Source organism: Crinia signifera, chromosome 6 (assembly GCF_055691185.1).
Source record: "Crinia signifera chromosome 6, ASM5569118v1, whole genome shotgun sequence".
NCBI classification, from domain to species: domain Eukaryota; kingdom Metazoa; phylum Chordata; class Amphibia; order Anura; family Myobatrachidae; genus Crinia; species Crinia signifera.
Genome location: NC_139222.1, coordinates 28,407,004 through 28,479,092, shown reverse-complemented (window position 1 = coordinate 28,479,092; position 72,089 = coordinate 28,407,004). Strand labels below are relative to the sequence as shown.

General features: G+C 47.4%; 1 protein-coding gene across 2 annotated transcripts; it reads left to right on the top strand.

Moving 5' to 3' along the window:
- Window positions 1–36,382: 36,382 nt before the first annotated feature.
- Window positions 36,383–67,728, top strand: LOC146010187 (uncharacterized). Of its 2 annotated transcripts, XM_083151183.1 has the most exons (4): window positions 36,383–36,550; window positions 38,662–39,060; window positions 39,204–39,519; window positions 65,378–67,728. In XM_083151183.1, exons 3-4 carry the CDS (start codon window positions 39,399–39,401, stop codon window positions 66,775–66,777), a joined length of 1,521 nt encoding a protein of 506 aa, XP_083007309.1. In that variant the 5' UTR covers window positions 36,383–36,550; window positions 38,662–39,060; window positions 39,204–39,398; the 3' UTR covers window positions 66,778–67,728. The 2 variants fall into 2 exon arrangements, with proteins under 2 accessions (XP_083007309.1, XP_083007307.1); XM_083151181.1 differs by lacking the exon at window positions 36,383–36,550 and having other exon boundaries at window positions 38,318–39,060.
- Window positions 67,729–72,089: the final 4,361 nt, after the last annotated feature.

Sequence of the window (72,089 nt, the reverse complement as noted above, 5' to 3'; positions counted from 1 at the left end):
ATAAAGCACAGGATATCTGAAAATCAATACCCTAAAAGGGGAATAACGTATTATAAGGAACTTTGAATATACCTATGAGCTCTTGAGTATTTGAGATTTATTAAAATCTATAAGGCTGCCATAATAAGCATGGGGAAGACGGGACAAGCGTCTGCAGCCGCCCAGAAACTGGAAAAATATGCCAGGAAATCCCAACCTCCAGCACCGATATCGCAGGATGAGCCACCATCCATTACTCATGATAATCCAGTGGACGTTAGCAGTGAGAGTGCTACACAGTCGACACAACAAATCCTCCAAGCTATAGCTAAATCCGAATTGAAAGTCACAGATATGATTGGCCAGGTCCAGACAGATGTATCATTAATTAGACACGATATGCAGAAGCTCCGTGATAAGAGTGGGAGAGGTAGAACAACAAATCAGTAATATTGAAGATGTCAATACTCCTTTAAAAGCAACGGTAGCCGAATTATCCTCTCAAATGGCAGTAGTGAAATCTAAGCTGTCTGACTTTGAAGGACTGCTCAGAAGAAATAATATTAGATTTGTTGGAATTCCGGAAAGAGCGGAAGGAGTAAACCCGGAAAAATTTCTTGAAGAACTGTTACTAAAAACCTATCGGAAAGAAGATTTTACTCCGCAATTCGCAGTCGAACGGGCTCACCGAGTACCCTCTAGACCACTCCCTCCTGGAGCCCCGACTCGCACACTTATTGCTCGGATGCTTCACTATAAGGATAGGGACACTGTGCTTCGCCTAGCACGAATTCAGGGTCCTATAAAGCTGGATACACACTCAGTGACAGTATTTCCAGATTTTGCTACGGATGTACAAAAATCAAGATCACAATTCACACAAATTAAAAAGAAATTGCGGGACAGACAGATCCAGTATTCTATGTTATATCCAGCACGCCTCCGTGTAGTAAATGATAACACCACTCATTTTTTCAATACTCCGGGGGAAGCAGAAAAATGGATGGAGAGTCTGACACAGAGGATCAGCTAATGATAAAGTTTATGTTTTTTTTTTTTTTTTACATGTACATGTGGATGCAGCAATCCTTAGATCCTGAAAATTGTTAAATGTTAAGAGCTTATGTAGCTATATCACTACTTGGAGGGGGTTTTGGGAAAGATCCCGAAACTAGATTTTTGTGTTTTGGGTTTTTTTGGGGGGTTTTTTTTCTCTCTCTCTCCATTCTCCTGCCTGGTTATGGGGATCTGTATTAGGGAGCCAATGCTAAGAATCAGCTATCAGGATTCAAAGGTTGAACCCTAATATCCCCATCTATATGTTGGTTTGTTCTTTTTTTTTCTTTTTTTTCTTTTTGTTTCTCTTTGGTAATTTTTTTCTTTTCTTTATTATATATGGTTCTTTTTTGGGGAAGGGTAGGGCGGATAGAGGTATGTCTCACCTTTTTGTAGATATACAGGGAGGGAAGGGAAGGATTAAGGTGCTAGGGATGTTTTTCTTTATTACAATTTTTATCATTTCTTCCTTGCGTTTTGAATTTATGAAACAAATATGTCTATTTGGATATTATAAAGTACAGAATATCTATACAAAACTTACGAAAATATTAGAAATGGCTATATATACTAATATAAAGACTGTGATAGTTATTCTGGAGATAGCTATGAATAAGCTATATCCCATGTTTAATGATAGTTAACGAATCAATATCCTGTTTGATCCTACCTGATAATACCCTAATATTTAGAGATGATAGGAAAAAAGGAAGGTTTAAAATTTATTGGATGGAAGGAATGTGAGAGGATTAAATAATAAAATAAAAAGAGCACTGGTACTCTCGCAGGTTAAATTATATAAAGCTGACATTATATGTCTCTCTGAGACTCATCTCACTGGAACCAAAACCTTGGCTCTTAAGAAACCTTGGATGGGATGGTTATATCATTCTACATTCTCTCAAAATGCGAGAGGTGTATCAATTATTATTAAAAAAAACGGTTAATTTCCATTTGGAATATAGTCAGATTGACCAATATGGAAGATACGTGTTCATCAGGGCCTTTTTTTTTTTTCCCATCAATAAATTTTTATTAACATAAAGTTTTATATGGGGTACAGAAGAGAAAAGGGGGTACTTAGGGGGGGAAGGGGAGGGAGGGAGTGGACTACATTCAGTAGCGGGAACAATACAGTAAATACAGTGAATGCAGTGAGTAAGGGGGGAGTTACAAATATAACACAACGGATATCTCGCGCTGCGCAGAGCGGAGTAAACAGCAGGTATATTATATACAGTATAACATGGAGCGTTGAGAGAGAACTTTCTATACAACCTTCAGTGTCTGGAGACTCGTGTCTAGGGGTAGCACTTATGTTGACCTCTGCCTACTTCTGCCTACTTCTAACTAATTTTGACTATCACTCCTAAGTATAGGGGGTGAGCTTTGGTCGGGATCTTGGGGCGTGGGAGAGTCTGGATCTGGGAGTTCATTCAGACTGAACAGTGGCGCCTGCCCGGGGGGACCGGGGGCAGAAGTTTCGGCCTCTGTCCCGTCCATCATGTAACTCCTCCAAGGGGCCCACTTGGAGTGGAGTGAGGGGGATTTGGGCGGGTGGGGGGCAAAGCCGGTCTCCATATAATAATGGTGGTTCGTTTTTAAGATAACCTGAAGTAGGGAGGGGGGGGAGGGCTGCTTCCATTGTTGGGCTAGGTTTGCTCGGGCTGCAATCAGGATGTGCCCAAGGACATATGTTTTCCCTGTTGGGAGCTCCTGGGGGTACATATGGAGTAAGGCTATGAGTGGGTCGGGGAGCAGAGGCACCTGGAGGACCGTGGAGATTAACTTGAAGACCTCTACCCAATATTCCCTGAGCTTGGGGCAGGACCAAAAGATATGATAGATATTGCCCACACTTCCACACTGCCGCCAACACATATTAGAGCATGTAGGCCAGAATGTGTGAAGTCGGTCTGGCGTTAGGTAAAGTCGGTTGATTAGTTTGATATGCATCTCCGAGTGGTTAAGGCAGCGAGACATTGTGTAGGAGGTTAAAAAGATCCTACGCCATTGGGGGGCAGCTAGCTGAGTGCCTAGGTCTGCTTCCCATTTCCTATGGGCTGAGGTCTTAGTGAACTCAAAGGGAGTTGTCAGGGTGCCATACCAAAAGGAGATGTCCCCCCTGGATGACGTCAGGGTGGGTCGAGAGAGGGCTGCTTGGTAATACGTATCTGGAGCAGGGCGGTTGGAGAAGTGGGCGTTCCACCAATGGGCCAGTTGTAGGTAGTGGTGGTGTTCCTGGGAGGGGAGGGAGTATGCTTCTCTGAGGGAGGCGAAGGGTAGGATTGTGTGGGCGTCTAACACGTCTCCTAAGGTGTGTATCCCGACACTTTTCCAGCGGTTCAGGTTGAGATTGGGTATCAGCTTTGCCACTGTAATAATGGGAAGTGTGGTGATAAGGGCTGTTGTGGCTCGTAAAGTGGCAAGTAGTTGGTCCCATATGTGGAGAGTGGCAATAGTTGCAGGGAGAAGGTCAGGTAGGGGAGGCCTTAAGTGTTTTGGGATCTTGAGCAAGTCAGGGAGAGGGATTTGAGAGGAGAAAATTTGCTCAACGCACACCCACGCCACGGGGGTTTCTCTTTCGGAATAGTATTTGGTCGAGGCCAGGAGGCAGGCTGCTTGATATCGATGTAGGTCAGGTAAATCAAGTCCGCCAAATGCTCTAGGCAGTGACATTTTGGAGCGGGCCATAGCTGGGGGTTTTGTCGACCAGACATACTTTGTCAGGATGGAGGAAGCCTGTTGCAGGGACTTTTTAGGGAAGGCATATGGGATGGTGCGGAACAGGTACATTAACTTAGGTAGCAACGACATCTTAAATGCTGCCATTCGTCCCATCCAGGAAACCTCAAATGTTAGCCAAGACCTGGAGAGAGAAGCAAGGGAAGTTAGGAGGGGGGATAGGTTAACCTCAAAAACGGATACCATGTTAGGGGGAATGTGAATACCCAGGTATTTTATAGAGTTTGCCTGCCAGTTGTAATGATATGTGGCTTTCAATGATGGAAGGGAGGTTGAGAGATTGATCGGGAGGGCATCGGTCTTGGATGTATTGAGCTTATAATAAGAGGCAGCGCTGTAGGAGGCTAGTGTTGTGTGGATTAGCGGGAGGGTATTGGTGGGATCCGTCACGAAGAGCAGGACATCATCTGCGAAGAGGCTAAGTTTATGGTTAGTGGGGCCTACTCGGAGGCCTGGTATGTTAGGGTTATTTCGAATAGACATGGCTAATGGTTCTATAGAAAGGACAAATATTAAGGGTGAGAGGGGGCATCCCTGCCTTGTGCCATTGGAAATTAAAAAGGGGGAGGAGAGAAATCCATTGCTGAACACCCGGGCCGACGGGGTGCTGTAAAGGGACATGATTGACATCAAAATCCGGTCTTTGAAGCCGAAGCGTAATAAGACCTCTCTCATATATTGCCAGTTCAGTCGGTCAAATGCTTTTTCAGCATCGAGAGATAGAAGAAGAAGGCCTTGCTCCTTTGATAGAGAGTCAATTAAGTTGAAGACTCTCCTGGTATTGTCCGGGGCCTGTCGCCCCGGGACGAACCCCGTCTGGTCCGGGTGCACCAGCAACGGCAGGAACTGGTTGATTCGGGATGCCATTAATTTGGCGAAAATTTTGATATCACTATTTAATAAGGCTATCGGGCGGTAGTTTTGGCACGCGGCAGGATTTTTACCAGGTTTCGGGATAGTCACTATTCTGGCTTCTAGTAGTTCCGGGGGGGCGTGGCCAGAGGAGGAGAGTTCATTGAACAGGTCTTTCAAGTAGGGAGAGAGGAGTTCGCTAAAAGAGATATAAAAGTCTGTTATGAACCCGTCAGGCCCCGGGGCTTTGTTGCGGGGGAGTGATCTGATGACCGCCATAATTTCTGACTTTGACCAGGGGGCGTTTAGGGAGTCTAGCTGCTCTTGGGTAAGGGAGGGAAAGTGTAAACTGTCTAGGAAATCTCGAATGGTAGCATTAGTGGGCTGGACTATGGAGGAGTCTTGAGAGAGGTTATAAAGTTTAGAATAGTAGTCAGCGAATTGATTTGCGATATCTTTAGGGTTGCTAATTTTTTCTTTGTTGGGAGATATTATATGTTTGATTCTATTTCTAGCTTGTTGGGCCCGCAATTTTCGGGCCAACATTCTGCCTGATCTATTACTAGCGAGGTAGAATCTTTGTCTCAGCCTATTTAGAGCTGATTGGGTGCGAGCCGAGAGCAATTTTTGCAGTTGGCTACGAACTGAGGCCAGCTCTGTCTTTAAGTTGTTGGAAGGGGACTTTTTGTTCTTGTTTTCGAGTTCTATCAGTTTGGACTCCAGGGATTTTTGGGTTGCGATGGCCATGCGCTTCAGGGTGGCGCCCGCTTTTATGGCCGCCCCCCTGGTGACTGCCTTGAATGCACACCAGTGGTTGGTTACAGAAGTATCCGTCACCTGGTTGGTAGACATATATTCGTTCATTGCTTTGGAGATGATATCTTTAGCTATTGGGTCTGATAGGAGGTGGGGGAACAAACGCCATGGTCTAGGAGGGATTTTAGATGGGAGAAAATTCCAGTGCCACACAACAGGGGCGTGGTCTGACCATGTGATGGGAAGGATATCGACTCCTGCAGAGTGTTGCAGGGACCATTTGTCACATAGAATGAGATCGATTCTAGAGTAGGTATTATGGACTGAGGAGTGAAAAGTGTATTCTCGGCCAGTCGGGTAGGTTGTTCTCCAGGTATCGTACAGGTCGAATTCTAAAAGGAGGTTGCGGAGAGCTGTCGATTGGTTGTTTAAGTGGGATTGGTGGCTATGGGGGAGTCGGGATTTATCAAGCAGAGGGTCTAGCGTTAAATTGAAGTCGCCCATTAGTATAAGGGAACCCTTTGAGATTTTTTGTACGAGAGAGAAAAGTTTGCGTAGGAATGCTACTTGGTTTGTGTTAGGGGCGTATATAGAGACAATAGTCGTCATTCTGTCCTCTAGTAGACCAGTGAGAATTAGGTATCTGCCATTTTTATCGGCAGTTTGGGAGTGGCAGATAAAGGGGGTGTGGCGGTTGAACAGGATAGCAACTCCATTACGTTTAAAGGGACCGTTAGCGTAATAAGCTGTTGGGTAATTCGAGTCTTTAAATACGGGGGGGTTAGGAGAGGCAAAGTGCGTCTCTTGGAGGGCCACTATGTCCGCCTTCAGTTTATGAAAGTATGTCAAGGCCATCCTACGTTTGTTTGGGGAGTTCATCCCCTTAACATTTAGTGAAATTAGCTTGGGCATGGTACAAGCTTAGGGTGTGCTGAGAATAGTCTGTGTATATCCAAAGGGAGGATACTGGGGGGAGTGGATTGTTGATTGGTAATGTGGTCCAGGGGGGGAGGGGGAGGAGGGGGGGACAGGGACAGGTCTAGAGAAGGAGAAAAAAGGGGGTAAAGGGAAAGACAAAACAAAAAGGGTCCATCACCTTGGACCCGCATGACTACTGCAGGGGAAAGAAAGGGGGTTTTCATGCAGTAGTTTGAGGGAGTGTGGGGGTGGCGGCCTGGCATCTCTAGAAAGGGGAGAGAAGGGGAGGCCGCCCCTCCGGTAACGACATTTTTAAACAAAACATAATAATTTGAGCTAACATTCCACCTGTGGAGCACAGGAGGGAAAGAACATCAAACGAGAAGATAAAACCATCCTACTATGTGTAACTTGCTAGAGTAATTATGTAAGTTCCCGGATGATAGGAAAACTATAGCCAGTGCAAATATAAATCTCTGGCAGACTAACTATGAACATCTCTTAATAACGGTCAACATAATAATACTTTTGCCCAGAGCCCCGCAGCAGCTATTAAATAATAAAACAAATACTTATCGCTGGAACCACTACCCGTTTGGAGGGGTGAGCAAGGCAGGGGGGCCTGGGCAGTCAGTTAAGGAGTGAGGATGACTATGGCGACACATAAATGTTCAGGTATCGGTCCATTCCTGATGAAGGGGTTGTGGGCGCTTCTGCCCCTGTGGTCCTGAGATCGAGATGTCCCAGTCCAGAAGCAGTTTCATTCCTGCCTCTAGGGAGGAGACGCTGTAGGTGGTGTCGTCATGGTGGATAAGCAGCTTTACTGGGAACCCCCAGCGGTACCTTATATCGTGAGAGCGGAGTGCCAGGGTAATGGGGGCGAACACCCTTCTGCTAGCCAGGGTAGCAGGAGAGAAGTCCTGAAATAGTTGGAGGCCACCTAATGTGCCGGAATTCTTTGCTTCGCGGGCCGCCTTCAGGAGTTGTTCTTTAACTGTGAAGAAGTGGACCCTGAGAAGGGTGTCCTTGGGGAGGTCAGCGGGGATAGATTTGGGTCTTGGTAGGCGGTGGATGCGATCGATGAGGAGATCTTTGGGGTCAGCAGTGGGAAGAAGTCTGCGAAACAGGGTGGTGGCGAATTCCTCGAGTTCAGAGTTGGACACCGAGTCCGGGATGCCTCTGATCTTAATATTGTTCCTTCTAGACCTGTCCTCCAGGTCAGCAAGTTTGGCTTTAAATTGTGTAATCTCGAGTTGCTGCCGGTCATATGAAGATATAAGGTCATTATGTGACGTGACCAGTTCTTCCATCTTTCTCTCTAGGTGGTCCGTCCTATCGCCAATCGCTACCAGTTCAGTTTTAACCTCCCGAATGGCCTGCTTTAGGTCCCTGGCTATCTCTGTTTGGAATGCGGAGAAAACCTGGCAGAGGGACTTCACTGTCACTGGCTCATTTGAGTCTGCGTCTATCCCCGCTATCTCGGGAAGGGAGCTAAGCTCTGCATGTGCTCCCAGGGAGGTGGACCCCTGCTTCGCGGGGCTTATTTGAGCTGTGGGGTTCTGAGAGGGTTTCTTAACTGACATGGTAATTTTGGTTGGGACCGTGTCTTTGGGCTTCTTTGGGGGCATATTGGGATCAGGCACTTTCCGAGAAGTAGGTAAGTAATAGCAAAAAGGCACCGTGGGGGTATATGCAGTGGGACACTATCACATGTGTGAGGTGATCAGGCTGAGGTCGTCACCGAGTGGCCGCCTTGGACATTGTATAGTCACATTAGGACCAGTAAGGGAGAAGCTGCAGGTGAAGACTCTTGTGGCTGCGCTCTGTTAGTGCTGCACGTGGCTGGGGTTGGGCTGTGCCCGGGCAACTGCAGGAACCAGGGGGGGGGGGATTGCCCCACTTCCCTGGCGGATGGTCTGATGGATAATTCAGGGCCCAATCTCAAGGGGACTTGTAAGCTGGGGTACTGAAGGGAAAAGGAAGAGAGGGAGGCTATAGGTGTAGCAGCAGAGCTTGGAGGCCGGCAAAAAAGCTGGGCTCTGTGCTGTCCCGTGTGCTGTCCTAGGACTCAGCCTCTGATATATGGGGGCAGTTGTAGCAGAGGGTCTGTGGGGGGCACCAGTGCTATCCCCAACGTTTGCCTTAGGGTCGGGTTGGGGGCTGAAAAGATGGCGGCGGCCACGTGCGGAGGGTGTTAATGCGGAGGGTGTTAATGGCCGGGTCCAGCCACAGCCGGAGGAGAAAGATATGCGGGCGGGTGTTTGCAGCACCCGCACCCGCTTTACTCACCGCCGCCTGCCCTGCTTCAGCCGGGTATATCTCGGTGACGTCGGGCGCCGGGAGGGACAGCCTCCGACGCGGGGAGTGCTTCTCTCCGGGACGAGCGCCTCCGCCTGTCCACGGCACAGGGGAGCAGCGGTGACAGGAGGTCCGAGGTCGGCGGGGAGAGCAGGGGAGAGCCCCACCTCGCGGATGTTGTCGCGGTGTAGCCCGTCGAGCCTCCGTCCGGTCTCCGGCTCCAAACTCTAGGTCCCGGGTCTCCGTTCCCGGACCAGGCCGCAACCTGCGGCAGCACTTAAAAGTGCTGCCCGGCTCCGCAGCTGTGGACCGGGGTAGTCGGGCGACGCAGTAGAGCTGTAGTGGAGGTAGGGTAGGTTTGCAGAGGGTATTGGGGCGGTAATAAAGCAAAATCTCCGGGCCTTTGCAGGAGCTCCACAGAGATGCGACTTCACTGCTTGCGTGCCAGGCCACGCCCCCATCAGGGCCTTTTTTAACTCCACGTTGTTAAATCTCCTAGCTATTTATATCCCTCCACCCTATAATAATGATATCCTGAAACAAGTAATGGCCTTTTTGGCATTATCTCCTAGTACTCCTAATATTTGCCTAGGGGATTATAACAACGTTATGGATAATATTCTAGACAGATGGAGAATTGTGTCACATGAAGCCTCTAGGACATCCTCTATAACACCTTTCTCAAGATTGAGAACAGAGTTAGGATTGATAGATATATGGAGAAACCGATATCCGCAAGATAAGCAATACTCCTGTTACTCAGCTTCATTTGGCACATTTTCACGCATTGATATGGCCCTTATATCTCCAGATTTAACTCCTAAAGTCATATCAATTGATTATCTATCAAGAGGGATCTCTGACCATTCGCCCATACTGTTAGTAATGGATTATTTAGGCCCTCAGGGAGCCAGATTCTGGAAATTAAATCCGTTCTGGCTGTCTTTAATGGGAGATGGAGGCGAATTAATAAGGGAATGGGAAGATTTTCAAATATTTAATGGTGCCTTTTCTAATCTATCAATAAAACATGATGCCTTTAAGGCTTTAATACGAGGCACCTTGTTTAAAAAAGTTGTGAATATAAAAAAAAAAGTGGCAGAGAGGAGGAAAAGAAATTGGAGGATAAATGCAGACAGCTGGAACTTATATATTTAACATCCAGATCACCTTTTGATCAAACTAGCTGGGTTACAGCCAGAAGGAGATGGACTGATTTCCTTCTGGATAAATCTAAAAGAAGGATTCTATTCTCAAGACATAACCTATACTCACAGGCAGACATAGGGGGTAGTTATTTGGCCTTTTTATCCCGAGGAGATAGGAATAATACTACGGTAAAACAGATATATAATTCAGAGGGAAGTTTGCAGTATTCCCTCCCCGATATTGCTGAAGTTTTTTCTGCATATTATAAAAAAATTTATACCACTCGAGCAACCTATACAAATGATCAATTAGACGATTACCTCTCGCAGATCTATTTGCCGACATTGGGGGTTATTCTGATTCACTCGGAAAGGCACAATCACTCTCTAATGGACAAAACCATATGCACTGCAGGTGGGGCTGATGTAACATGTGCAGAGAGAGTTAGATTTGGGTGAGTTATTTTGTTTCTGTGCAGGGTAAATACTGGCTGCTTTATTTTTAAACTGCAATATTTATCAGTTTGAAGTACAAACCCCACCCAAATCTAATTATCTCTGCACAAGTAACATCTGCCCCACCTGCAGTGCACATGGTTTTGTCCATTAGAGAGTGATTGTGCCTTTCCGAGTGAATCAGAATAACCCCCATTGTCTCCTGATTCTATAGATTTGTTGGAATCCCCAATTACAATAAAAGAGGTAGAATCTGCTATAGTGTCAACCCCTAATAATAAGTCCCCAGGCTGCGATGGCCTACCTATAGAAATCTATAAAAAATGGAAAGAATTCTTTGCACCCTATCTATTAGAGCTATTTAATAATTTAGTTGAATATGGTGAATTGCCACCATCTATGGCTGAGGCTAATATTATTGGAATCTTAAAACCAGGAAAAGACCCCACGTCACCTGATTCATATCGACCTATCTCTTTATTATCCACAGATGTAACAATTTTAGCTAGAATCCTGGCTACCAGGCTGAACTCTGTGATCGGTTCAATTGTTCACGGAGATCAGACTGGATTTATGCCAGGGAGAAGCACCATACAAAATATTAGGAGACTGTTCTGTCATTTACAGATGAAAGAGGATTATGGGTCGGGCGCGGCGGTGGTGTCCTTGGACGCCGCCAAAGCGTTCGACTCAGTGGAGTGGGGATACTTATGGAAAGTATTGGGTAAATTCTCCTTCGGTCCTGGTTTTATAAGGTGGATAAAATTGTTGTATTCTGCCCCAGTCGCTCGTATAACTGTTAACGGATATACTACTGAGCGGTTCTCTTTGGAGAGAGGTACTCGCCAGGGGTGTCCTCTATCCCCAGCTCTATTCGCCTTGGCGATAGAGCCTCTAGCCAGCTGTATTCGTATGTCCCCTGAAATTGAAGGTCTGTCAATAGGGGGGATTTCTGACACTATAGCATATACGCGGATGATGTGCTTTTATTTTTGCGAGAGGCAATGATGTCATTGCCCTATATATTACAGATAATAAATTCATTCGGGGAGTATTCAGGTCTGTGTATAAATTGGTCTAAATCATATATCCTTCCTATCTCAGGTAATATACCATATGAAATAGATCCCTCCTGTCCATTACAATGGACATTAGGGTTTAGATATCTGGGAGTTTGGATAACCCCTAATTCTAAGGATTTTGTCTCTCAAAATATCGACCCTGTAACGCAGGAGTTTAAATCTAAAATACATGTCTGGAAGAAGCTGCCCTTAACAGTTGTGGGCCGCATCAACTTAGTTAAGATGGTGATCCAGCCCAAATACTTATACCTATTACAGCATTCACCTATATATATACCTAAAAAAGTGTTTTTAGTAATAGATAGTGTTATATTGTCCTTTATTTGGGGGGGTGTAACCCCAAGAGTGGCTATACGAACCTTAGTTAAATCTAAAGATGATGGGGGTTAGGTCTGTCGAATTTAAGAGCTTATTATCTAGCAGCACAGCTTGTACATATCTCAAATTGGCTGGAGGGAAGGGATATATTAACTTTTAGGGGTTTTGCTGGTAAATTTGGGAAGTATGATCATACGCCAATACAGACCCTGCTTTCGGGAATATCAGTTTCATCTTTTCCTCCTCTTCTTAAACAAGCCATGATGATATGGCGATTGATCCATAAAGTTTATGAATGGGAGGAAATAGAGGAGAACGCACCATTATGGTATAATCCACTATTTAAAGAATTTATGTTCTTATCTCAAGATGGTTTCTGGATGAAAACTGGAATATGGGAGGTACAACAGATATATAGGCAAGGAATTTTTAAGACATTTGATCAAATGAAAGAAGATTTTGGTATTGGTAATAAAGTATTTTTCAGATACTTGCAGCTACGAAGTGCTGCACATGCCCAGTTTGGAAAAGAGCCTATTGATATAGCGATCTCCCCAGTGAAAAGGTTCCTTCATACTTTGAGAGATAGGGGACAAATTTCTAGAATATATGGAGAAATAAATAATCAAATTAATCCGTATATATTTGATCAGCTTAAAAATAAATGGGAATCAAATTTAGGGGAGCTTTCTAATGAACAGTGGACACAAATACTCAGCTCTACTAAAGATACTACACCATGTCAGCAGACACATTTTTACGTTACACACAGAATCTACCGCACCCCTATATCCCTATATAAGGCAAAATTGAGATCAAACTCCCTTTGCCCAAAATGTGGATTAGAAGGAGCTGATTTTTGGCATATGTTGTGGACTTGTCCACTAATATATGATTTTTGGATGAGAGTATGGGAGGATATAGTATCTACTGAGCTAACCCTTCCGATAAGGTCAGCTCTTTTATGTTTATTTGGGGTAGACCTACAAGAGACACACTCCTTAATAATATATCAATATGTTCTTTGTTTAACAACTCTGGCTAAGGTGCTGATAGCCAGAAAATGGATGGCCCCCGAATCTCCCAATATTTTTCACTGGAGAGCATTGGTTAACGAGGTATCTGGACATGAAAGGATCATGTATAAGAGCAGAGGCTCATATCAAAATTATAGGAAAAAGTGGGATAGATGGAATATGTCAATGATAGGAACAGATATTCCCCCTTCTGAATTATAATAATAGAGGGGAAAATTTGAATTTATAATTTATAGATATAAGAATTTAGTCAATAAATAGACAAAAAAAAAAAAGTAATTCAGAGGTATATAATGAGTAAATAGCTTACTTAAAGCAATAGGTATTAGTAAAAGATACAAGGAAGATGTATCATAACCCTAGCGGGGGTCTTCTATTTTTTCTTTAACCCCTTCCTGACAGAGCCAGTTTTTGCGTTCCTGACAGAGCCCTTTTTTTCAAATCTGACATGTCTCACTTAAGTGGGGATAACTTTTTTTTGCTTTTACTTATCCCAGTGATTTTGAGATTGTTTTTTCGTGACACATTGTACTTCAAATTAGTGGTAAATTTGGGTCGATACAGTCTGTGTTTTTTTGTGAAAAATACCAAAATGTCGTGAAAAAATGGAAAATTTAGCAATTTGCAAAATGTTAAATTTTCTGCTTGTGAGACAAATAATCATACCACTCAAAATAGTTAATAACTAACATAGACCATATGTCTACTTTATGTTGACATCATTATTTCAACTTCCTTTTCATTTTTTTGGACACTAGGAGGCTTACAATATGAATAGCAAATTCTCAAATTTTCAAGAAAATTTCAAACACTGATTTTTTTAGGGACCAGTTCAGTTCTGATGTGACTTTGAGGGACTTGTATGTGAGACACCCCCATAAATGATACCATTTCAAAAACTGCACCCCTCACAGTATTCAAAACAGCATTTTGGAAGTTTGTTAACCCTTTAGGTGTTTCACAGGAATTAAAACAAAGTGTAGGTGAAATTTCAAAATTTCATTTTTTTTGCAGATTTGCAATTTTAATACATTTTTCTAAGGAACACAGTACATTTTACTAGAGAAATGTGACTAAAAATTGATTCCCCCAATTCTTTTGTTTTCATAAATATCCTATATGTGGCCCTAGTGTGCACGTTGACCAAACCACAGGCTTCATAATAGAAGGAGCACCTACTTGATTTTGGAGCCTCCTTTTTATGAGATTATTTTTTAGGCACCATGTAGGTTTCTAGGCACCATAAGATGCTAAAAGTTAGGAACCCCCCCACAAGTGACCCCATTTTGCAAACTACACCCCTCAGGGAATTCATCTAGGGGTATAGTGTACATTTCAAACCCCCAGGGGTTTCACCAATTGTGGTACAACTGGGCAGTGAAAATGAAAAATTAAATTTTTTACACAAAAATGCAGTTCTGGCTCAAAATTTTTCATTTTCAGAAGGTATGAAGGAGAAAAAGCACCCCAAAATCTGTGCCCCAATTTCTCCCGAGTACGGCAATGCCTCACATGTGACCAAAAAATACCATTTGGGTGCATGGCAGGACTCAGAAAGGAAGGAGTGATTTTTGGATTTTGCAGCTCAGATTCTGGTGGAATGTTGGTGGGTGCTATGTCGCATTAGCAAGACCCCCCAAGCACCAATACAGTGGAACCCCCCCACAAGTGACCCCATTTTGCAAACTACACCCCTCAGGGAATTCATCTAGGGGTATAGTGTACATTTCAAACCCCCAGGGGTTTCACCAATTTTGATACAACTGGGCAGTGAAAATGAAAAATTACATTTTTTTACACAAAAATGCAGTTCTGGCTCAAAATTTTTCATTTTCACAAGGAATGAAGGAGACAAAGCACCCCAAAATCTGTGCCCCAATTTCTCCCGAGTATGGCAATGCCTCATATGTGACCAAAAAATACCAGTTGGGTGCATGGCAGGACTCAGAAGGGAAGGAGTGATTTTTGGTGGTGGAATGTTGGTGGGTGCTATGTGGCATTAGCAAGACCCCCCAAGCACCAATACAGTGGAACCCCCCCACAAGTGACCCCATTTTGCAAACTACACCCCTCAGGGAATTCATCTAGGGGTATAGTGTACATTTCAAACCCCCAGGGGTTTCACCAATTTTGATACAACTGGGCAGTGAAAATGAAAAATTACATTTTTTTACACAAAAATGCAGTTCTGGCTCAAAATTTTTCATTTTCAGAAGGTATGAAGGAGAAAAAGCACCCCAAAATCTGTGCCCCAATTTCTCCCGAGTACGGCAATGCCTCACATGTGACCAAAAAATACCATTTGGGCGCATGGCAGGACTCAGAAGGGAAGGAGTGATTTTTGGATTTTGCAGCTCAGATTCTGGTGGAATTTTGGTGGGTGCTATGTCGCTTTAGCAAGACCCCCCAAGCACCAATACAGTGGAACCCCCCCACAAGTGACCCCATTTTGCAAACTACACCCCTCAGGGAATTTATTTAGGGGTATAGTGTACATTTCAAACCCCCAGGGGTTTCACCAATTTTGATACAACTGGTGAGTGAAAATGAAAAATTACATTTTTTACACAAAAATGCAGTTCTGGCTCAAAATTTTTCATTTTCACAAGGAATGAAGGAGACAAAGCACCCCAAAATCTGTGCCCCAATTTCTCCCGAGTACGGCAATGCCTCACATGTGACCAAAAAATACCATTTGGGTGCATGGCAGGACTCGGAAAGGAAGGAGTGATTTTGGGATTTTGCAGCTCAGATTCTGGTGGAATGTTGGTGGGTGCTATGTTGCATTAGCAAGACCCCCCAAGCACCAATACAGTGTAACCCCCCCACAAGTGACCCCATTTTGCAAACTACACCCCTCAGGGAATTCATCTAGGGGTATAGTGTACATTTCAAACCCCCAGGGGTTTCACCAATTTTGATACAACTGGGCAGTGAAAATGAAAAATTACATTTTTTTACACAAAAATGCAGTTCTGGCTCAAAATTTTTCATTTTCAAAAGGAATGAAGGAGACAAAGCACCCCAAAATCTGTGCCCCAATTTCTCCCGAGTATGGCAATGCCTCATATGTGACCAAAAAATACCAGTTGGGTGCATGGCAGGACTCAGAAGGGAAGGAGTGATTTTTGGTGGTGGAATGTTGGTGGGTGCTATGTCGCATTAGCAAGACCCCCAAAGCACCAATACAGTGGAACCCCCCCACAAGTGACCCCATTTTGCAAACTACACCCCTCAGGGAATTCATCTATGGGTATAGTGTACATTTCAAACCCCCAGGGGTTTCACCAATTTTGATACAACTGGGCAGTGAAAATGAAAAATTACATTTTTTTACACAAAAATGCAGTTCTGGCTCAAAATTTTTCATTTTCAGAAGGTATGAAGGAGAAAAAGCACCCCAAAATCTGTGCCCCAATTTCTCCCGAGTACGGCAATGCCTCACATGTGACCAAAAAATACCAGTTGGGTGCATGGCAGGACTCAGAAGGGAAGGAGTGATTTTTGGATTTTGCAGCTCAGATTCTGGTGGAATTTTGGTGGGTGCTATGTCGCATTAGCAAGACCCCCCAAGCACCAATACAGTGGAACCCCCCCACAAGTGACCCCATTTTGCAAACTACACCCCTCAGGGAATTTATTTAGGGGTATAGTGTACATTTCAAACCCCCAGGGGTTTCACCAATTTTGATACAACTGGGCAGTGAAAATGAAAAATTACATTTTTTACACAAAAATGCAGTTCTGGCTCAAAATTTTTCATTTTCACAAGGAATGAAGGAGACAAAGCACCCCAAAATCTGTGCCCCAATTTCTCCCGAGTACGGCAATGCCTCACATGTGACCAAAAAATACCATTTGGGTGCATGGCAGGACTCAGAAAGGAAGGAGTGATTTTTGGATTTTGCAGCTCAGATTCTGGTGGAATGTTGGTGGGTGCTATGTTGCATTAGCAAGACCCCCCAAGCACCAATACAGTGGAACCCCCCACAAGTGACCCCATTTTGCAAACTACACCCCTCAGGGAATTCATCTAGGGGTATAGTGTACATTTCAAACCCCCAGGGGTTTCACCAATTTTGATACAACTGGGCAGTGAAAATGAAAAATTACATTTTTTTACACAAAAATGCAGTTCTGGCTCAAAATTTTTCATTTTCACAAGGAATGAAGGAGACAAAGCACCCCAAAATCTGTGCCCCAATTTCTCCCGAGTATGGCAATGCCTCATATGTGACCAAAAAAAAGGGATTTTTGTAAGAACTTACCGTTCGAATCCCTTTCTCTGATATGGTCCTGGTGACACAGCTCAACACTGGGATGTAGGAGGGTCCGAAGGAGCCAGGCACCTATCCTAAAGTTTTAGAGGGTAGGCTCCTCCCCTACTGCATCCCTGGACTCTTCAGTTCATCTTTCAAAGCCACTGGAATACATTAACTCAGTACAAACGCCTGCACATATTATATGCACATTTTATAACAGAAAACTGTTAACTTTTAACCATTTTAACATGAACATCATGAAACTTCTGGCATACTTACTGAGCGTAAGGGAGGGATCGCTGTGTCACCAGGACCATATCAGAGAAAGGGATTCGAACGGTAAGTTCTTACAAAAATCCCTTTTTCTCTTTCAATGGTCCTGGTGACACAGCTCAACACTGGGACGTTCCAGAGCCGGTCCTTTGGGAGGGTACGCTCAGGTCTGCAGCTCTCAGCACTGCTCGCCCGAATGATGCGTCCTCCGACGCGAACTCATGGAATCTATAGAATTTGGCAAATGTGTGAACAGATGACCAAGTGGCAGCTCTGCAAACCTGCTCAGCTGTGGCCCCATGTCGAACCGCCCAAGAGGTGGCAACTGACCTGGTGGTATGCGCATTTATTTTGGCCGGTACTGGTCTACCCACTTTGGTGTATGCAAAGGCTATCACAGACCGCAACCACCTAGCAATAGTCTGCTTAGATGCAGGCCAACCAATCTTGTGTACGTCATACAATACCAACAATGTGTCAGTCTACCTGACACTCTTCACTCTGTCCACATATATGCGTAAGGCACGCACAACATCCAAAGTTCTCAACTTGTCCCTTTTCTTAGAACCCTCTGGGGGTTGAAACACAGGTAGAACTATCTCCTGATTTAAATGGAAGGTAGATACCACCTTCGGTAAAAACTGAGGCACTGTTCTTAAAACAGCCCTGTCATCATGAAAAATTAAGAAAGGAGATTTACATGACAAAGCTCCCAATTCTGAAACTCTTTTAGCAGATGCTACTGCTAACAAAAACACTAGCTTCCACGTAAGAAACTTAAAGTCAGCCGACCTTAAAGGTTCAAAAGGTGCCTTTTGAAGGCATTCCAAAACCAGTGATAGATCCCAAGGTGCTACTGGTTGCTTGTATGGAGGTTTCAACCTGGATACTCCTTGTAAAAAGGTTTGAATTTCCGGCAAAATGGCTATCTTTTTCTGGAAATAGATGGACAAGGCCGAAATCTGCACCTTCAGTGACTGAAGGCTTAGGCCCGATGAAAAACCATCTTGTAAGAATTCCATCATTCTTAATAGCTTAAAATGAGATGTATGAGCCTTTCTTCTCTCACACCATCGAATGTAAGTCTTCCAGACTCTATAATAATTTGCCGAAGATACAGCTTTTCTGGCTTTTATCATAGTCTGTACTACTGCCTCAGAAAACCCTTTTCTTTTTAAAATGGTGGTTTCAATAGCCAGGCCGTCAAAATCAATCGATCTGAATCCAGGTGATTGAAAGGGCCTTGTCTTAGAAGGTCTGGTCTCAGAGGTAGACGCCATGAGTCCACAGACAACCTCTGAAGCCTCGAGTACCAGGATCTCCTTGGCCAATCTGGGGCCACTAAGATCACTGGAACCTTCTGCCCCTGTATTTTCTTCAGAAGTCTCGGTAACATTGGTACTGGTGGGAATGCATAAAGGAGATCTCCCTGCCAGTGAATAGTCATGGCATCCACTGCCTCCGCTAGTGGATCCCTTGTTCTGGCATAGAACCTGGGCACTTGACGGTTGATCCTGGATGCCATCAGGTCCACATCCGGAGTTCCCCACATCGAAGTGATTTGGTGAAACACCTGAGGGTGTAAGCTCCATTCCCCTTCCTTGAGCTCCTCCCTGCTCAGGAAGTCGGCTTCTATATTCTCTATTCCTGGGATGAATATAGCCGATACAGCTGGAACATTCTGTTCCGCCCATAGGAAGATTCTGGATACCTCCCACATGGCCAATCTGCTGCGTGTACCTCCCTGGTGATTCAGATACGCCACAGCCGTGGCATTGTCGGTCTGAATCCTCAAAGGGAGGTTCTGTAACCTGTCTCCCGCCAAGGAAATGACTTTCCAGACAGCTCTCAGCTCCAAGATGTTGATTGGTAACGCTGATTCCTCTGCCGTCCACAGGCCCTGAAGCCTGAGATCCAGGACTATTGCCCCCCAGCCCCTGAGACTGGCGTCGGTAGTTACTATCAACCAGTCCCAGGTCTGTAATGACCGACCCCACTGAAGGGAATCTACTTCTGTCCACCATTTCAAAGATTCTCGGGTGTCCGAAGACAGCACTATCATCTCGGATTTCATGGTCAAAGTGTTTCCTGACCAGGCTGACAAAATGTTCCATTGGAACCTCCGAGAGTGTAACCTGGCAAATTGAAGCGTCTCGAATGACGCCACCATCTTCCCCAGGAGCTTGAGGCACCTCCATACTGAAATGCTCTGAGCCCTGAGAATCTCCTGGACTAGGGTGACCAGATCCCTGGCCTTTACCTCCGGGAGGAATACCCGATGAAGATGGGTGTCCAGTATGACTCCCAAGAATTGGAGCCTTTGTGACGGTACCAACTGAGATTTTTGCAAATTTAAAATCCAGCCGTGAGCCTGCAAAAAACTGATGGCCTCTGCCAAGTGACTCTGCAGCATGGCTGCTGACTCTGCTTTGAACAGGAGATCGTCCAAATAGGGTATTACTGTGATTCCCCTGAGCCTCAGCACCGCCGCCATTACTGACATTATCTTTGTGAATACCCTTGGCGCGGTTGCTAGCCCAAAGGGTAACGCCCGGAATTGTAAATGCAGGTCTCCTATGGCAAACCTCAACAAGGTCTGATGTTCCGGGTGTATAGGAACGTGCAAATATGCGTCCTGGACATCCATGGACGCCAAAAATTCTCCCTGGTCCAGACTCAGGAGTACTGACCGTAGAGACTCCATTTTGAAATGGTCTACCCATAAATGAACATTTAGAGACTTCAAATTTAGTATTGGTCTGAAAGACCCGTCTGGTTTGGGCACCAGGAACAGCGTGGAGTAAAAGCCTTTCTTCCACTCTGTCTTGGGGACTAGTGTCACCACCCCTTTTTCCAAAAGGGAGTGCGCTGCTCTCACAAGAGCTGTACGCAGCCGTGCCTCCTTTGGTAAGGATGTGGGAATGAACCTCTTCGGAGGTGGCCCTCTGAAAGGGATTTTGTAACCCTGTGTTATGATGTCTAGCACCCAGGCATCCTGGTCTAGAGAAGCCCAAGCGTCCCTGAAGAGCGTGAGACGCCCGCCCACTTTTGTCACTGTCGGGCAAAGCCCCTGACAGTCATGCAGAGGATTTATCCTCTCCTTTATTGGCAGGCTTCTTGTGAAAAGAGCCAAATTTTGACTTTTGTGTCTTGCCTCTAGAGGGCTGAAACCTTCCCCTGAAAGACTGTCCTCGAAAGGACGCACCACCTCTAGGGGAGGGCCGAAAGGACGGCTTAAAAGCAGAAAATCTGGACGTCTGCTTTGCGGAGGAGGCCGGCAGGAATGTACTTTTGCCGCCTGTGGCCTGTTTTATAATCTCCTCTAATTCGGTACCAAAGAGTACCTTTCCTTTGAAGGCTAATGTTTCCAGAGCCTTCTTGGACTCATTGTCTGCTTCCCAGGCTTTTAGCCAAAGCACTCTCCTGGCATTAATGGAGACTGTGGACACTCTGGTTGCCATTTTAATAGCTTCCTCCTCTGCTTCAACTGCATATTCTGCTGCTGCCTTAATCTTTTCTGCCAGCAGTAATGCACCCGGGTCAGCCTGCAGCATGGTGCATAATTCACCAGCCCACTCTATCATGGCCTTAGAAACCCAGGCTGAAGCAATAAGGGGTCGTAAGGTAAACCCCACCCCTTCAAAGATAGCCTTGAGGTTTCCCTCCAGCTTTTTATCCACAGAATCTTTAAAAGCTGCACCGCCCTGTACTGGTAATACAGTAGCCTTGGACAAACGTGCCACTGAAGCGTCCACAACTGGGACCTTTTCCCAGAGCTCCGCATGAGACTCTGGCATGGGGTACAGACTAAGGAATCGCTTAGGCATCTGAAGCCTCTTATCAGGAGTTTTCCAAGCCCCTTCTAACAATTCCTGTAACCCCTCATCTGAAGGAAAAGTAACAGCCTCCTTCCGCTGTCGCTTAAAAACACCTTTAACAGGAGTCTTATCCTCCACAGTCAGCTTTAAAGCCTGCTTCACAGCTATAATGAGATCCTCTATACCAGCAGCAGAGTTCTCTTCCAAATCATCACCCTGATCCCAGGGGATGTCAGTATACTCTCCTTCCTCTTCATCTACCACAGTAGTTAAGGCATAAGACCTTCTAGGGGTCCCTGCCACATCATCCATTTTGTCCAGCATTTCACTGAACCTGTTAATCCCTTTTGCAGTATCCTGCATCACCTGGATAAGTGCAGGATCTGCCTGGGTAAGAGGCAAGGAGCCAGACGACTGCTGAGATGATGGCATAGGTCTCTGTGATTCTACCAGCCCATCACTCTGCCTGTCCAAAAGCTGCACCAAAGCGTTTACTGACCTGCCTAGGGCCCTGGCCCACGCAGGTTCCATATGCTCTGCCCTATGGGGATCACTGCCCATGGGTCTCACATCAGCGCAAGTAATACATAAGCCCCCCTTGGCCATCTGCTCAGGGACAAATTTTTGTGTGCAAACATTGCACGCGCTCAGTGCATTAAGGGCTCCCTCCCCCAAAACCACAGCCTGATGCTCAGACATGACGCAAGTGATAAAAGTATATCTATCAGTATACACAGTGCAAACAATGTACAAGCGTTTATACAGAGGCAATGCACCCAATCACTTATCTGTCTGTTGGTTTCAACTGCGGGGAAGCGATGCCCAGGAAATCCAAGTCACTCTGCCAGGATCAGTAAGCCAGCTCAGCTCCGCTGCAAGCGTTCTGAAAGGCGCCAAAGTCAGAGTGAAGGAAGAGACCACAGGTCCCTGCTGCTGCGGGGTCCGTGACCTTTTGGCGCCAACCACCCCCAGCAAGCCGCTCCTTAGGTAGGATTTCCTAGTTCCAGTGTCTCCCCCTCAAATGGGGATCACTTGGAACATGCCTGTCACAACGCTGCTGTCCTCTCATCTAGGAGCTCAGCGTGTAAGCTCCGCATAAAATGGCCGCCGCCATCACGGAGCGCCTGTCCCCCATGATCCCCACCTAAGCGTGGAGCCGGTTTCAGGGTACTCCGGAGCCCAGGCAGCCTTTTAGAAAAGGCTATAAGCGCTGCACAGGGAGACCAGACAGCGTCTCCCCTGTGCACAGTGAGCTGACAGGACGCGCTTCTGTCAGCTCCTGCTGCGCAAGCAGTGTGAGGATTCACTATGAGAATCCTCACACTGTGCCTACCTAGCTAGGGTAAAAGTTAATAAAATAATAAAAAATCCCCTAACTACTCTAATTCTTCGGCTGCTCCTGCAGCCCTTTAGAATAGCACCCACTCCAGTGGGCACCTAACACGAACTGAAGAGTCCAGGGATGCAGTAGGGGAGGAGCCTACCCTCTAAAACTTTAGGATAGGTGCCTGGCTCCTTCGGACCCTCCTACATCCCAGTGTTGAGCTGTGTCACCAGGACCATTGAAAGAGAAATACCAGTTGGGTGCATGGCAGGACTCAGAAGGGAAGGAGTGATTTTTGGTGGTGGAATGTTGGTGGGTGCTATGTCGCATTAGCAAGACCCCCAAAGCACCAATACAGTGGAACCCCCCCACAAGTGACCCCATTTTGCAAACTACACCCCTCAGGGAATTCATCTAGGGGTATAGTGTACATTTCAAACCCCCAGGGGTTTCACCAATTTTGATACAACTGGGCAGTGAAAATGAAAAATTACATTTTTTTACACAAAAATGCAGTTCTGGCTCAAAATTTTTCATTTTCAGAATGTATGAAGGAGAAAAAGCACCCCTAAATCTGTGCCCCAATTTCTCCCGAGTACGGCAATGCCTCATGTGTGACCAAAAAGTGTCAGGACTCAGAAGGGAAGGAGTGATATTTGGATTTTGCAGCACAAATTCTGGTGGAATGTTGGTGGGTGCTATGTCGCATTAGCAAGACCCCCCAAGCACCAATACAGTGGAACCCCCCCACAAGTGACCCCATTTTGCAAACTACACCCCTCAGGGAATTCATCTAGGGGTATAGTGTACATTTCAAACCCCCAGGGGTTTCACCAATTTTGATACAACTGGGCAGTGAAAATGAAAAATTACATTTTTTTACACAAAAATGCAGTTCTGGCTCAAAATTTTTCATTTTCAGAAGGTATGAAGGAGAAAAAGCACCCCAAAATCTGTGCCCCAATTTCTCCCGAGTACGGCAATGCCTCATGTGTGACCAAAAAGTGGCAGGACTCAGAAGGGAAGGAGTGATTTTTGGATTTTGCAGCTCAGATTCTGGTGGAATGTTGGTGGGTGCTATGTCGCATTAGCAAGACCCCCCAAGCACCAATACAGTGGAACCCCCCCACAAGTGACCCCATTTTGCAAACTACACCGCTCAGGGAATTCATCTAGGGGTATAGTGTACATTTCAAACCCCCAGGGGTTTCACCAATTTTGATACAACTGGGCAGTGAAAATGAAAAATTACATTTTTTTACACAAAAATGCAGTTCTGGCTCAAAATTTTTCATTTTCAGAAGGTATGAAGGAGAAAAAGCACCCCAAAATCTGTGCCCCAATTTCTCCCGAGTACGGCAATGCCTCACATGTGACAGAAAAATACCAGTTGGGTGCATGGCAGGACTCAGAAGGGAAGGAGTGATTTTTGGATTTTGCGGCTCAGATTCTGGTGGAATGAATGGTGGGTGCTATGTGGCATTAGCAAGACCCCCGAAGCACGGTGAAATTATGAACCTAATAATCCATAGATGTGTGGTATATTTTAAAACACTCCTTTATACATAGGCCGGGTTTGTCGGGGCAAGTGTCACACTGGAAAATAGTTTGCTTTCTTATTCCCTTTTTATAGCAAACTTTGCACCTTTTTTGTGTCCTGCCCTTTTTTCCAGTGGAGGGGATTTCATCAGGAAAATGCTGCCCTGGTACAATACGGGGGCCAGTACTAGAAGTACTGGGGCCCTCTGCCTGCTGGTTCCCAAATATTAGGCCCTTTATGACTTCCTCTTGAAAGTGCATAAATGTCCCCCTCTGGCCGGTAGAACGGAATAGCACGTAAGCGTTATACAGTGCCATCTGGATGATATACACGGCCAGCTTCTTGTACCAGATTTTTGTTTTCCGCAGGGCACTGTACGGCTTCAGTACCTGATCTGAAAGATCCACTCCGCCCATGTACCTATTGTAATCCAGGATACAATTAGGTTTTGAGGTGTGGGTACTGGTACCTCGTACAGGGACGGAGGTGGTACTGTCTCCGTGAATTGTTGTCAGTATAAGGACATCCCTCTTGTCCTTATATTTGACCAACAACATATTTTCGGTGCATATTCCCCTGCTTTCACCCCTTCTCATTACTTGGGCAATGTGCGTTTTTGGGAGGCCTCTTTGGTTCTTGCGCACAGTACCGCAAGCTACTGTACCTCTTGAACCAAGGGCCTTAAACAGGGGGATGCTAGTGTAAAAGTTATCCACATAGAGGTGATAACCTTTATCCAGGAAGGGGTGCACTAAATCCCAGACAATTTTTCCACTAACACCTACGAGGGAGGGGGGGCATTCTGGCGGTTCAATTCTTGAATCCTTCCCTTCATATACCCTAAACATGTGGGTGTACCCTGAGGTGCTTTCACACAGCTTATACATTTTTATGCCATACCTTGCCCTCTTACTGGGAAGGTACTGGCGGAATTTAACCCTTCCTTTAAAATGTATAAGGGACTCGTCAATACAAATACATTTTTCAGGGATGTACATCTCTGCAAATTTGGCACTGAAATGATCAATGACCGGCCTGACTTTGAATAGCCGGTCAAAGGTGGGATCATCTCTGGGTGGGCACTGTGCATTATCGTTGTAATGCAAAAATTTAAGGATCATCTCAAAACGAGCCCGAGTCATGGCCATACGGTAAAATGGGGTGCTGTACAGAACATCTGTACTCCAATATTGCCTAATTTCTGGCTTTTTTACTATGCCCATATGAAACACCAGACCCCAAAACGTCATCATCTCTACTGCATCTACAGGGGTCCACCTAGCAAATGATGACGTGGGGTTTTGAGCACTAAACTGCTGGGCATATAAATTAGTTTGGTCCACCATTAAATTTATAAAATCATCAGAGAAAAATAATTTGAAAAAGTCAATTTCTCTGAGACCTGTGGAATCAAATTGGATTCCTGGCATGGCCAAAAACTCAGGAACCTGGGGCTCAAAATTGTCTGGTGGTGGGGTCCATACGAGATCAATTATTGGGGGGGGGGTCTCAGCTGCTCTACGGGGGCGTCTTTGAGGGGGTCCCTCATCACCAGAGGAGGAAGAGGAGCTTAAGACGAATCCTTCAAATTCCCCGCTTGCATCACTGGCTGTGTCAGAGTCAGAGGCAAGCATGGCATATGCCTCCTCCGCTGAATACATTCTTCTGGATGACTGGGATGACATTTGGGATGACATTTGGGATGACATTTTTATTTTTGTGTTACTGGTAGTGAAATGTTTCAACACGTGTATAGTGTAGGGGGGGGGGGTACAAACTTTATTTCAACCCGGGGGGTATGTAGTGTGTAGTGTGTATGTAGTGCAGAAAAAAAAAATACTTTATACAGGAATTTGATCCCAATAAAAAAAAAAAAAATTGAAGGGGTTAAAAAAAAAAAAAATTGAAGGGGTTAAAAAAAAAAAAAAAAGGTCCTGCGCCAAAAATTGAGCACAGATGTTGGTCAGTAACGTCCGTCACTGAACAGCGCTCAAAGGCAACAGGAATTTGATCAAAAAAAAAATAGATCAACCCTGTGCCGAAAAAGCTGATCAGTGATGTACGTCACTAATCAGCGCACAGTGGCCACAGGACACCCACAAAATCACAGTGTGTGTAAAAAAAAAATTAAAAAAAGACCCCACAGCACCCTCAAAAAAAAAAAAAGGTGATCACTGATGCGACACTGATTACCAGTGAGGGGCAGCAGGTGCACAACCTTTGGTGCAACTGGCAGCAACTGACAGGTATATATAAAAAAAAAAAAAACCTCTGCACCCCCAAAAAGTTGCTGATCACCTCAGATATAGTGATCAGCACAAAAGGCGGGGGCAGCAGACACAAAATATAGCACTCTCTATCACTCTCTGTCACTATCTCTCTCTATCTCTCTATCTCTCACTATCTATCACTCTATGACACTGCAGCAGCAGCACTGACAGTTATATATATAAAAAATAACCCCTGCACCCCCAAAAAGTTGCTGGGGGTGCACAAAAGGGGGGCAGCAGACACAAAATATAGCAGTCTCTATCACTCTCTGTCACTATCTCTCTCTATCTCTCTATCTCTCACTATCTATCACTCTATGACACTGCAGCAGCAGCACTGACAGGTATATATATAAAAAAAAAAACCTGCGCCCCCAAAAAGTTGCTGATCAGTTAATTTATACTGATCAGCACAAAAGGGGGGGCAGCAGTCAGTTATATAAAAAATATATAGCACAATCTGTCACTATCTCTCTATCTCTCTCTCTCTCTATCTATAACTATATCACACTGCAGCAGCACAAAATATAGCACTCTCTGACACTATCTCTCTCTATCTCTCTATCTCTCTCTATCTAACGCTATTACACTGCAGCAGCACAACACAGGAAGTCACAAGTAGTAACAGGATCCAGGAAGCATCCAGCACGCTACAAGCAGTGATGAAGCAGTGATCAGGTAAGTATTTAGCAAGGATCAGGTCAGTATATCACGGCAGCTAGGTACGGTGACCGCACTGCACGCAATTCCAGACCGGAATGGCGTCTGCAGTGCAGTCACCGTTAGTTTAAATCCCCCTCCATGGCTGTGATTGGTCCGTCGGTCCGACGGGCCAATCACGGCCTTTGGGGGCGGGGTGAGGTGGGGTGACACCAGTGTCACCCTTACACCCCGTGGTGATTGGTGCTGTACTTTACAGCACCAATCACCTCCGATCCCTGTGTCACCGGCGAACGTTATTCGCCGGTGACACAGAAAACGCTGTAATTGGCTGTTCACACTGAACAGCCAATCACAGCGATCGCCGACGGGGGGGCGGCATCGCAGCCCCCCCTGGGCATGCAGGGACATGTCTGCTGTCAGGGACAGCAGACATGTTTAAACTGTCACCGCGTCTATAGACAAGGTGACAGTTTAAAGCCATGACGTACATTTACGCCATGTGTCGGGAAGTACTTCCCGACCATGACGTAAATGTACGTCAAATGTCGGGAAGGGGTTAAACGTGCAAAACGTCCTATATAGACATATCCACACGGGCACCGAATCCGGTGGCTACTACATTTGCTACTACATGCGAGGATGTGTTTCATAGGGATTTTGTGTTCAGAATGAGGATGTAATATGTAGTTCCCTAGTGTTCCTTCTAGGAACTGGGCAGAGCATGGGGCATGCATGGGGGCAGCATAAGTGGGGCAGACCGGTTCCGCTGCTGTCACCATTGTGGGCGGTTCCGGGTCACCGCCGTCACTAAAGGGAGCGGGTCCGCCCGCCTCCGTCACTAAAGCAGAGGCTGTTTTAGCGGGGCGCTGCTAGAGGAGCATGGCGCATTTTGCCCTTTAAATCGGGCAGGGTGCAGCGCCCTGCTAAAACAGCCAAGCAGAAAACACTAGTTCCAGGTCTCCATGTAGCGGCAAGTGATACAGTTGGTGCATTTATATGCACCCGGTTTCCTGCCTAGAAAAGTGCCACAGATAGTATTCCTTGATATGGCTACATTGTTCTGGACTAACCAGTCCTTGATATTGCTTCCACGTTGGTGGCAGTTCATCAAATAGGTGTTCTGAAGATATTGTAGGTTTGTATCAGTGGTAACGAGCGGCCAATGTTTTCTTGATGTGTCAGTAATAAGTGTAAGATAGTGTTCTTATCTGTGGCCTTATAAAAGTTGTCTGTTTCCATCCATTTGTTCTGTATTCGACTGGTTTTAACACCCAGATAATTGATGGTGGTGTAGTGGCGATGGAACTGAAGTGGATAGTCTCATCCAAGTATTAGTCCTTAAAATGTTGGAAATTACGCACCATTTTATTGGATTTTTGAATTGATGAAGCCTGCGAGTGCCGCTTTTTCTACAACTTACTATCGATATCTCTGGAGGGCACCGGAGCATCTGTTACCCAGATTGGGTGAGTGTCGCTCTGCCAACCTCAACCTATCATCTATATATGTCTAGTGTCTGTGTGTCTCTGAAATACTGCCATCTGCTGGCAGAGAGTGAAACTACATCTCTTTCTCTCACACATGCACAAACACAGAGGCAATCACAAGGTAGCAGACTAGCTTTCGAAGCTTTTGCTTCGAGTAGGCTTACTAGTGTGTGTGTTATATATATATATATATTAGAAAAATGAAAATAAAAGCAATATATTTTTGAAAGGAAACCTATATAATGCAAAGCATCTGACTATGCACTTTCTCCTGACTGACTGGGAAAGTGTGTAATTAGCAGTATTAGAAGTGGTGTGTCACATCCACCATGGCTCTCACCCAAATCCCCTGTGCTGTGCCCAGCCCTAGGCTCTCTAACCGCATGTGTAACACTATGGCGCTCACCTCTGCTTATGTCCCTGGTACTGGTGGGGTACATGTGTCCGCGCTGTCACCGCGTGGTGACGGTGGTGCTGTGTGCTCTGGTGCCATGCAGGGCATGAGCGGTATGAGACCTGAACCGCCATGTGTGTTTGTGCCTGGTTAGGCCTGTGTCTGAATGCCGGTGTTTGCGCAGCTGCGAACACTCATTGCCGGCTGTAACCTGTCGCCCCCTCTGGCGGCCGCCATCTTTTTGGTTCGCTTAGCCTCCCCTGTGCGGCTCCGCCTCCCCTGTCAATAGGCTGACCAATAGCCACACAGTCCACCTGTTAAGTACTGACTGGCCGGGTTAGACCGGCAGTCAGTACAATGATGTCTACCCCTATGCATCATTGCTCCGGTCTGGCTCTGTAGTTCCCACTACAATCCTTCGTGCCTCTGATTGCAGCCACGATCCAATCTAGCAAGGACAGTCTTCTTCATTAATATTCTTTATTCTTCAATCTTCAAACCAATCATCCAATCTTCCATCCAATCATCCAATCCTCCAACCAATAATCCAATCTTCCAATCAACCATCCAATCTTCCAGTTATTTCTTCATTCAAACATCCAATCCTTCAGTCAATCCATCAATTACCCAATCAAATCCCTTCTTCTTCATTTATTCTTCAATTCTTCAAGCAACATTATAATATTCTTTTAAGTACCAAGCATCATCATATTCTGCAATAAGGTATTGGACTATTGACTTTTACATTGGCATAATCTACAGTATATCATTTGTGCCATCAGTATCACTTGTCTTGCAATATCTTTATTAAATCAATTTCATTTTATTCTATTGTTTCACTCCCTTCTGTCGTGGATGCAATATCCTTACATTAAAGCACCCAGCCTCCGTTACACTACAGCTGGTGCTTCTAAGACCGTGACATGGTGTAACTACCAAGGGTGCAGCTGCTATCGGGCCCGAGCTGTTTCTAGGGCCCGCAGCTCCCCCTGTACCAAGTCCTGACTGCACCAAAGATCAGCAGCATTCAGCGCTACCTGCTCCACCTTGCCACGGCCCCCTCACCTTGGCCCGGCCAATGCAAGCTGCAGCACATCCACTGAGGATGAAGCTGTGGTCCCTCAACCCTCCTGGCTGGCTTCCAGCAGTCCCGCGATTTGCGGTCATTTAGGGGGTGTGGCCTAATGCAGTGAAGTGCCCACCCCCATAAGAGGCCCCCTGGCTGTGCTCCCACCGACTGCTGTAATGAGGTATGCTCATCCCCACTCTCTGTCTGAAGCTGTCTAACTTCCCACCTCTCTCTTTTTCTAACGCTGTCACATCCCCCCTCTCTGATGCTGTCTATTCCCCCTCTCTGATGCCGTCTCCTCCCCGTCTTTCTCTGATGCCGTCTCCTCCACCTTTTTCTCTGACGCTGTCTCCTCCACCTCTTTCTCTGATGTCGTCTCCATTCACCTCTCTCTCTGACGCCGTCTCCTTCCACCTATCTCTGACACCATTTCCTCCCGCTCTTAAGGGCCCCATACATCAGCAATCACAATTTATGGATTTCCAGATCCAGGGATTTTTTGGCCAGATAAATGGATTTTACAATCTATCTGACTTTGCCCACACATTAAAGATTTATTTCAGTGATCGGCAGATTTTTCCATCTAAAGATTGCATCTTCATATCTGGAAATTGCCCCAATCAATTGTCATTTCAGCTGTTCATAATGTAAATAGATGAAGAAGACGAATTGGGAATGCCCACACATATAAAAAAGATCTGCAGATAATACCAGATTATTAAGCATGTTTAAAAACCTGATTAAGCAATCGATTGGCGATTTTGATTGGGATTGACAAAAGGGGGAGCCCACACACCTAAAATTAATTGTGGCAATCATCTCCATATCTGAAAATTGTCACAATTAATTGCTGATGTATGGGGCCCTTTACTCTGACCCTGTCTCCTCCCCCTCTTTCTCTGATGCTGTCTCCTCCCTCTCTGATGTCGTCTCCATTCACCTCTCTCTGATGCCATCTCCTTTCTCCTCTCTCTGATGCCATCTACTTCCCCCTCTGTCCGATGCCATCTCCTCCCCCCTCTCTCTGATGCCATCTCCTTCCACCTCTCTCTAATTCCATCTCCTCCCCCTCCCTCTGACGCCATCTCCTCCCAGTTTTCTGGACCCGGAAGTTGTTCCCTTTTACACCGGCGTTACCCGGAATTATGCTGGGTAGGGGACGCCGGTGAATTCATGCCCGGAGCCGGCTCTCGGAGATAAAATCATCTCCAAGCACCTGGAAACCTGCCAACCGTCAACCCTGCAACGCTGACCGACGTGCTGGGGCCAACCCAACACCCAAGTAAGCTGCTGGACTGCCCCCAGCCTCCGTCCATGAGGTGAATGGATGCCGCACACAGGCATACATTCACCTCTGCTGCTGTTTGCATAGTACCGGGTCACCCATTTACACGGCCCCTGACTCCGGGGAAACCCAGTGTCCGACCCTGAACATTTGCCGGGTCGGACAAGGGTAACAGGACCCGGGTTATTTTTTTTTATTTGCCCTTTTACACCAAGCCCCGGCCCGGACTGGAGCGGCAATAACCTGGGTAGCGACTCTGGTGTAAAAGGGATATAAGTGCACATATGGCTCACACCCAGCAATCACTACTATGCTGTTACTAGAAGTATAATACCTGGGGTTACCTGGTGCCAGCTGCAGCACTCTCCCTCCTGCCTGCCATGCACACCAGGAAGGAGCGTTTCCTTGGTAACACAGCTCCTCCCACTCTGCCCCACACAGGAAATACACTGTGGCTACAGCCGCGGGGAAGTCTGGGAGCCGAGTACAAACTACAACACAATGGCCGCCGCTGTATGAGGACACACGATGAGACATCACTAAGAGACTGGTAGAAGCGGCAATTGCATTGAGAGAATGCACAGAGAGAGTTCTGTGAGGTGCGGTCACCGGTAGTAGTTTCCATGCTATAATACGACCAGAAAGGTTCCATAATAATTGTCCCTTGTGTAACGGAGCGGCGGCCATTTTCCCGAAGACCAATCCACGCGTTCAGTGGCGGCAGCATCTCGGCTCCCTGCTGGGGCAGCGCTGCTGAATCTTAGGTGAGGCCTCTCACTTCCAGAAGCCACGGTGATAAGGTTACGGGGGACCGAGAGAAGATATTGCTGTATCTGGCAGCAGGTGATGGTATTGTACTGCCCTGGTGTTATTATACAGGCGGAGCAGCCTGTGGTGTCTTTGTATAAGGGAAGGATCGGCCTGCGGTGTCCTGTAATACAGGGGGAGCAGCCTGTGGTGGACTCCTGCGATACAGGGGGAGCGGCCTGTGATACAGGGGGAGCGGCCTGTGGTGTCCTGTTATACGGGGGGGGGGGGGGGTGGGAGAGTGGCCTGTAGTGGCCTGTAGTGTCCTGTTATTCAGGGGGAGCGGCCTATGATGTCCTGTTATACGGGGGAGAGGCCTGTGATGTCATTTTATACAGAGGGGGAGCGGCCTGCGTTATCCTGTCATACTGTTTATACATGGGGAGCGGCTTGCTGCGTCCTTTTATACAGGGAGGAGCATCCTGCAGCGTCCTGTTATAGGGGGGGGGGGGGGGGGGGGGGGGTTGTTTATACAGGGGGAGCAGCCTGTGGCAACCTGTTTATGCAGTTGGAGCGGCCTGTGGTGTGAGCGGCCTCTGCCGTCCTATTTATACAGGGGGAGCGGCCTATGGCATCCTGTTACAAATGTTATACAGAGGGAGCAGCCTCTGGTGTGGTGTTATTATTATATAGTTCAGCATCCTCTGCCTTTTTTTAAGATTACCATTAGGGAGCAGCTTTTGGTGTCCTGTTACAAAACAAATTTATTTTATATTATTTTTTTCAGGGTTTTGAGTCTCTGATATCTTCGTAGTAGTATGATGATTATACAGTGCGAGCAGCCTTTGGTGCCCTATTACAGACAACCATCTACTACAATGAACGTTGTAGTGGTATACTATAGCGCTTATACTATACATGTACCCATTGTTCTCTGTATGATATATATATGTGCGGAAACATTAGAGGCTGCTCTTGTGCCTCTGTGTAGATTTTTCTTATGGTGGCCATACACTACTGGGATGTATCGCAGCAGTGTATGGCCCGAGGATGGACAAGGAGCAGAGTCACATGACTGAGAGGATTCTAAATATCACCCTGGAGATCATCTACCTGCTGACTGGGGAGGTGAGGGGATCTGGGAGTGTCACTGTGACATCACCTATATCTATAGTAATAATACAGGGATGTGACTGGGGAGGTGAGGGGATCTGGGAGTGTCACTGTGACATCACTTATATCTATAGTAATAATACAGGGAGGTGAGGGGACCTGGGAGCGTCACTGTGACATCACTTATATCTATAGTAATAATACAGGGATGTGACTGGGGAGGTGAGGGGATCTGGGAGTGTCACTGTGACATCACTTATATCTATAGTAATAATACAGGGACGTGACTGGGGAGGTGAGGGGATCTGGGAGTGTCACTGTGACATCACATGTATCTATAGTAATAATACAGGGATGTGACTGGGGAGGTGAGGGGATCTGGGAGATGTCACTGTGACATCACTTATATCTATAGTAATAATACAGGGACATGACTGGGGAGGTGAGGGGATCTGGGAGATGTCACTGTGACATCACTTATATCTATAGTAATAATACAGGGACGTGACTGGGGAGGTGAGGGGATCTGGGAGCATCACAGTGACATCACTTATATCTATACTAATACAGGGATGTGACTGGGGAGGTGAGGGGATCTGGGAGTGTCACCGTGACATCACTTATATCTATAGTAATAATACAGGGACGTGACGGGAGGTGAGGGGATCTGGGAGTGTCACTGTGACATCACTTATATCTATAGTAATAATACAGGGACGTGACTGGGGAGGTGAGGGGATCTGGGAGCGTCACTGTGACATCACTTATATTTATAGTAATAATACAGGGACGTGACTGGGGAGGTGAGGGGATCTGGGAGTGTCACTGTGACATCACTTATATCTATAGTAATAATACAGGGACGTGACTGAGAGGTGAAGGGGATCTGGGAGATGTCACTGTGACATCACTTATATCTATAGTAATAATACAGGGACGTGACGGGAGGTGAGGGGATCTGGGAGCGTCACTGTGACATCACTTATATCTATAGTAATAATACAGGGACGTGACTGGGGAGGTGAGGGGATCTGGGAGTGTCACTGTGACATCACTTATATCTATAGTAATAATACAGGGACGTGACTGGGGAGGTGAGGGGATCTGGGAGCGTCACTGTGACATCACATGTATCTATAGTAATAATACAGGGATGTGACTGGGGAGGTGAGGGGATCTGGGAGTGTCACTGACATCACTTATATCTATAGTAATAATACAGGGAGGTGAGGGGACCTGGGAGCGTCACTGTGACATCACTTATATCTATAGTAATAATACAGGGATGTGACTGGGGAGGTGAGGGGATCTGGGAGTGTCACTGTGACATCACTTATATCTATAGTAATAATACAGGGACGTGACTGGGGAGGTGAGGGGATCTGGGAGTGTCACTGTGACATCACATGTATCTATAGTAATAATACAGGGATGTGACTGGGGAGGTGAGGGGATCTGGGAGATGTCACTGTGACATCACTTATATCTATAGTAATAATACAGGGACATGACTGGGGAGGTGAGGGGATCTGGGAGATGTCACTGTGACATCACTTATATCTATAGTAATAATACAGGGACGTGACTGGGGAGGTGAGGGGATCTGGGAGCATCACAGTGACATCACTTATATCTATACTAATACAGGGATGTGACTGGGGAGGTGAGGGGATCTGGGAGTGTCACCGTGACATCACTTATATCTATAGTAATAATACAGGGACGTGACGGGAGGTGAGGGGATCTGGGAGTGTCACTGTGACATCACTTATATCTATAGTAATAATACAGGGACGTGACTGGGGAGGTGAGGGGATCTGGGAGCGTCACTGTGACATCACTTATATTTATAGTAATAATACAGGGACGTGACTGGGGAGGTGAGGGGATCTGGGAGTGTCACTGTGACATCACTTATATCTATAGTAATAATACAGGGACGTGACTGAGAGGTGAAGGGGATCTGGGAGATGTCACTGTGACATCACTTATATCTATAGTAATAATACAGGGACGTGACGGGAGGTGAGGGGATCTGGGAGCGTCACTGTGACATCACTTATATCTATAGTAATAATACAGGGACGTGACTGGGGAGGTGAGGGGATCTGGGAGTGTCACTGTGACATCACTTATATCTATAGTAATAATACAGGGACGTGACTGGGGAGGTGAGGGGATCTGGGAGCGTCACTGTGACATCACATGTATCTATAGTAATAATACAGGGATGTGACTGGGGAGGTGAGGGGATCTGGGAGATGTCACTGACATCACTTATATCTATAGTAATAATACAGGGACGTGACTGGGGAGGTGAGGGGATCTGGGAGCGTCATTGTGACATCACTTATATTTATAGTAATAATACAGGGACGTGACTGGGGAGGTGAGGGGATCTGGGAGTGTCACTGTGACATCACTTATATCTATAGTAATAATACAGGGATGTGACTGGGGAGGTGAGGGGATCTGGGAGTGTAACTGTGACATCACTTATATCTATAGTAATAATACAGGGACGTGACTGGGGAGGTGAGGGGATCTGGGAGCGTCACTGTGACATCACTTATATCTATAGTAATAATAAAGGGACATGACTGGGGAGGTGAGGGGTTCTGGGAGCGTCACTGTGACATCACTTATATCTATAGTAATAATACAGGGAGGTGAGGGGATCTGGGAGTGTCACTGTGACATCACTTACAGTATATCTATAGTAATAATACAGGGACATCACTATGCTGGTGAGGATATCTGAGAGTGTCAGTGATATCACTGATATATTATTACTACAGTGACCTGATTGGTGGATTTTGGTAATTACATATCATAGCACTAATAGAGGGTGATGACTGGGAGTATAATATTTATTTACAGTTTCTTATATAGCGCAGCAGATTCCGTTGCGCTTTACAGTTTTAGAAAGTGATAAAACAAACTGGGTAACAACAGACAGACTTGGAGGTACGAGAGCCCTGCTGCAAGCTTACAATCTATAGGGACATAGGAGGGAAACACAAGGACAGGCACCAGTAATAGCATAGCAGTCCCACCGAGTTACAAGTCCAGAATGGAAACTATATAATACATAAGTGCCTCAGAGGGTTATGCGTATGTAACTTAAATATTATAGGCTTGCCTGAAGACGTGAGTTTTCAGGGAACACTTGAAAGTTAGTGGAGAGTCTTATTGTGCATGGAAGGGCATTCCATAGGCTGGGAGCAGCCCGATGAAAGTCCTGCAATAGTGAATGGGAGCTAGTGATCTGTGCAGGAGAGAGACTCAGCTCTTTTGTAGAGCGGAGTGGTCGAGATGGGAGATATTTTGTGATAAGTAAAGAGATATAAGCTGGTTCAGTATGGTTAATAGCTTTATATGCGAGTAGAAGGGTTTTATATTGAATACGGTAAGGTACGGGCAAAGTATGCGAGTGCATGCAGTAATAGTATATTTTCCAATACACAGGGTTACAAAGTAGTGAAGAAGACATCCAGTGACCATGAGACACCCAATTGCCATCCCTGTGTGTCAGGAGAACTGAGCAGGACCCAGAGTTCCATCCCGGTACCTCCACCTCACTCACTGATACATGGGAGAGACAAGGAGCAGAAGATCCTGGAACTCACCAACAAGATCATCCAGCTGCTGACCGGAGAGGTGACTGCTGGGAATGGGGCATTATACAGAAACACCGGGGGATGTGACTGGAGAGGTGGCTGCTGGGAATGGGGCATTATACAGAAACACCGGGGGATGTGACTGGAGAGGTGGCTGCTGGGAATGGGGCATTATACAGTAACACCAGGGGATGTGACCGGAGAGGTGACTGCTGAGAATGGGACATTATACAGTAACACTGGGGGATGTGACTGGATAAGTGACTGCTGGGAATGGGACATTATACAGTAACACCGGGGGATGTGACAGGAGAGGTGACTGCTGGGAATGGGACATAATACAGTAACACCGGGGGATGTGACCGGAGAGGTGACTGCTGGGAATGGGGCATTATACAGAAATACCCAGTGATGTGACTGGGGAGCTGACTGCTGGGAATGGGGCATTATAAAGTAACATCGGGTGATGTGACCGGAGAGGTGACTGCTGGGAATGGGACATTATACTGTAACATCGGGGGATGTGACCGGAGAGGTGACTGCTGGGAATGGGGCATTATACAGTAACACCGGGGTATGTGACCGGAGAGGTGACTACTGGGAATGGGGCATTATACAGTAACACCGGGGGATGTGACCGGAGAGGTGACTGCTGGGAATGGGGCATTATACAGTAACACCGGGGGATGTGACCAGAGAGGAGACTGCTGGGAATGGGACATTATACAGTAACACCTGGGAGGGATGTGACCGGAGAGGAGACTGCTGGGAATGGGACATTATACAGTAACACCGGGGAGGGATGTGACCGGAGAGGTGACTGCTGGGAATGGGGCATTATACAGTAACACCGGGGGATGTGACCGGAGAGGTGACTGCTGGGAATGGGGCATTATACAGTAACACCCGGTGATGTGACCGTAGAGGTGACTGCTGGGAATGGGACATTATACAGTAACACCGGGGGATGTGACCGGAGAGGTGACTACTGGGAATGGGGCATTATACAGAAACACCCAGTGATGTGACTGGGGAGCTGACTGCTGGGAATGGGGCATTATAAAGTGACACCGGGGGATGTGACCGGAGAGGTGACTGCTGGGAATGGGACATTATACATTAACACTGGGGGATGTGACCGGAGAGGTGACTGCTGGGAATGGGACATTATACAGTAACCCTGGATGATGTGACCGGAGAGGTGACTGCTGGGAATGGGGCGTTATACAGTAACACTGGGGGATGTGACCGGAGAGGTGACTGCTGGGAATGGGGCGTTATACAGTAACACTGGGGGATGTGACCGGAGAGGTGACTGCTGGGAATGGGGCGTTATACAGTAACACTGGGGGATGTGACCAGAGAGGAGACTGCTGGGAATGGGACATTATACAGTAACACCGGGGGATGTGACCTGAAAGACGACTGCTGGGAATGGGACATTATACAGTAACACCGGGGGATGTGACCGGAGAGGTGACTGCTGGGAATGGGGCATTATACAGTAACACCTGGGGGATGTGACCGGAGAGGTGACTGCTGGGAATGGGACATTATACAGTAACACCGGGGGATGTGACCGGAGAGGTGACTGCTGGGAATGGGGCATTATACAGTAACACTGGGGGATGTGACCGGAGAGGTGACTGCTGGGAATGGGGCATTATACAGTAACACTGGGGGATGTGACAGGAGAGGTGACTGCTGGGAATGGGGCATTATACAGTAACACTGGGGGATGTGACCGGAGAGGTGACTGCTGGGAATGGGGCATTATACAGTAACACTGGGGGATGTGACCGGAGAGGTGACTGCTTGGAATGGGGCGTTATACAGTAACACTGGGGGATGTGACCGGAGAGGTGACTGCTGGGAATGGGGCGTTATACAGTAACACCGGGGGATGTGACCTGAGAGACGACTGCTGGGAATGGGACATTATACAGTAACACCGGGGGATGTGACCTGAGAGACGACTGCTGGGAATGGGACATTATACAGTAACACCGGGGGATGTGACCGGAGAGGTGACTGCTGGGAATGGGACATTATACAGTAACACCGGGGGATGTGTCTGGGTGATGACTGTATCACTGTGTGTGTCGGGTTTCTATAAGATGTCAGGATGTCGCTGTCTATCTCTTCATGAAGGAACAGGAGTATATAGAGGAACACAAGGGTCTGTGCAGGAATGTTATGAATGAGAATCACTTGGCCCTCACATCACTGGGTAAGAGGAGACTTTGTTTTATTGTACAGGGGCGAGCAGGTATGGGGGCCCCCTATATACACGTATCATTTGCTAATCCACATGTACAATATATTCAGTCACTGTGTGTGTCCTATAGATGGGCCCAGTAACAGAGATACCCCAGAGAGATGTCCCCGTCCTCTGCATTCCCAGGATAATCACATATATACCATGTCCTCAGTCACTGCGTGTCTCCTACAGATGGAGCCAGTAACAGAGATACCCCAGAGAGATGTCCCCGTCCTCTGTATTCCCAGCACTATACAGAGGAGACTCACAGGACCCCACAGGAGGATCAGGTAGGTGGGAATTAGGGTCTCCCCAATATTCCTAAGTGACTGTCACTATATGAATTGCAGTGGTTGTGTGTGTCTTATGCACGGATATTGTACTGTGTACTCTCACTAGCATCAGACATTACTAATGAGATATTTTTTTGTAGGTTCAATGTGAAGATATTAAGGCAGAAGACACAGAGGAAGAAGAGACGGATGTGACTGACATTAAGGCAGAAGACACAGAGGAAGAAGAGACGGATGTGACTGACATTAAGGCAGAAGACACAGAGGAAGAAGAGACGGATGTGACTGACATTAGGGCAGAAGACACAGAGGAAGAAGAGACGTATGTGACGGATATGAAGATAAGAGAAGAGTCTTATGTGTCTGATAAGAAAAAAGATACAGAGACAGAAGACACACATATGAGGGGTGATCAGCAGTGTTATAAAGAAGAAATCCCTAAAGATATCAGCACAGGTGAGGAATAATCATTTCTTCGACGATCCCCATGGCAGCCATAAGGCTGGTTTCACACACTCCGGCTCCTGACGGACGGTGAAATCCCGCACGGCCAGGGAGCCGTGCCGCACACACTAGTTTATCATGGAAGGGATGGCCACAGCCCGGCAGCCGTCCCTTCCAGTGGTGGGATCCGGCTGCAGCCGTGCGGCCGGGCCGTGGCCGTCCCGTGTGAATGGACACAATAGTGTCCATTCACAACTAATGTGTGCGGCACGGCTCCCTGGCCGTGCGGGATTTCACCGTCCGGCAGCAGCCGGAGTGTGTGAAACCAGCCTAACACTGGGATGTTTCCCTTCCCCTATAGATTAGACAGGAGTTTTTTCTCTAGGACCGCCCACCTTGGGTATAACCGCCTCTTCCTCCTTCACCTCAGTGTCTTTTTTTTCCTGTCTCCGTTTAGAGAGGACAGAGTAGGAGTATTTTGTTTGTTTCAAGCAGGGTTACCTCTTATCTATGGGGTGGCTCCCCGGGGAGAAGAAGATGTGAGGGGGAATGGATTTATCTATACCCCTATGCATATGCCTGATTATTCCTGCAGAAGTGAAATGCTTCACAGCAAATGCAGTCACATTATGGCGCTATGTACATACGTTTCAGGAAGCTTTCCCAGCATGGATACAGCGTTTTGGTCTGGGAGTCAAGGCATAAGAAGGCGGCTCTGGTAAGAGACATGCTGCAGTCTGGGCTACAAGCCGCGACTGCACGCTGCAGAGTTAGCACTGTGAGGGCGGAAGTACACGGCGGCGTCTTACTTCCGCCCAGAGCAACACTGGTGTGCAGCTAAAGTACTTCCCCGGAAACACAGGGAACAATATTTGTTCCGCTCAGCCATCCTGATTATTAGACTGGCGGCGCATTAAGGGTTATGGCGGCGCTTACAGCTTCTATTAAGAACCGGCTTCACGCTAGGTGGGGGTCGTGGGGGAGATGCGCTCCGTGATGGCGGCGGCCATTTTCTGCGGAGCTTACTCACTGAGCTCCTGTATGAGAGGACAGCAGTGTGTCACAGGCATGTTCCGAGTGGTCCCCAGCAGAGGGGGAGACACTGGAACTAGGAGATCCTACAGTGACCGGAGGGTGACCGGCTGTCTGGGGGTGGTTGGCGCCAAAAGCCACGGACCCCGCAGCAGCAGGGACTTGGTCTCTTCCCTCACTCTGTTTTGGCGCCATTCGGAACGCTTGCAGCGGAGCTGAGCTGGCTGACAGATCCTGGCAGAGTGATTGGATTTCCTGGGCATCGTTTTCCCCACTTCTGAAAGCTTCAGACAGATAAGTGACTGTGGTACATTGGCTCTGTATAAAATGCCTGTACTTTGTGCAGTGTGACTGTGTTATCTTTTGCATCATGTCTGAGCAACAGTCTGTGGCTTTGGGGGAGGGACCCCTTAATGCATTGTGCGTTTGTAGTGTTTGTACACTAAAATTTACCCCTGAACAGATGGCCAAGGGGGGCTTGTGTATTACTTGCGCTGGTGTGAGACCCATGGGCAGTGAACCCCAGAGGGTAGAGCAATCGGAGCCTGCGTGGGCCAGTGCCCTGGGCAGGTCTGTAAATGCCTTAGTGCATGGGTCTTCAACCTGTGGCCCTCCAGATGTTGTGAAACTACATGTTCCAACATGCATTGCCACATTTTTTCCTATAAGAGCGTGCCAAAAAACCTCAGGGCATGCTGGGACATGTAGTTCCACAACATCTGGAGGGCCACAGGTTGAAGACCCATGCCCTAGACCTATGTCATCATCTCAGCAGTCCTCTGGCTCCTTGCCTCTGACCCAAGCAGATCCTGGTTTCTTACAGGTCATGCAGGATACTGCTAAAGGGATCAGCAGATTTAATGATTTGTTAGACAAATTTGATGGTGATACTGTGGGGACCCCTAAAAGGTCTTATTCAGTGCCGTTGCTTGTTGCTGAATCTGAAGAGGAGGGAGAGTACACAGACATCCCCTGGGATCAGGGTGATGACTCTGAGGATTCCTCGGCCCCAGGGGTGGAGGATTTGATTACTGCTGTTAAACAGGCTCTGAGTTTGTCTGTGGAGGATAAAACTCCTGCAAAAGGTGTATTTAAACGGCAGCGTAAGGAGACTGTTACCTTCTCTGCGGATGAAGGTTTACAGCAGGCATGTCCAACGTTGGCCCTCCAGATGTTTTGAAACTACACATCCCAGCATGCTTTGCAATAGTTTTAGAATTCTCTAATAGCAAACTGGCAAAGCATGCTGTGTAGTTTTTACAACATCTGGAGGACCAACGTTGGACATGCCTGGTTTACAGGATTTATTGGAAGGGGGTTGGAAAACGTTCGATAAAAGGCTTCAGATGCCTAAGAGATTTTTAAGTCTATACCCCATGCCTGAGGCTCATGCAGACCTCTGGGGAAAAGTTCAGGTGGTAGATGCTTCTGTGGCATGGTTTTCTAAAGCCACGGTGCTACATGTCCAGGGGGGGGCAGCCTTTAAGGACCCCGTAGAAAAGAAGCTGGAAGGTAACCTCAAGGCAATATTTGAGGGGGTAGGCTACACTTTACGCCCTCTTATAGCATCAGCCTGGGTCTCTAAGGCCATGATTGTGTGGGCCAATGACCTGTGTACAATTTTACATGCTGATCCATGTGTGTTGCTGCTTGCTGAGAAGCTTAAAGCAGCTGCGGAGTATGTGCTTGAGGCTGAGGAGGAAGCTCTCAAAATGGCTTCCAGAGTTTCCACGGTGTCCGTCAATGCCAGGAGAGTGCTTTGGCTTAAAGCCTGGTAGGTGGATAATGAATCAAAAAAGGCCTTAGAGGCATTGGCTTTTAAAGGAAAGCTGTTGTTTGGTTCCGAGCTGGAAGAGATTATTAAGCAGGCCACGGGAGGCAAAAGTACTTTCCTGCCGGCTCCTGTAGCAAAACAGGCCTCAAGGTTCTCGGCTTTTAGGCCGTCCTTTTGGCCCTCCCCTAGAGGGGGTGCGTCCTTTCGGGGACAGTCATTTAGGGGAAAGTTTCAGTCCTCCAGGGGCAAGGCCCCAAAGTCAAAGTTCAGTTCCTTTCATAAGAAACTGAGCACCAAAGGTGAGGATAAGCCCTCAGTATGACTATCTGGGGAATATCCCAGTGGTGGTCAAGGTGGGGGGGCGTCTGAGATGGTTCAGGGACGCTTGGGCATTGTTGGACCAGGATCCTTGGGTGTTTGACATTGTATTCCAGGGTTACAGGATTCCCTTCAAAGGTTTTCCTCCGAGAAGATTCATACCTACACCACTGCCAAAGGAGCTGCTCTTCTTGGGGCGGCTCAATCTCTCTTAGAGAAAGGAGTGGTGATCCCGGTTCCTCGAGCGGAGTGGAAGAAGGGCTTTTATTCCACTCTGTTTTTGGTGCCCAAGCCAGACGGGTCCTTCAGACCAATCTTAAATTTAAAGTCTTTGAATCTCCATCTGTGGGTAGACCATTTCAAGATGGAATCTCTACGGTCCATGCTGCTAAGCCTGGACCATGGAGAAATTTTGGCGTCCATGGATGTCCAGGACGCATATCTTCATGTTCCTATCCACCCGGAACATTAGGCTCTCCTGAGGTTTGCAATAGGAGACCTACATTTGCAATTCCAGGCGTTGCCCTTTGGACTGGCCACAGCACCAAGGGTATTCACCAAAATTATGTCCGTGATGGCGGCTGCTCTCCGACTGAGGGGAATCCCTGTGATTCCGTACCTGGACGACCTGTTGTTCAAAGCAGAGTCGGCGGAGAGGTTGCAGAGTCACTTGGTAGAAGCCATCAGGTTTTTGCAAGTTCACGGTTGTCTTTTAAATTTACAAAAGTCTCAGCTTGTGCCGTCACAGAGAATCCAGTTCCTGAGTGTTGTCCTGGATACCCATCTACATCGGGTATTTCTACCGAGACAAAGGCCAGGGACATATCCATCTTGGTTCGGGAGATCCTGGGGTCTCAGAGTCCATCGGTTTGGAGGTGTCTCAAACTGCTGGGAAAAATGGTGGCGACTTTCGAGACGCTACAGTTTGGCAGGTTCCACTCTCGAGTATTCCAGTGGAACATTCTGACATCCTGGTCAGGGAATACTCAGACCATGAAGTCAGAGCGCATAGTGCTGTCTCCAGAAACCCGGTCTTCCCTGGAATGGTGGATGGAGGTGGATTCCCTCAGTGGGGTCGGTCTTTGCAGTCCTGGGACTGGCTGGTAGTCACTACCGACGCCAGTCACAGGGGCTGGGGGGCAGTTGTTCTGGACCTTCGCCTTCAGGGCTTGTGGTCCTCGGAGGAGTCTGCCGATCAATATCCTGGAACTGCGGGCTGTGTGGAGAAAGATTGCTGGGTCTTCCTTTGTGGATTCAGATGGAAAATGCCACGGCTGTGGCGTACCTGAATCATCAGGGAGGCACACGCAGCAGGCTGGCCATGTGGGGGGTTTCCCGGATCTTCTTGTGGGCGGAGCAGAAGGTTCCAGCTTTGTCAGCGATATTCATCCCAGGGGTGGAGAATGTCGAGGCCGATTTCCTGTGCAGGGAGGAACTGCTAGAGGGGGGAATGGAGCCTGAATCTACAGGTATTTCACCAGATTAGTGAAGTGGGGAACTCCGGATGTGAACCTTATGGCATCCAGGTTCAATCATCGGCTACCCAGGTTCTATGCCAGGACAAGAGATCCACTGGCCAAAGCAGTGGATGCAATGACTATCCTCTGGGAGGGGAATCTGCTTTATGTTTTCCCGCCGTTTCCAATGCTGGCGAGAGTGTTGAAAAGAATCCAATCCCAAGGAATTCCGGTGATTCTAGTAGCCCCAGATTGGCTAAGAAGGTCCTGGTACTTGAGGGTTCAGAGATTGTCTGTGGACTCGTGGCGTCTACCTCTGAGGGCAGATCTGTTAAGCCAAGGGCCGTTCTTCCACCTGGATTCATTAAATTTGACGGCTTGGCTATTGAGACCGCCATCTTGAAGAACAAGGGTTTCTCAGAGGCTGTGGTTAACACCATGGTAAAGGGTAGGAAGTCGGTGTCTTCGGCTAACTATTATAGGGTCTGGAAGACTTATATTAGGTGGTGTGAAAGGCAGAAGTCGAATACATTGCGATTTTGACTTTCTAAATTGCTGGAGTTTTTGCAGGATGGTTTCTCGTCTGATCCAAGCCTTCAGTCACTCAAGGTACAGATATCGGCCTTGTCAATTTATTTCCAGAAGAGGATAGCATTGCTACCGGAGGTGCAGACTTTCCTGCAAGAGGTTTCACGGTTGAAACCTCCCTACAAGCAACCAGTGGCTCCATGGGATTTATCACTGGTTCTGGAGTGTCTTCAAAGGGCGCCTTTTGAGCCATTAAGGTCGGCTGACCTTAAGTTCCTTACATGGAAACTTGTCTTTTTGTTGGCTGTTGCCTCGGCAAAGAGATTGTCAGAGTTGGGAGCATTGTTCTGCAAGTCTCACTTTCTTATTTTTCATGATGACGGCTGTTCTTCAAACAGTACCCCAATTTTTGCCGAAAGTAGTCTCTGCTTTTCATTTGGATCAAGAGATAGTTCTGCCTGTGTTTCAACCCACAGAGGGTTCCAGGAAGAGGGACAAATTGAGGAATTTGGACGTTGTTCGCGCCTTGCGCATTTATGTGGACAGGGTGAAAGGTGTCAGGAAGACTGCTACTTTGCTAGTCTTGTATGATGTGCACAAGATTGGTTGGCCTGCGTCTAAGCAGACCATTGCTAGGTGGTTGCGTTCGGTCATTGCCTTTGCATATACTAAGGTTGGTAGGCCTGTTCCGGCCAGGATCCACGCGCATACCACCAGGTCGGTCGCCACCTCTTGGGCGGTTCGACATGGGGCCACAGCTGAGCAGATTTGCAGGGCCGCCACTTGGTCATCTGTTCACACTTTTGCCAAATTCTATAGGTTCCGTGAGTTCGCGTTGGAGGACGCATCATTCGGGCGAGCAGTGATGAGAGCTGCAGACCTGAGCGTACCCACCCAAAGGACCGGCTCTGGAACATCCCAATGTTGAGCTGTGTCACCAGGACCATTGAAAGAGAAAAAGGGATTTTTGTAAGAACTTACCGTTCGAATCCCTTTCTCTGATATGGTCCTGGTGACACAGCGATCCCTCCCTTACGCTCAGTAAGTATGCCAGAGTTCATGATGTTTCATGTTATATATGGCTGAAAAGTTAATTTTTTAAAAAAAAATTGTGCATATAATATGTGCAGGCGTTTGTACTGAGTTAATGTATTCCAGTGGCTTTGCAAGATTGAACTGAGGAGTCCGGGATGCAGAAGGGAGGAGCCTACCCTCCAAAAGCTTTAGGATAGGTGCCTGGCTCCTACGGACCCTCCTACATCCCAATGTTGAGCTGTGTCACCAGGACCATATCAGAGAAAGTGATTCGAACGGTAAGTTCTTACAAAAATCCCTTTTTTCTTGTAGTGTGCCTACAGAAAGTACACCAGTACCGAAGAAAAGAGTATCTAAGAAGAAATACATTGAATCAAAATGCATGTCATGTGACAAAGTATTCTCTGCTAGTCAGAATAAATCATTATGTGAAAATTGTGAGATAAAACAAAAGGATTCCACAAGGTATGAAGAAACCTGATCATACTGAAGGAACTTATGTTATGGATGAAGCAGAATTTTGTATCTAAAGACGAATTTGCGCAATCACAGATAGCAAAGAGATCCAGATCCCAAGCTGGGTTTAGTCAGGATGAAGGTTCATCAGGAATGGATGATCCAGTAAAGGATTCCACAGATGAATCGGGTGAAGTTGGGAATGACAGGACCTTCAATCTTGATATTGTTGAAAATGTGTTAAAAACCATATATAAAGCTATGAACTACCAGGAAGCCCCAGGTACTTCGGTTGAAAAGGATCCTCTATTTGAAGACAGATCTAGAAGGGGAAGGACCTTCCCGCTGAACAAAGTAGTAAGAGAGATGATTGCTAAAGCATGGATAAATGTGGACAAGAAGTTCACCCTTAGTAACAGAGTGGATAAGATGTATCCGTACAAGGATGAAGAGTTTATTGGATGGTGTAAGATACCAAAGGTGGATGCAGCTGTAGCGGAACTTACGTCGAGGTCAACTATACCAGTGGAAGACGCGGCTGCTTTCAAGGACTCTATGGATAAGAAAGTAGAAAGTTCTTTACGGAAGGTGCATACCGCTTCTTCGGGGGCTCTTAAATCATCGGTAGCTATTGCTTCTGTATCCCGTGCCCTTAGACTCTGGGCAGCCAACCTACATACCGATGTAGAAGACAAGATATCAAAGTCATATATATTACGCAGCTTAGAAATAATGCAAAAATCCATTGATTATTTATGTGAAGCATCTCTTGACTCTGTGTCTTTTGCATCAAAGTCCATGGCGGCTGGAGTGACGGCAAGAAGGGCATTGTGGCTTAAGCCATAGAGTGCCGATGCAAATTCTAAAAATAAATTGACAGCACTACCCTTTGAAGGAAATTATTTATTTGGATCCAAACTTGACGCTATGATTCAAAAACTATCAGGAGGTAAATCTGTCCGTCTCCCACAGGACAGGAGAAATCGTTTCCCATATCCTGGGACACCTAAACCATCTTTTAAGGAGGCGAGAACTAACAGGCCCATAAGACCATACTATAGAAGAGGGAATCCGAACTTATCCCGTCAGTCCTTTCGGCAACCTTTTCGTGGACGATTTCAATCTGACAGAGATGGAAGATTATGACTATCTACAAAGAATCAAGATAGGAGCGAGATTATTGAAATTCCCAGATGTATGGAGGAAGACGATTGGGGACAGATGGGTCCTGAACACAATACAGAACGGCTATTCAATAGAATTTGCGAGATTTCCGAGACAAGATCGGTTTATAAGATCCAGAATACCAAGAACGATGGAAGAAAGAAGGGAATTGTCACTGAAGATAGAACAACTTCTAGAAATAAACGCTGAAGAAGAGATTCCCAGGCAACATCACAAGAGAGGGTTTTATTCAAACTTATTTCTAGTGAAGACCAATGGGGAATACAGAACAACTCTGGATCTAAGAGACCTGAACAAAATCATAAAAAAGATAAAGTTCAGGATGGAAAATTTAACGTTTATAGTGGCCGGAAGCGACCTAAGGGACGCCTACTATCTCATTCCAGTAAACACCTATCACAGAAAATTCCTCAGGTTCTCGGTGTCAAACAGGCACTTCCGGTTCACATGCCTACCCTTTGGGCTAAGGACGTCTCCGAGGGTATTCACAAAAGTATTGGTCACCCTGATTGCGGAATTGAGAAAACTAGGAGTCCTAATATGGCCATATCTGGGTGATCTATTAATCGCTGGAGATTCGGAAGAAGAAGTTCTACAAAGTGTAGATCTGACATTGTCAACACTACAGACGCACTGCTGGGTTATAAACGAAGTCAAGAGCTGTCTTTCACCAAGCCAAAATATTCAGTTCCTGGGCGTCCTAATAGACACTGTAAACTTCAATATTGCTCTCTCGTCAGAGAGATGCCAAAGAATCCAGCGAATGATAGAGACTGTTCTATACTCAAAGAAGGTGACACTGATTATGGCTGTACAGTTGTTGGGCATGATGACGTCCTGCATAAAAGTCATACCCTGGGCTCAATCAAATATGAGGAAGCTTCAATGGTACCTTTTACCTCTGATCCGAAGGGGATGCAGCGATCATCATCCAGTAGTACTAAAGGGCCCGATAAGAAAATCCGGTACTTATGTATTATCTGGGCTCCCATGTTAAATGCACCCCATTTTTTCATACCCCTACTATCCAACTACGCATGGAGTTGATTTTATATAGTGTGGCGAGCGCAGCGAGCCACCGTGCCCGAAGCGTGGCGAGCGCACGCGGTCTCATAAGAAAAACGGGAGCCCAGATATTACATAAGTACCGAAAATCCATACTATGGTGGACAAGAGGTCTGGAGGAGAAGAGATCCAGTCTGGAGAGTCCCGAGTTATTTGGTACTAATGCCAGTTTAACCGATTGGGGTGCACAGATGGCGAATGTATCAGTACAAGGAGTATGGTCCCTAGAAGAGGTGATGAATTCCTCAAATGTAAGAGAACTTCAAGCAGTCTGGGAAGCAGTAAGATGATTGAAGGAGTATACCAAGGGAACGCACGTCAGAATTATGTCAGACAACGTGACGGTGGTCTCACACATAAATCACCAAGGAGGTACCAGGAGCAGAAAGTTGATGATAATGTCAGAGAATATTATGGCATGGGCAGAGAAATATCTTCTCTCAATTTCGGCAGTGTATATACCGGGCAGAAGAAATGTAATTGCAGATTTCCTGAGTCGCAAGTTGCTGGATCCAGGTGAATGGGAACTGAACGAAGATGTATTCAGGGAGATAATACAGAGGTTCGGAGTTCCAGAGATAGACCTGATGGCCACTTACTCCAACAAAAAGGTGAGGACATTCTGCTCAAAATATGATCATGCCCAAGCAGCGACACTGGATGCCTTTACAATCAAATGGCAGTTCAAACTAGGGTACATATTTCCGCCCTTTCCCTTGATAAACAAGGTGATAAAGGAGATACAAGAGGACAAAGTAGACCTGGTGGCAATCCTACCATATTGGCCACGGAGGGGTTGGTTCTCGAATGCCCTCAGGCTATCTGTACAGAAACCATGGGAATTGCCCAACAGGCCGGATCTACTGAGACAAGGTCCAGTGCTACGTTCAGAACCCGCGACATTGTCTAAGGGCGTGGAGATTGAGCGGCAAATATTAAAAAAGCATAACCTTTCATCACAAGTCACTGATATGACGTTGAAGGCCAGAAAAGATGTCTCTTCATTAGCATATTACAGAACATGGATAAAATCGAATGGGGTCAGGTGACTTTTCTAAGATTTCCACTGGCGGAGTATTACAATTCTTGTTTGACGGATTCCTATTAGGTTTAGCAACAGCTACTATCAAGGCACAAATCTCTGCTTTGAGCATTCTACTGGACAGACCATTAGCAGAAGAGAAGATGGTCAAAAGGTTTAGCAGGGCCATGAAGAGAATTAGACCACCAATCAAATCTATTGTGGCTCCTTGGGATCTAAACCTATTGCTTACAGTGTTATCCAAACATCCGCTTGAACCACTTATAGACATTCCACTCAAACTACTTATCTGGAAAGTGGTCTTTCTGGTGGCAGTCACCTCAGCCAGACGGGTGAGTGAGTTACAAGCGCTGTGGATTGAGGAACCCTATCTGACTGTTTTTCATGATAGAATGGTGCTGAGGACGCACCCAGAATTTCTACCAAAGGTAATCTCAAGATTTCTCCTCAACCAAGAGATAACTCTTCCTGAGTTTTACCCAATTCCTCAGAATGAGGAGGAAGAAATGTGGCACAAATTAGATCTTGTTAGAGCCATCTCTATATACTTGAAAAGAACCAAGGGTTTTAGATCCACCAAGCACCTATTTGTAATTCCAGAAGGAATAAAGAAAGGAGAAGCACCAGTCAAACAAACCATTTTGAGATGGATAAGAGAGGTTATCCTATTTGCCTACAAGAAAGAAAACAAGGTGGCGCCTCCTATCGTCCATGCACACTCCACTCGGGCAGTTTCCACATCATGGGCGAATAAGGCGAAGGCATCTATTACAGAGATCTGTAGGGCTGCTACCTGGTTCTCGTTTCATACTTTCTCTAACCATTACGCACTTAATGTTTCTCCTTCATCCACTATGTGTCACTGGAGTTACACTGGGGAATAGAAGGCGACCACAGGGAGCATGGGCACTTTAAATAAAAGATTAGAGTGGCTAACTCCTCCCCTTCTACTTCCCCTCCAGGTCAGTCTTAGTTTGTGCCCGAAAGGGAGCAGACACACACTAGGTGCTCTCTGAGCACTTCAGAGATTTTTTAAGCAGCATGGGTTTTTACTCTGCGCAGAGGAACAGGCAGATAGTGTAACACTATCTGCCTGCCGAGGGAGCCGACCGCCCTAATCACACAGCGCGCCCGGCTCCCTGGCTGCTGAGACCACCGTCTCGGGAGGCAATGGGCGCTGCCCACCAAAGCACGCCGCGGTCCTCCCCCAGCCAACCGCCGACGGCAGGCGCACAGTGAGTATTCCCTGCCACCGCTGCTAGCGGCGGTGGTCAGGGTTTATTAGGAAAGGCGGCAGCAGAGGGCTTCAAGCCTGGCGCCAAGGACGCGAGAGCTGTCGGGCGAGGGGGCGGAGCTACCGCGTGGTACTCCCAGCAGCCCCGGCTATCCCCAGCGCTATCACGCGCGGCGGCCATCTTTTTTTACACTGGCACCGCGGCAGAAAGCAGACAGTGGGAAGCTCCTGTACCGCTGCAGCCCCACCAAAGGCTACAAGTACATCGCAGATCCTGGTGACCGTCCTGCTATAGCTCTCCCGGTACTGTGAGTTACAGTGGGGGGTTGAGAGCTTAGAGAGAGATAGTTGGGCTGTGCAAAAAATCAAAGGGCTATAGCGCTACCTGGTTATAGACCATAGCGCAGTACAAAGCCTGTGGCAGCTCCTTTCCTTCACTATCTCTCCTGTCAGTCCTTCTTACTGGACTTATCTATACCTACTCTCCCTTGGGTGTGTGGTAGTGTGTGGATTCTGTGACATATTTGTACAATGGCAGGGGGAAGCTCCAAGAAAATTGCCTGTAAGACTTGCAATGCTAAGTTTACCCCTTCAGCCCCTGGGGAGATTAACTGTGAGAAATGCACTGTTACTCCCTCTGGTTCACAGACCCCTGTGGACCCACCTTTCTGGGCCTCACAACTAACTGAGGTTATGTCCCGTTTATCCTCTGAGTTAACTCAGTCTCAGAGGGATAGAGAGACCTCTAGGACACAGCAGACTGATTTAACCTCTGCAGTTCAGAGCCTCACTAGGGCCCTAGCTCCACGGCAGGCTGAGCCTCGCCCGTCCTCCTCAAGGCAGCCCCCTCCCTTGCTGAGGAGAGGAGCTTCTCCATTACACTCCCCTGACTCTGACGATATGCCAGACCTGGAGGAGGGAGAATTTGCGCCCCCTGGGGACGACATGCAGGATGCACAGGATGTGTTAATCTATGACACACAGGAACCTGCCATACCCTCACAGGGTATTGAGGACCTTATAGAAATGGTCAAAGTAGCCTGCAATGTGACAGAGGGAGTCGATATACACCTTCCCGTCCATCCCTTTTTGGGAAAAAGGCAAAATTGTCCCCTAATTTCCCAGTAGCTGAGGAATTAGATGAGCTGGTAACTGACGCCTGGAAAAACCCAGACAAATGTTTTCAGGCTCCTAAACGGTTCTTTCAGAACTATCCACTGCTGCCGGAGGGCAGGAAGAAAGTGGAAATTCCTCCGGGAGTCGATTCATCTGTATCCCGGCTGTCCAAAAAGACTGTCCTTCCAGTCCCTGGGGCTACCACCCTCAAGGATGTCTCAGACCGTAGGTTAGAGATGACCTTGAAAACATCTTTTCAGCGGCTGGCGTGTTACAGCGTCCTGCGCAGATTGGTTGTTGGGTGAACAAGGCCATAGGTATCTGGGCGTCACAACTCTCTGCTGAGGTGAATGATGGTTCAGATCCAGCTACTATTCTGCAGCTGTCTGAACAAATCCAGGATGCTTCAACTTTCTTAATAGAGGCGTCCTCAGACATTTGCGCGGTGGCAGGTAGAATTTCTGCTCTCTCCATTTCAGCCCGCAGAGGTCTCTGGCTGCGTCAGTGGCAGGCTGATGCAGAATCAAAAAGGGCGGTGGAAGAACCAGAGGCCGTGGAAGAGGTGCTTCCACTACCACTCTGGACCCCAAGGCCACCAAGCCTGCTGCATGACGGTCCTCCGTCCCAACTGGGGGACCCCAGGGTAGGAGCTCGGTTACGGAGCTTCGGCTCCATGTGGCTCCAGTCCTGTCAGGACGCCTGGGTAAGAGAGCTTGTGACCCTCGGTTACAAGATTCGCTTCAGCAGGTCTCCCCCAGACAGGTTTTTCAGGACCGGTCTTCCTCATCCTCCAGAGAAAGGACAACAGCTGCTGGCCGCCATCGCCAAGCTGCAGGACATGGGAGTAGTGGTTCCGGTCCCCGCAGAACAGCGGTCCCGGGGCTACTACTCCAGCCTGTTCCTAGTAACGAAGCCGGACGGCTCGGTACGTCCTATTCTCAACCTGAAGGATCTGAACCCATACTTGCACGTGGCCAGATTCAAGATGGAGTCCCTTCAATCCGTCATACAGGGTTTGGAAGAAGGGGAGTTCTTGGTATCCATAGATATCAAGGACGCTTACTTGCACATCCCCATTTGGGCCCCGCACCAGGCATACCTGCGGTTCGCAGTGCAGGACCGGCATTGGCAATTTCAGGCCCTTCCGTTCGGCCTCTCGTCCGCACCTCGGGTCTTCACCAAGGTGATGGCAGTCATGATGGAGGTCCTCCGCATGCAGGGGGTTACTATCATCCCCTATTTGGATGACCTTCTGCTGAAGAGTCGTTCAAGGGACACCCTGTTGGAGCACATTCTTCTCACTCAGAAGATCCTCACATCACACGGGTGGATCCTCAACTTTGCCAAGTCCCAGCTTCATCCCACTCAGCGTCTCCTGTTTCTAGGGATGATTCTGGACACCAGCCAGATGCGGGTGTTCCTTCCAGCGGACAAGATTCAGTCCTTGCAGGCCTTGGTCAGACTTGTCCTGAGACGGAGACAGGTGTCTGTACACCTGTGCACCAGACTTTTGGGGAGGATGGTATCCTCATTCGAGGCGATGCAATACGCCCGGTTTCATTCTCGCCCCTTCCAGCTGTCTCTCCTCCATCAATGGTCGGGCTCTCACCTGCATCTGCAGCAAAGGGTGACCCTGTCCCCACGGGCTCGTTTGTCCCTGCTGTGGTGACTGAACACCTCCAACCTACAACAGGGGAGGAGGATCGCAATTTGGGACTGGACCCTCATCACCACGGATGCCAGCCTCCGGGTTTGGGGTGCGGTCACCCTGGACCGTCAGTATCAAGGGTTGTGGACGCAACAGGAGAGTCTGCTTTCCATCAACATCCTGGAGCTACGAGCTGTTTACTATGCTCTTCTCCAGGCCAGACCTCTTCTCCAGGGAAAAGCTGTTTGTGTGCAGTCCGACAACTCCACAACTATTGCGTACATCAACAAGCAGGGAGGAACCCGCAGTTGCGCAGCCATGAAGGAGGTCAGCAGGATCCTGGTCTGGGCAGAGACCCATGCCCTAGCCCTGTCAGCTGTGTTCATTCCAGGAGTGGAGAACTGGGAGGCTGACTTTTTAAGTCGGCGGGATGTTCATCAAGGAGAGTGGTGCTTGCACCCTCAAGTCTTTCAGAAGCTGGTACATCGCTGGGGCTGTCCCCAAGTGGACCTGATGGCGTCCCGCCACAATTTCCAACTCCCCCGGTTCTTCGCAAGAACACGAGATCCTCAGGCAGAGGGGGTAGACGCGCTGGTGGCCCCTTGGCCCTTCCAGTATGTGTACCTATTCCCGCCATTTCCGCTGATACCCCGGGTACTTCAGCGGATCCGGAGAGAGGGGGTCACGGCCCTGCTGGTGGCTCCAGACTGGCCTCGTCGGTCTTGGTACACCAGTCTGACAGCTATGCTGATAGACGAGCCGTGGCCTCTACCTCTTCAGGAAGACCTTCTCAGCCAGGGACCCTTCATCTTCCCAGATTTAGGTCGTCTGCATTTGACGGCGTGGCTGCTAAGAGGTCCATCCTGAGGAGGGCAGGTATACCTAGAGCAGTTATACCCACCATGCTTCGCGCCAGGAAAGAGGTTACCTCAGCACACTACCACAGGATATGGCGCTCCTATGTGGCTTGGTGTGAGAGGCGTGGAGTCTCTACATGCCTGTTCAAAAAGGCGAGACTTCTCCTTTTTCTGCAGGAAGGTTTGTCGGCAGGGCTGAGGCTGAATACCCTAAAGGTTCAGGTCTCAGCTCTCTCTATCTTTTTTCAGAAGAAGTTAGCCTTTCTTCCAGAGGTTCAAACCTTCTTTCAGGGGGTGCTTCGTTTGCAGCCCCCCATTCGTCCTCCAACGGCTCCCTGGGACTTGGACTTGGTGCTGGAGTACCTTCAGTCCTCTGTTTTTGAGCCCTTGGAGGAGGTGGACCTTCGCTACCTTACTTGGAAGGTCGTACTTTTGTTGGCTCTGGCTTCTGCCAGACGTGTATCGGAACTGGGGGCTCTTTCTTGTCGTTCCCCGTTTCTACAGTTTCATCCTGACAGAGCGGAGCTCCGTACCAGCCTGGCCTTCCTCCCAAAGGTGGTATCGGCCTTTCATCTGAACCAGCCCATCGTGGTTCCTGCCTTTCCAGAGGACTCCCCGGTGGCGAGATCCTTGGATGTGGTTAGGGCTCTAAGAATTTATGTAGCCCGTACAGCCTCTATCAGGAAGTCTGATTCGCTGTTTGTGACCTACGATCCTGTGCGTCGTGGATGGCCAGCCTCTAAACAGACGCTGTCCAGGTGGATTAGGTTAACTATACGTCAGGCCTATGTCACCTCTTCACGGATTCCTCCTGGTTGCATTACAGCGCATTCAACCAGGTCGGTTGGATCCTCTTGGGCGGCTGCCCGAGGGGTTTCTATACAGCAGCTCTGCCGAGCGGCTACCTGGTCTGGCTGCAGAACCTTCGTTAGGTTCTACAGGTTTGATACCTTTGCGGCTCCTGCTTCAGTGTTTGTCCGCAGGGTGTTAAGGGGTTCTCAGCGCTCTCCCACCCGGGATTGAGGGCTCTGGGACGTCCCCAGTGTAACTCCAGTGACACCTAGTGGATGAAGGAGAAAGAGGGATTTTGTACTTACCGTAAATCCTTTTCTCCGAGTCCACAGGTGTCACTGGACGCCCACCGCAGCGCTGGTCTCTTTAAAGTTGCCTCAGGGCTTATGTCCTGCAGGGTCCATTACCTTGGAGTTTCCCTGCTGGGTTACCATGGTTATACATATATATATATATATATATATATATACTAAGTTAATATGTTACATTGTCTGTTGACTGTGTTTGTTTGAACTTTCAGAGTTTCTCACTGTTCTTTCTTTCATCTTGTATTGAATGATTGTATGTGGTATTAACCTCCTCTTCGGAAGTGTGTTTTATCTTCCTGCTCCCTTCCGGGCACAACCTTTATGACTGACCTGGAGGGGAAGTAGAAGGGGAGGAGTTAGCCACTCTAATCTTTTATTTAAAGTGCCCATGCTCCCTGTGGTCGCCTTCTATTCCCCAGTGTAACTCCAGTGACACCTGTGGACTCGGAGAAAAGGATTTACGGTAAGTACAAAATCCCTCTATCTACTGCCCACTTTGGGAATCATGTCTTACAAGGAGCTATGTCAGTTTGACTGGTCCCGAGATAATAAATATTTCATGCAGCTTTCCCTCCCGTGTGTTTACTTGGGTATGTCCCAGTGTTATGGCTGCCATGGGGATCGTAGAAGAAAGAGGCAAATTATACTCACCGATTAATTCCTTTTTCTTCCTAGAGATCCCATGGCAGCCACTGATTGCCCTCCCGTGTTATTACTGGGTTTTTTCTCCAGGATGACAGAGACATTCAAAAGACACTGAGGTGAAGGAGGAGGAGGCTGTTATACACAAGGTGGGCGGTCCTAGAGAAAAAATTCCTGTCTAATCTATGGGGGAAGGGAAACATCCCAGTGTTATGGCTGCCATGGGATCTCTAGGAAGAAAAAGGAGTTATCGGTGAGTATAATTCGCCTCTTTCTCTTTCATCCAGTCCGGTGACACAGCTCACGATGGGATGTAGGAGGGTCCGCCAGGAGCCAGGCACCTATGCTTCTAATTTCTTTGGGAGCAGGCTCCTCCCTACATGCATCCCATAATGCTCCAGTTAGTTTTAGGTGCCCACAGGAGCGGGTGCTATGCTTCGCAGCTGCGTTTTTTTCTTTGGATTTTTTTGAAGATAGTTAGGTTTTTTATTATTTTTTTACTGCGCTAGCTTTAGAGCAGGTTTTCCAGTGTGTTACTTCTACTTGAAGTTCACACACACTGAGAGCGCCGCAGAGGCTGACAGAAGCGCGTCCTGTCAGCTCTCTGTGTGCAGAGGGACACTTTTTATTCCTTCTGCACAGCGCTTAGTCTCTCTGTGTTAGAGACTTTCCTGGGCCCCGGGGGTGTCCTAACCGGCTCCTTGCAGAAGGAGATCTTGGGGGACAGACCCCCCCCGCCATCTTGAAGGGTTTAGAGACTGAAATCCCACCAGGGAAGTGAAGTCTCTCACAGGAGTCCGGCGCTGCTGGACGACTCCATTGTGGTCCTATGGAAGGGAGGTACAAGGAGGTAAGAAGAGACAACTGCGGGAGCGGCTGATGGGGGAGAAAGCACCAGATGGGCTAGTTTCCCCGCTGATGCAGAGACTTGCTCTCTTCCTGCACTGTGTTTTGGCGCCTTTTCCCCGCGCTGCGGAGCTGACAGGGTGATTTTACACAGACTCCAGTCTCTTCTAACAAGAGTGGGTCACGCGCCCCCAGAACGGAGATAGCTGAACCTGCTTGGGCTTTGGCGTTGGGCAGGTCTATGAATGCTCTTACTGAGGCTTTGAATAGGCAGAAGGATTCCTTGTTAGGGTCTCCTGGCCACTTTACCTCTTCTCAGGTTTCTGGGGGGTCAGTTACCCCGGCTCAGGGGGACCCCATTTTGCTGCAAGCTATGCAGGATACTGCTCAGGGGGTTCATAAAATGACTGCCTTAATGGAGCAGTTTACAAAATCCTCTGATGAGAGGATCTGTATCAACACCACCCATTTTACAGGATTTGGATGATGATGTGTGTGTGTGAGGAGAACTGGAGTTGGGACATGAGTGATGAAGCTGAGGCCTTAACTTCAGGCATTGAGGATTTGATTGTGGCTGTTAGACAGACTCTGAATCTTGCAGAGGAAGAAAAGACTCCTGTCTCTTGTGTGTTTAAAAAGAGTCGCAGGGACCCTGTGTGCTTCCCCTCTGATGAGGGAATTACCTCTCTTTTAAATGAAGCAGGAAAAACTCCTGATAAAAGACTGTTGATGGCTAAAAAGTATGCTAATATGTACCCCATGCCAGAGGAACATAGCAAATTATGGGAAAAAGCCCCATTAGTGGGTGCATCGGTTGCTAGGCTGTCTAAATCCACTGCGTTACCTGTCCAGGGGGGTGCTGCCTTTAAAGACCCAGTGGACAAAAAGGTGGAAGGTTGCTTGAAAGCTATTTTTGAAGGCGTAGGTTATACTTTGAGGCCTATTATTACTTCTGCTTGGGTTACAAAAGCTATGATCAAGTGGGCGAAGGAACGGAGTGGTCTTCTCCACCAAAATTCGGAGGCTTTCATACTGGCAGAGAAGTTGAGATCTGCTGCAGAATATGTTTGTGAGGCCGGTGAGGAAGGAGCTAAAATGGCGTCCAGAGTGTCTATCACCTCAGTTTCAGCTAGAAGGGCTCTTTGTCTCAAAGCGTGGGAAGCTGATAGTGAGTCCAAGAAGTCCCTTGAGAACTTGCCTTTTAAAGGGGAGCTATTGTTTGGCTCAGAGCTGGAAGCCATCATTAATCAGGCTACTGGGGGTAAAAGTACCTTCCTCCCCACCACCTCCAAGAGTTCAGGCTCCAAGTTTGGCGTTTTCAAACCGTCCTTTCGGCCGCCATTTCGGGGCGGGACGTCCAACAGAGGACAGACTGGCCGTGGCAGATTTCAGGCCAGCAGAGGAAAGTCTTCCATATCTCGGTTTGGGGCCTTTACAAAAAAGCATGCAGCCAAAAGTGATGATAAGTCCTCTGCATGACTGGGCGGGGGCTCCCCGTTCTTGGTTCAGAGTGGGGGGTCGCCTCCTGCACTTTCGGGACCGGTGGAGGGAATACATAGTGGATCCTTGGGTTCTTTCCATCATTTCCGAGGGTTACCGGATAAATCTCACAGGCAATCCACCCAAGAGATTTGTTCCTACTCCTTTGCCTCGGACTGCGTCACTGAGGTCTACTCTTTTGGGGGCAGCTTTGTCCCTCAGGGAGAAGGGAGTAGTGATTCCGGTGCCTCACGATCCTCTTCCTAGTCCCCAAGCCAGACGGGTCTTTCAGGCCTATTCTAAATTTAAAGTCGGTACTTGTTTCCTAGCACGGCCACAACGATTTGGATCTCGGGCATCGCAGGTAAAAAAATTGCGTCGATTGCATTGCATGCGGGCTAAAAAAATCGCATGCGATGCGACCGACGCAATGCCCGCGATTTCCCATAGGGAACAATGTAAAATGCCTCAATTTACCCAAATCAACATGGGGAACAATGTTAAATGGGCCAGAAACCCCCCTGAACAGTGAAATGGCCCCCCAAAAATAGTTAACTCCACCCCACGATAAACGTGAACCCGAAGCGTGGCGAGCACAGCGAGCCCGCGAGGGGCGGCGGTACGCGTCCTCCGACCTTTTCATACCCCCACTATCCACGTCAGCGTGGAGTTGAGAATAGATAGTGTGGCGAGCCCGAAGCGTGGCGAGGGGACGCGGATACCTTCACAGGTAAACGCGGGCTTCGCAGGTATCCACATCCCCTCGCGTGGCTCGCCACGCTTCAGGCTCGGTGGCTCGCCACACTATCTATTCTCAACTTCACGCCGACGTGGATAGTGGGGGTATGAAAAGGTCGGAGGACGTGTACCGCCACCCCTCGCGGGCTCGCCACGCTTCGGGTTCACGTTTATCGTGGGGTGGCGTTAACTATTGGGGGGGGGGGGCCATTTCACTGTTATGGGGTTTTTTGGGGTCTCTGGCCCATTTTACATTGTTCCCTATGTTGATTTGTGTAAATTGAGGCATTTTACATTGTTCCCTATGGGAAATTGCGGGCATCGCGTCGGTACCATCGCATGCTTTTTTTGGCCGCATGCGATGCGACCGACGCGATTTTTACTTTTTCAATGGGAAATCGCGGGCATCGCGTCGGTCACATCGCAGACCATTAAAAATTACCTGCGATGCCCGCAATTGTGGCCGTGCTAGGAAACAAGTACCTTAAAGTCTTTAAATCTTCACTTGTGGGTAGATCATTTTTGCATGGAGTCCCTGCGTTCTGTGCTCCTGAGCATAGAGCCGGGGGAGTTTCTGGCATCTGTAGATATTCAGGATGCATATCTCCATGTGTCCATTTTCAAGGATCACCAAGCTCTCCTAAGGTTTGCAATTGGAGAAGACCATTGGCAGTTTCAGGCACTGCCGTTCGGTTTGGCTACGGCTCCGAGAGTGTTCACAAAAGTGATGGCGGTCATGGCCGCAGCTCTATGTCTAAAGGGAATAGTAATTATTCCTTATCTGTACGACCTTTTATTCAAGGCGGAGTCGGCGGGAAAACTTCAGGAACACCTGAGTATTGCGACACAGTTCTTGCAAGAGCAGGGTTGGGTGCTAAACCTTCCCAAGTCGCATTTAACACCCACTCAGAGTCTGCAATTCCTCGGGGTAATCCTGGACACACACCTTCACAGGGTGTTCTTGCCACATCCCAAGGCAGTGGAGATTCGGCACATGGTGCTAACACTTATTCAGGCTCCTGCACCGACAGTGTGGCAGGGAGTAAGGTTGCTGGGCAAAATAGTAGCGACTTTCGAGACGCTACAGTTTGCCAGATTCCATTCAAGGTGCTTCCAGTGGAACATCCTAGCATGCTGGTCCGGAAATGCAAAGACAATGAAGCCGGAACGGCTGGTTCTGTCTCAGGAAACAAGAATATCCTTGGAGGAATGGTGGACGGATATAGAGACTCTGCAGATGGGGCGGTCCCTTTGCTCTTGGGATTGGTTGGTCATCACGACAGATGCCAGTCTCAGGGGTTGGGGAGCAGTTGTGCTCCATCTAAGGTTACAGGGCCTTTGGTCCGAGGAGGAATCCAATACTTCCTATAAACATACTGGAACTGAGAGCGTAATGGAATACCTTGTGCCAAGCAGAAGAGTTTCTGAAGGGATTGCTAGTACGAGTTCAATCCAACAATGCCACAACAGTGGCATACTTAAACCATCAGGGCGGAACTCGCAGCAAGATGGCGATGGCAGAGATTGTGAGGATTTTCACCTGGGCGGAAGTGCAGGTGCCAGCACTGTCAGCCGTATTCATTCCGGGGTTCCGGAATGTGGAGGCGGACTATCTCAGCAGGGCGGATCTGCTGGAGGGGGAGTAGTCACTCCATCGGGAAGTTTTCCAGAAAATTGTTGACCGCTGGGGACTGCCAGACATAGATCTTATGGCGTCAAGGAGCAATTGTCAGGTGCCGAGGTTTTGCGCTCGGTCGAGGGACCCGTCGGCTTGGGCAGTGGATGCCATGACAATTCCTTGGTGTTTCAGTCTGGAATACATTTTTCCCCAGTTTCCAATGATCTCGAAGGTGTTGAAGAGTATAAAGAACCAGAGAGTACCAGCCATACTGATTGCACCAGATTGGCCCAGGAGGTCATGGTACTCAGACATACTGAGATTATCGACGGAATCGTGGCGACTTCCTCTTCATCCGGATTTACTAAGTCAAGGACCGCTCCTACACCTGGACCTAGCTCGTCTCAATTTGACGGCGTGGAGTATGAGTCCTCCTTATTGAGAAAGAAAGGTTTTTCAGAGGCGGTTATCCCTACCATGTTAAGGGCCCGAAAGCCGGTGTCTGCGGCTAATTACCATAGGGTGCGGAAGATCTACATCAGGTGGTGTGAGCGGCAGAGAGTTCATACCTCCAGGTTTAAGGTGGCGAGGCTACTGGAGTTCCTACAGGATGTCATTTAGTCTGGTCTAAGTTTGCAATCTTTGAAAGTGCAAATTTCGCTACTTATTTAGTATCTGGGCGCCCGATTTTTTGATTGTATGCCTTAAGTTAAGGCATACATTCAGATGCGATGCGATATCGCATACGACCATATCGCATGCGATGACCCGATTTTTCCATAGGATTCAATGTTAAAATGGACTGAGTCCATTTTAACATGGAATTCAATGGGAAAAAGGGGTCCTTTTCATACCCCTACTATCCAAGTGGGCATGGAGTTGGATATAAACCTGTGGCGAGCGTAGCAAGCCACCGAGCCTGAAGCGTGACGAGCGGACGGTATTCTGCGTCCCCTCGCAGGGCTCGCTACGCTCGCCACGCTTCGGGCTCGGTGGCTCGCTACGCTCGCCACAGGTTTATATCCAACTCCATGCCCACTTGGATAGTAGGGGTATGAAAAGGACCCCTTTTCCCATTGAATTCCATGTTAAAATGGACTCAGTCCATTTTAACATTGAATCCTATGGAAAAATCGCATAGCATCCGATTTGGTCGCATGCGATGCGATGTGCCCGATCCGACCCGATTTCTAAATCGGGCGCCCAGATACTACATAAGTACCCAAATTTCGGCACTTTCCATTTTCTTTCAAAAGAAGGTGGCTCTGTTGCCAGAGGTACAGACCTTTTTGCAGGGTGTGACCAGGATTAAGCCTCCTTACAGGCAGCCGGTTGCACCGTGGGACTTGTCCCTTGTTTTATCCATGCTGCAAAAGCCTCCTTTTGAGCCTATGAGATCAGCGGATCTCAAATATGTTTCCTGGAAACTTACCTTTTTTATTGGCCATTGCCTCGGCTAGGCGTGTGTCAGAGTTGGGTGCCTTGTCTTACAAGTCACCATTTTTGATTTTCCATGATGACAGGGCTGTACTCAGGACAGTACCTAAATTTCTACCTAAGGTAGTATCCTCATTTCATTTGAATCAGGACATTGTTCTCCCGTTTTTTTCCCCGCCTGAGGGAACGAGGGATAGTTTGCGAATCTATGTGAATCTATGTGAATAGGGTAAAGGATGTTCGCAAATCTGATTTGCTGCTGGTTTTGTACGATGTACATACGATTGGGTGGCCTGCTTCAAAGCAGACAATTGCTCGTTGGTTGAGATCAACTATTGCGTTTGCCTACTGTAAGGCAGGTAGGCCTGTTCCATCTCGCATAAATGCCCACACTACAAGGTCAGTTGCTTCTTCGTGGGCGGTGCGTCATGGGGCCACAGCGGAGCAGCTGTGCAGGGCAGCCACCTGGTCCTCTGTTCCCACCTTTACAAAATTCTACAGTTTTCATGAGTTCGCGTCGTAGGACGCTTCATTTGGACGGGCAGTGATAAGAACTGGCAGTCTGAGCTTACCCTCCCAAAGGACCGGCTCGTGAACGTCCCATCGTGAGCTGTGTCACCGGACTGGACGAAAGAGAAAAGGGGATTTTTGTAAGAACTTACCGTTCGAACCCCTTTCTCTGAGTCCAGTCCGGTGACACAGCGATCCCTCCCTAACGCTCAGTAAGTTGTACCGTTCATGGTTGCCATGTTATGAGTTATAAGTTGCATATATGATGTTCAGGCATTGTACTAAGTTGTGCTGTTGAAGTTTAACTGATGCAGTAGGGAGGAGCCTGCTCACAAAGAAATTAGAAGCATAGGTGCCTGGCTCCTGGCGGACCCTCCTACATCCCATCGTGAGCTGTGTCACCGGACTGGAAAGGGGTTTGAACGGTAAGTTCTTACAAAAATCCCCTTTTATTGCATACAGTATTTTCCGGTTTCTGTTAATACAGCTTTACAGCTATCTAAGAAATTAGGAGCCATCAGCCCCTATTATACTCCTGCTCTCCCCCTCACATCATGTCACTGTGTGTTACCAGCCCAGAGATCTGACCAGTCTCCACCCCACACTCACTGCTGTATCTCATACATCAGGAGCCATCAGCCCCTATTATACTCCTGCTCTCCCCTCACATCATGTCACTGTGTGTTACCAGCCCAGAGATCTGACCAGTCTCCTCCCCGCACTCTCTGGTGTATCTTATACATCAGGAGCCATCAGCTACTATTATACTCCTGCTCTCCCCTCACATCATGTCCCTGTGTGTTACCAGCCCAGAGATCTGACCAGTCTCCTCCCCACACTCTCTGGTGTATCTCCTACATCAGGAGCCATCAGCCCCTATTATACTCCTGCTCTCCACTCACATCATGTCCCTGTGTGTTACCAGCCCATAGATCTGACCAGTCTCCTCCCCACACTCTCTGGTGTATCTCATACATCAGGAGCCATCAGCCCCTATTATACTCCTGCTCTCCCCTCACATTATATCATTGTGTGTTACCAGCCCAGAGATCTGACCAGTCTCCTCCCCGCACTCTCTGGTGTATCTCATACATCAGGAGCCATCAGCCCCTATTATACTCCTGCTCTCCCCTCACATCATGTCACTGTGTGTTACCAGCCCAGAGTTCTGACCAGTCTCCTCCCCACACTCTCTGGTGTATCTCATACATCAGGAGCCATCAGTCCCTATTATACTCCTGCTCTCACCTTACATCATGTCACTGTGTGTTACCAGCCCAGAGATCTGACCAGTCTCCTCCCCACACTCTCTGGTAGAAAAGGATAATCATGATAATCAGGCGCTAATACTTTACATTATTATATTTTCAATCAATCAAAATGAATGCTGTCTAACAAGATAATTCTAAGACGACTTATGGCTATTGCAGCTCCCAATAGGTATTCTGTATAACTTAATTAGATAAAAATAAAATAACAATTAGGAGAGCGCTATAACAGAAGTATAGATTATTTGCATTAACTAGTAAATAAAAAAAGATATTAGGTGTTCATATTTGACACTATAATAATTGCCACAGATATAATCTTCTGTAGGTGGTTACTGTAATTGCATTTTTGCATTCATATCACAGCGTGTGTATGCTGACAGAAAAGACCCGTACCACCATCACTAGTGCTGATCCTGTAAGATGCATGTACGCAGCTCAGTAGCCAGAAGCCAATTATTTTATATTGATAGAATAGGTGAATGACACTTTCAGTCGATAGCGGCTACAGTACAGTATAGTATAACTGCGTCTAAGCAGCATCTGGATAAGGAGGTAATGAGAGAGAGAGAAAGACTAGGGGCAGAGATAAAGAGATGGGGCAGAAGGAAGAGAGCAGGGGAGAGGGGGGGCAGATGGGGTGGAGGAAAGAGAATGGGGGGACTGGGAGAGAGCGACAAGTAGGAAAGGGTGGGAGCAGAAAGGGGAGGTGACTGGGGGCAAGGTGATGTGGTAATATGAGGCGCTGGGGGATGAGGGGGGAAAGAGAAGGTATGACTTTTTTTCTTTACCAGTATCGGCAGGAATCCCGTTCACCGATGCCGGCCTCCCCTACAAGTTCCCCTCTCCCCCTGCCTGATCCATTGTGACTAATGTCACACCTTTACATGCTCCCGCCCATTTCAGCTGCCAATCACCGCTGGCTCCTGCAGCGGGTTATATGGGTGGATGGCAGATTGCCTGTACACATAGGGCCCGATCTGTAGTCCATCCGGTTGTGGGGGGGGGGGGGGGGGGGGAGACACTGGCGGTGATGGGCCATGGATGGGAACGCCCAGCGTTTCATGGGCATTCCCATGTAAATTCCAGCCTCACGCAAGGTGCCAGGGGCGGGTAGCTGACTTCACATGGCGTCAGCTGCCCTGAACCCTGGAGATTTCAATGATCTCTCCAGCATTGGGCACATGCGAGGGGATCCGGGTGGGGTAGTGGCTATTCGTCAGGTCGGCACTTTGGGACTTGGTACCAGGTCATCCAGAATCAGGCCCATAGCACAATGCACCAATATATCGGTCATCGGCTCTGTTGTAGAGATCACGCTGGTTACAGACATATTACTGGTGCCCACTGGCTGACGGACCAGCGATATATCGGCCAGTGTGTGCGCAGCATTAGACATGTTCAGTGTAAGTGATAAAACATCCATGAACATTTCCTTCTCAATGTAACCAATTCTGTCTGTTGTCATTCATCTGTTTCCTGTAGATGGGCGCACAAGCAGGAATACCTCGGAGGGAGATCTCATTGTGTCTCCAGATTATATACTAGAAGATAAGAACATCAGACAAGATTCTCCAGAAGAAAACCCCATTATCCCCAATACAGACCCAACATTTCCCATTGCAGATATTTCATCTGGTCCCTCTAGTCATGAGGAACCTTCTCCTGATCATTCAGACCTTACTACACCCAGTACAGGTCATATAGATACAATATCATCCAGTTCTATAAGTCAGTCAGTTTTCGCTTTACATCAGAGACATCACACAGGGGAGAAACCATTTTCATGTTCTGAATGTGGGAAATCATTTTCTCGTAAAGCACATCTTGTTATACATGAGAGGGTACATACAGGTGAGAAACCATTTTCATGTTCTGAGTGTGGGAAATGCTATAGGAATAAACACAGTCTTGTTATACATGAGAGGGTACATACAGGTGAGAAACCATTTTCATGTTCTGAATGTGGGAAATGTTTTACTCATAAATCCAGTCTTGTTGCACATGAGATGGTACATACAGGTGAGAAACCATTTTCATGTTCTGAGTGTGGGAAATGCTATAGGAATAAACACAGTCTTGTTATACATGAGAGGGTACATACAGGTGAGAAACCATTTTCATGTTCTGAGTGTGGGAAATGTTATAGGAATAAACCCAGTCTTGTTGCACATGAGAGGGAACATACAGGTGTGAAACCATTTTCATGTTCTGAGTGTGGGAAATGTTATAGCAATAAATCCAATCTTGTTATACATGAGAGGGAACATACAGGTGAGAAACCATTTTCATGTTCTGAGTGTGGGAAATGTTATAGCAATAAATCCAATCTTGTTATACATGAGATGGTACATGCAGGTGGTAAACCATTTTCATGTTCTGAGTGTGGGAAATGTTATAGCAATAAATCCAATCTTGTTATACATGAGATGGTACATACAGGTGAGAAACCATTTTCATGCTCTGAATGTGGGAAATGTTTTCCACTTAAATCTAATCTTGTTACACATGAGAGGGTACATACAGGTGAGAAACCATTTTCATGCTCTGAATGTGGGAAATGTTTTATAAATAAATCTAATCTTGTTACACATGAGAGGGTACATACAGGTGAGAAACCATTTCCATGCTCTGAATGTGGGAAATGTTTTATAAATAAATCTAATCTTGTTATACATGAGAGGGTACATACAGGTGAGAAACCATTTTCATGCTCTGAATGTGGGAAATGTTTTACACTTAAACCCAGTCTTATTCTACATGAGAGGGTACATACAGGTGAGAAACCATTTTCATGTTCTGAATGTGGGAAATGTTTTGCAAAAAAATCCAGTCTGGTTACACATGAGCGGGTACATACAGGTGAGAAACCATTTTCATGTTGAATGTGGGAAATGTTTTACCAATAAATCGCATCTTGTTAGACATCAGAGAAGCCTTTTCCATGCTTGCAGTGTGGGAAATGTTTTATAAATAAATGTATACTTTGTAAATACCAGAAAAATAACATTTTGATGAGCAGATCTACATTAAACATGAGCATTGATATGTGGATACCCCTGTTGTATGCACAGGGATCATCTGAGAGTAGTCTCCCCAACACAATGCAGGCTCGATTTCCTCCCCCCCCCCCCCCCCTTAAAACTGTGGGAGCTACCCATGGGTTCTTAAATGTAAGGCTAGCAGAAACTGTCCTACATAACCAGCCCCCTCCCCCCTCTCCAGAGCTGCCGGCTTATACTGGGTACACAACAGCATGATGCAGCTTGTGAGCGGGTTGTTAGGGGAATGTATGACCTGCTCACTATATGGCGGAGCCTATGACACGCTCAGGAACTGCATCTGATGTGATCGCGACCCGAACCCACTTCAATGGTAGGATCTCAGAAAAGACCTAACGATCCGCGGGGCTGCACGTCGGATCGGGATCGCATCAGAACGGCAGTGAAATGGCCAATTTACATAAAATCGGTCGAGATTGTATCTAAATTGGCTCATTTTGTGATTAAATCATCCTGATGTGTACCCCACATTACTGTAATCATACTGCAGGCTTCAGGCACCAGCTCAGCAGGAAGCCAGGCTGCTCCTGGGACACTTACATCCTGGGATACAAACATCCACCCAATCACTGCCCAGATCTTATTTTTATTCAGTATTTCTTATTACAATATGCATATGATACAGATATAAGATATTACATCCCATCCTTTCCCCTACCTTATATCTGTGCAGTGTATATGTGCTTTATGTCTGACAAGCGATGCCATTATACCGGTTATACTAAACTTACGTTGTGCCTCATCTATCTCACCTTCTGTATACTGCCATTTATAATAAAGCTATTCCTGTGTTTGGTCCTGTGTAATAGTGTGGATTTGTGTAATGTATATGTATTGTTGTGTATACTCCTGTATAAGCCTCATAGAATTCTGACAGCGTCCATCTCTCCCACGTTTGATGACACTTTCTTACATTATTACTGTTGGTGTATGTGTACTTCTCATTATCTACTGTATGGTTTACCAGATGGATCCCGTGGTATAAATCCGGTGCCTCATGCGCCTCCATTTCCCTGCTATTATTACTTTTGCCAGAGCAGCTAGGTTCTCCACCGGCGGTATAAACGGGTCATTGCCCTTACCTGTGGGTTTATGCCCAAAATACATAGTTACATCCAGATATTGTACCGGTAGTCCCACCTTGACCATTATATTTTGGACTTTCTCCCAAAATCTCCTTCGCGTGGTGCTGCCAAATCCTATGCATACATGTACCCTGCTGTATACTGCATTTTGGGCATAAATCATTTCTCTTTCAATGGTCCTGGTGACACAGCTTCACATTGGGATGTAGGAGGGTCCGCAGGAGCCAGGCACCTATACCAATCCTCAATTCGTTTTAGGTGCCCACCGGAGTGGGTGCTATACTGAAGAGGCTGCTGAGCAGCCGAAGATTAGAGATAGATAGGTGTATTTTATTTTATTCATTTTACACTTATTAGGTAAGACGCAGTGCTGAGGATTCTCATAGAGTCCTCACACTGCCAGCACAGTAGGGGCTGACGGAAGCGCGTCCTGTCAGCTCCCTGCGCATGGAGGAGACACTGTCTGGTATCTCTGTGCGGCACTGCCAGCTTCTATTAAGAAGCTGCCTGGGCTCCGGAGCGTCCCTGAACCGGCTTCACACAGGTGAGGGTCATGGGGGATGGGCGCTCCGTTATGGTGGCGGCCAAATTTAAACGGAGTTTGCATGCTGAGTTCTTTATTGAAAAAGACAGCAGCTTGTCACAGGGCCTGCGGGTGATTTCAAGTGGTCCCCATTTGAAGGGGAGACACTGGGAATTAGGAGATCCAGCAGTGGGAGCAGCTACTGGGGGTAGTTTGGCGCCAACTCCACAGACCCCGCAGTAGAAGGGATAGTTGGTCTCTTCCCTCACTCTGCCTGGCGCCGCTTTGGGAGACGCTGACTGTGGAGCTGAAGCGCTGTTTCTAGTTGAGTGGTGGATTTTCCTGGGCATCGCTACCCTCTTCTTCTGGAGGAGACTACTGGAGCTTCAGACAGATAAGTGCTGTGATTATATTGATTCAGTACATAGCGCCTGTCGTTTTGCACTGTGTGAATTACTTTATCATGACAGAGCAACAATCTGTAGCTTTGGGGGAGGGAGACCCTTTTACATTGAGCGCGTGCAGCGTTTGTGCATTACAAATTTCCCCTGAACAGATGGCCATGGGGGGGATTGTACCCTGCTTGCGCAGCTGTGAGACCCATGGGAAGTGTACCCCAGAGGGTGGAGCGGACAGAGCCTGCGTAGGTTAGTGCTCTGGGCAGGTCAGTGAATGCCTTAGTGCAATTGTTGGACAAGCAGAGAGAGGTTGTGGTTTCTTTCCCAAGACAGTCCTCAGGTTCTTTGCCTTTGACTCAAGCAGATCCTGGTTTGCTGCAGGTAATGCAGGATACTGCAAAAGTTATCAGCAGGTTTAATGCTTTGCTGGAAAGATTTGACAATGACTCTGATGGAACTCCTAGACCCTTATTCAGTCCCTCTGTTACCTGTTGATTCAGGGGAGGAAGGAGAGTGTACCTCGGATATTCCCTGGGAGCAGGGTGATGATAATGAGGATACCGCGACCCCTGGGGTGGAGGATTTTATTGCTGCTGTTAAGCAAGCCATGAATTTGTCGGATGAAGACAAAACTCCTTTTAAAGGGGTGTTTAAAAGGCAACGTAGAGAGGCTGTTACCTTCCCGGCAGATGAAGGTTTGCAGGATCTTTTAGGATAAGAGGCTCCAGGGGCCTAAAAGGCTTTTGAGTCTTTATCCTTTGCCTGAGGAGCATACAAATCTCTGGGAGAAGGTTCCTGTGGTGGATGCTTCAGTAGCCAGACTCTCAAAAGCTACAGTGCTCCCGGTCCAAGGGGGTGCAGCTTTTAAAGCCCCCGTGGATAAGAAGCTTGAAGGAAACCTTAAAGCTATATTTGAGGGGGTGGGATTTACTCTCAGGCCTCTTATAGCGTCTGAGAAAAATATCTGCTGCTTTGAAGGTCCCAATGAGCACGGTGGCCTCCATTATCCATAAATGGAAGAAGATCGGAAACACAGAGTCTCTTCCTAGAGCTGGCTGGTCGTCTAAACTGAGCATTCGGTGGAGAAGGGCTCTAGTCAGGGGGGTAACCAAGTACCCAATGAGCTACAGCATTCCCCTGTGGAGAGAGAAGAACCTTCCAGAAGGACAACCATCTCTGCAGCAATCAGGCCTGTATGGTAGAGTGACCAGACAGAAGCTGCTCCTTAGTAAAAAGCACATGGCAGCCCGTCTGGAGATTGCCATGAATTGGATAGAAGGAAAGATGAATGCAACGATGTACGGAGATATCCTGGATGAAAACCTCCAGAGCGGTCTTGACCTCAGGCTAGGGTGACGGTACTTCTTTCAGCAGGACAACGACCCTAAGCACACAGCCAAGATATTAAAGGAGTGGCTTCAGTAAAACTCTGTGAATGTTCCTGAGTGGCCGAGACATGAATCTGATTTAACATCTCTGAAGAGATCAGAAAATGGCTGTGAACTGACTCTTCCTATCCAACCTGATGGAGCTTGGGAGGTGCTGCAAAGAGCAATGGGCAAAACTGCCCAAAGAAAGGTGCAAAGCTTGTGGCATCATAGTCAAAAGGACTTGAGGCTGTAATTGCTGTCAAAGGTGTATCGACAAAGTATTGAGCAAAGGCTGTGAATACTTTATATACATGTGATTTTTTTAGCTTTTTATTTTGAATAAATGAGCAAAAATCTCCAAAAACACTTTTTTGATGTTATCATTTTGTTTGTAGAATCTTGAAGGAAAAAATTAATTCATTCCATTTTGAAATAAGGCTGTAACATAACAAAATGTGGAAAAAAGTGAAGTGCTGTGAATACTTTTCGGATGCACTGTAATCCCTACATTGTGTTGATACAGATGAAGCACAGCTCATTCAACCGGGGCCTGTAATAGAATCTCCAACCGCCAGCCCCTGCTATCTGCCAGAAAAGGGACTCGCACGAGATGCTCACACGCCCCGTTCTGCCCTGTGCCTCTCTAGTGGATAAGTTGAATAGCCTCCCATCAGAGGTGGTAGAGGCAAATACAGTAGAGCAATTTAAACATGCTTGGTATAGGCATATGGATAGCCATACAATCAAATATGGTTTGAGGTAACATGTTTAAAAAAGGGGCAGACTACATGGGCCAAGTGGTTCTTATCTGCCATCAAATTCTATGTGTTTCTTTCTCTTTCATCTATCCTGGTGACGCAGCTTGACCTTGGGATGTAGGAGGGGTCCAAAGGAGCCAGACACCTATGTTAAACCTTTAGAGAGGCAGGCTCCTCCCTTCTGCATCCCAGCATTCCCCAGTTTTGTTTAGATGCCCACAGGAGTGGGTGCTATGCTGAACAGGCTGTGTGCAGCAGCCAGAAAAGAGATAGCTAGGTGTTTTTATTTTCAAATTTTTACACTTAGTTAGGGCAGGAACAGTGTGAGGATTCTGAAAGAATCCTCACACTGAGAGCGCAGCAGGAGCTGACAGAAGCACGTCCTGTGCGCAGAGAGATGCTGTCTGGTCTCCCTGTGCAGCGCTTCTGGCTTCTTTGGAACAGAAGCTTCCTGGCACCAGGGGAGCCCTGAACCGGCTCCCCGTGGGGGGGGGGGGAATCGTAGGGAACAGGTGTCTCCGCGATGGCGGCCACCATCTTGGATTGGGTTTACAAGCTGGACTCCATTAGGAGGGCGCAGCCTGTGACAGGAGCCCAGGACTGGGCAATTACAAGTGATCCCCAACAAAGGGGGAAGCACTGGGAATAGGAGAAGATGCCTGTGGGAGTGGCCTACATGGGGTAGATGGCGCCAAAGAGCCACGAACTCCACTGTGGCAGGGACATTGGTCTCTTCTTGCACTCTGTGTTTTACGCCTTTGTAAGCACTGGGCGGTGTAGCTGAAGGTTTTCCTACAGAGTGACAAGCTTCTCCTGAGCCATGCTACCCCCGCTGACCTGAAGGCAGGGCTGGCAACAGAAATATTGGGGCCCGGTACAATGATATTTCTGAGACCCCCCCAACCAATCCTAAATCCATCAGGTGCGGACTTCTCTCTTTCTCAGTCCAGCTGGCCTGTCTCCTAACTGCTACTTCCTGCTGGCTCCCTCCTGCTGCTGGC

What these genes read in the sequence shown, in the direction of transcription:
- LOC146010187 (XM_083151183.1), top strand. Translation starts at nt 39,399, where the DNA reads ATGAAGATAAGAGAAGAGTCTTATGTGTCTGATAAGAAAAAAGATACA. An exon ending in CCCTAAAGATATCAGCACAG is followed by an intron (nt 39,520 to 65,377) that starts GTGAGGAATAAT and finishes TGTTTCCTGTAG; the next exon opens with ATGGGCGCACAAGCAGGAAT.